Genomic DNA, 72,089 nt, shown 5'->3' with positions numbered 1-72,089 from the left:
CACAGTTCACTTCACAGGGAGAATGATCTTTTCATGCATCTCTATGAGTGATCAGTTCTATACATTTGCAAGTCAGATACAGTGATAATTGGTGATTTGTGTAGAACATGTCTTCACTGGCCAAATAAGTTAGAAAATGTTCATTTAAGAAGACACGTACAGGTCTCCTGAGCTTCCTTTATGCTCATTTTGAAGCTCAGAGAGAGGAATTTTCTGGTTTCCCTCATTTTGTGCCTTGAAAACATTTTCATATGCAGCATCTTCTGGAGCTCGTCTTTAGAAAAGCTGGAAACAATGGTTTAATGTTTTCCAGGTCATCTGCTTTTCATTTCATGTTCTCTTTTCCTTTAGGTCTAGAGGATAAAATCTAGGCAGGGTAATGTAATGGGAATGTTACCAGAGAGTCGTCCAAGACTTGGCTCAACACTCAACACTGTTTTGGTTTCACCTTCTATGAACATTAACCCCCTCTTAGTGTCCTCAGCAAAGTGAGCTACTTGAGACTCACTGACTGTGTGGGCTAAAGAATTTCTGTTTTCCTAAACCAGGAACAAATCCAACCATCAACCCTTAAATACACTCCCAATATGCATAACCCTTTACTTTTCTCCAAATGCTCAGCTCTGAGCCCTGACCTTGTGGCTCATTTTGTGTTTGCCCATGACAACCCAAAGAAATGGAGTAGATCAGTGCTAGAAAGGTCCTAAAAGGGTGTGTCAGTTCAAGCCTCCTGTTTTACAGCTGAAGAATCGGAACTCTCTTTGGAGTTTGACTTTCCCTTGTATTATAGGATGAGTTAGTGTGAGGGACAGTAGAGGATTAAAGTCACTGGATGGAAAGTCTATGCCTCTTTCTATAGGGGCACATGGAGACCCTAGCAGCACTCTGAGGTTGGATTCCTTTGACATGAGCCTCACATTTGGGAAATGCCCGGGAGAGGCTCCTCAGTTTCAGTCAGATCCCCTTACTCTTCTCAGACATAGTAATACTCAACTGAAATATAGCTGCTCTTATCTCTACGGGAAAAATATCCAAGACAAGCAGTGAGGGTTCAAAAACACCATTGCTCTGTTAGGAATTTACCTAACTTTGACCCAGAACTACAAGACCTCATCCCCCCAAAAATCCCTATTAACAAATCTTAGATGCTATTGTATCAAGGGTCTCAGGAAATGATTGAGTTTAACACTTGAGGGTTTCAGAATAAGCTCTAGGGAAAGAGCATGGTGTCTCTAAACCTCAAGCAATTTAACTGTGGCTGCCAAAGCATCCACAGAAAGTGTTTTCCAATTGGTATATTTATACTTTCTTTACTTAGTATTGATTCTAAATAAGGATATAACCCATCCTTGATGGGAAGCCTATGAGTAAGAACAGATGAATTAAAGTTTGTTTTATCTTCCCACTTTCCTTTCACTGTCGCCAAAAAAAGCCTTCCCCTTAGAGGCAAAGGGAGGTATTCTCAAGGCAGGAGCTGCTGCTTTCAGAACAACTAAATAATTAAGAACAGAGTTCTGGTGTAGATCCAGCACTTCCTAGACCTTTCATCTGTAAAACTGGGGGAAATAGACCATCTTGAAGGTGCACAATCCTCCATGCTTCCTCTGCCCTATGCTGTATACTGACGTCCAGGCCCATTATTTTCTAAACCCTAAATTCTTAAAACACCTGCTTTGGGGCCACCAATAAAGCAAGCTTGCTCTCTTTTAGGTCTTGCAACAGACTGACTTCCCATAAATATTTGCTCATTGATTATTTGTAGAATTCAGAATAATCTCTGGATAATTCACCCTATGGAAGAAAATGAGTCAAGAGTGAGTGACCAAGGTGTGATTGTTCAGACATCAGCTGCTCATTTGTGTGTGTGTGTGTGTGTGTGGGGTATACACACATTAAGTCAGACCTGCTCAAATAAGAATTGTGATGGTTCTCCAAAACTAAGGTAGGGCTCAAGTTTATCTTTGTTTCAGGAGTGGGACAAGGTTTGTGAATATAGGGAGATTGTAGCTGTACTTCTAAGAACAATGTTTTCCAGCTTCGGAAATTGCACCTCTATCAATCCATAATTTGCCCCTCCTTGCTGTCTGTTTTCTGTATCCCAGCACCCACAGCTACTCTCTTCTGAAGTTGACACTGCTGGGCCTTTGCCAATGCGTTTTCACCTCCTGGAACCCACTCTTTCTTCCTCCTCTTTCCCTGCTATAATCCAGTTATCTTAGATGGTTCATTTGAAATGCCCTAAATCAAGGCCTCCCTCATCTTCCACCATCTAAACTCATTATCCCCTCCCTGGGTTCCACAATCATTTCCTCAGACCTCCAAAAGAGTCCTTAATTCACTCTGCCTGATATTGTGGTGAGATGTTGAAAGAGCAATAGTAACAGAGTAGATAAAGAAGAGGCTTTGGAAATACAGAGGAGGTTTTAGCTCTTGAAAATCCTAGCTAAAAAAATATTGAACAAGTTACTGAGTCTTTTTGCATCTCTGTTTTCGTCTCTATAAAATGGACATAATGATCACCTTGCTTTTTTTTGTCAGCATGCAAGGAGTAAATATAGGTAAAGAGCCTAACACAATGCCTGTTTTGTGGTAAGAAATACATATAAGCTCTTATTGTCAGTAAGACTGATAACAGGAATTTTATCATTTTGTCATTTCTTAGTGCTTTCACCGCGTCTGGAAAACTGGATCGGTTTCAAAAGTGTTTGTTGAATATGCAAATAATTCCCTTGATGTATTTTAAGTGCCTATTACCCCTTCACAATTGCCACAAGATTTCACATAATGCTACTAAATGAATAAAAGATAGAATTGTTTGATAAGGCAAGCAGAGGTATGAAGATACAATGATACAATTATCTAGACTATTTAGATTATTCCCCAAAATAGCAGCTCCGTGGGGCAACACTTGGGGTTTATTTATTAAGTCGTATGGATCTTGAGAATTTTCTGGGCAGTAGTAGTTGGAGAACAGCAATGGTCAGCAAGAGCAGCTGATAAAGATTGAGGGCGAATATGTACCTGAGCCTGGCGTAGGGTTTTTGAGGGACGATTTAATAACGTGCAATACCAACGGTACCTTATGAGGTAGATTGTATTATTGCCCTCATTTTTTAAAAAATGGAATGAAGCCCACAGAGATGGAATAACTAGTCAAAATGCTGGAAGTATAAGTGGCAGATACTGCACTCAGACCCCAGACTCCGACTTACAATTCCATTTTCCTGCTATGCTCTGTGAGATTTCGCCCTCAGAGTTTCCACTCTAATCAAGTAAAGGAATCAACGTAGTGTCATAATGCTCCGATCCTGAGAACGCTTAGGCGATTGGGAACACATAGGGGGTGCAATCTGAAAGGCAATTGATTAGTTAGGCTTCTCTGCCTTTCCTCCCAGCTACTTCCTCAGTTATTCTCCAATGTTTCTTGAGCGGTTATTGGTGGGTTTTCCCCTCACTTTGTCACAGAGCTACTATGATTCATTTAGCTGGAAGTTTCAGCTAAGAGGGAAAGTACCAGCCTTTGGACATGTGTTTGCTCATTGGCTGCCTCCAGGGGTTACATGTAGTCATCGAAGGAAATTAAACACTTGATTGTATTTGGAACAATGCTGCCGCTGGCCTCTGAAGAGGCACCAGACAACCCTTCCGATATCGCTCTAGTTTCTGCATGAACTTCGGTTCTTTCAAGGGTGGCTTTGGAAAGACCAAAGAGGGAAGATAGAATTCGCATAGCAGCAGCCAGCTGGCCAGATTTATTCAGATCGTCCATGCACAGCAGGATTTCTCAGAGCCACTTAGAGAAGGCGTTAGAATCCCAAGGAGAAAGGGTGATCAAATAGTGTGTTTCTCTCACCTGTCTGATGCAGAACTAGACATTGTCCCATTGTGGTGACCCACGTGAGGTTCTTTGCAGACAAGTCTAACTTGGACTAGGTTTTAGATTTTCTGTTATGTTGATTTATTAGTACTTGGTTTAGGGACTACTTACCTGATTAATTAATGCATTCACAGCAGATTGCTACATGGCAGATAGAGGGAGATAGAGATACAGAGATAGAGATAGAGATGGAGGGAGGGATGAAAGGAAGGAGGGAGGACACTGGGGAGAGAGAGAGAGAGAGAGAGAGAGAGAGAGAGAGAGATTTTGATGCAGAGAGATGGGGGAAGGAGCCCACAACCTAGGTAGAGACAAGCTAAGGCATTCCAAAAAGCATTGATAACCAAGGGGAGGAACATTTTTTACAGTTGGAAACAAAGGGAGTTGGGAAATAACAAGGCAAATTCCCTTTTATCTTAGGCTGGTCCAGTTGTTTTGCTTACAGATATTACTATCATTCGTTCATTCTTAATTTAGCCGTAATGCTTCTCCAGACACGGTACAAGGAAAATCACCAAAAGAAATACAGAAGTAGAAAAAAGAAAGTAGAAACAAAACTTGGTTCCCTCCTTCAAATTCACAATCTACTGAGGGACAATTAAGACCACAGAAGGCCTGGTTTTAGAAGGCAGGTGTGCATACAGTGGCCATGGAACTTTTGTCCTTTTCTGGGTCCTGAGAAAGGGAAATAGAAGATGGAGGGGTCGGCATGGGTGAGACTCTGGGTGGCACTTTGTTCATCTCTCTGTTGTGGAGTTGACTTACGTGTGGTAGTTGCCAAAGGCCTGGGGAAACCTGCAAGTAGGTAGGCTTGGCCTTGTGGGAATTTGTGTAGCCTGTTTTGCTGAGTAAGTCTGGCCAAGGCAGGGGGACAGGCTGATGATGAGAATGCTAGGAATGAAAGCGGACATTTTGGGGTACTTTTTATGTACTAGACACTATCCCAGTCTATTTAACCATCTTGGCAACCCTGTAAGTACTTCTATTAACGTATTCATTCCTATTTTACAGACAAGGAAACGGACACCGAGGGAGGTTAACTCCATGCTCAAGGGCGCACATGTTAAGTGGCAAAGCTGATAGTTCCTTCGGGAGTCCCACTTGACGTTGCAAGCCTTACTCATTATGTTCTGGATATCCAGCACTTCATAACACAGGTAAGTGGGGATCCAGAAGGGTCTGTGGGAGTGTAACTGTTGGAAAGGAAAGCATGTACCATCCTGGGACAATAGCGTTCCTTTGGTCTGCGGAGAGGGTATACATCGAATGAGATAGACTTTAGTGTAAGTAGTGGTTGGGAGCAGGTGTGTGGTTAGAAGGGCTGGGAGTGATGTGTTCCCATTGATCCAAGAAACTTGAGTTCTGTATCCTACTGATGAACCCATTTTGAAGAGGGGATGTGGTACCATTTTTGAGCCTAAGACCTCCTGCTCTCTGCTCAGCCAGAACAGGTCTCACTATCACCATTTTAGTGTTCAAATCCAACACCGCTATCAATTGAATAGGAAAACAGTAGTCATTTTTTTGTTGTTGTTCAACGGATAAGTTTAAAACAATATTTTTTGTTTTGTCTGTGGGAAACTATGAAACAGAACTCGCCTTCTAAACACAGGTTGCTCTGTATAATTAGGTAGATAAACACGGCTGTAGGAGTTACAACTGCATGGACCTTTAACAAACAGCAGGGAAAAGAATATTATAGTCATTTATTCGGGAGGATATAATTCTGTCCATGGCCAAAAGCACAATGTTTCCTTGATGAGAGTTGTACTCTCAAGGTTTAGTAAATATGTGACTGTGTGTTTTGCCCTGAAAGAGTGTGTTTTCAGTTGAAGATAGTATTCGTTTCGACTTTTGGCATCAGGACTAGAAGGCACTGACATAAAAGCTTATTCACTTAAGTTTTTATAACGTATTCCCTTGATTTTAAATGGAAAAGAAGCAGAGGTTAGGGTACAAAACAAAAGTGTGACCCTAAATGTTCTGTACACAGGGTTTGGATCTTTCTTTGAAATGACGGAGTGTCTGGAAAAATACGGTCCCTTTCCATGCTCTGTGTCCTCCAGCCTTGTTAGTGCACTGAATGGTAGGGCATCTACTAAAGCCAGGTCTTTCTGGGTATGTTTGCCGTCTTGAGACCTCTGGTCGTCCTGTCAATCATGTTATGTGTTTTAGGTAGTTGGAGTGTGTTATATAGGTAACTATGAAAATAATGCTGCAATAACCCCCTTGCACAAATATCTTTAAGCACTAGTGAGCAGTCCTATGGAAAGAAACTGAAAGGTGAGAGTGCTAGGCCAAAGTATAAATGCCCTTGAATTTGATGAGTATTATTAAATTACTTTGCAAAAAAGCTCTGTTTGCTCTCCTACGTAGAATGCATGAGAGTGTCCATTTTCCACTTGTACTTCTGCCAACACCAGACATTATTTTTAATTTTTGTATGTCTAATGGGTAAAAAATGGTATCTTAGTGTTGTTTTAATTACTTCCAGTTCCTCATTTACCACAGGTTGAGTATCTTTTCATGTTTACGGGTGATTTGCTCTCTTCTTCTTTTTGAACCATGCGTTCAAATCTTTTGTGCGTTTTCCTAGTCATTTCATGACATTATTGTAGCCCCCCCACCCCGGCCCCACTCCAGTATGGCCTCATCTTAACTCATGATATCTGCAGGGACCCTGTTTCCCCATAAGGTCACATTGTGAGATGTAGGAGTTAGGATTCCAACATATGAATTATGGGGGAATAAAATTAAGCCTGTACACAGTCTAACTTTCTTATCCCCAGGCCAAGGAACATGTTGCAGAATCTTGTCTTCACATTCATGAGCCAGAGGTCCCTTTGCAGGTCGCTGTCTGTGGGTGAGGGGCACCACAGTTCTTTGGAAAGGCCTTCCGTATTCTTCCCTATTTCCTTCACTCCGTAGGCACTTTGAGGAAGACATTTGATTTGAGCTACTTGCTCATACTGCAGCCTTCTTTTAGGCCGCCTGACGCTAGCCTTGCGTGGTGGCTTGGAAGGTGCCGTATATTTTAAATCAGTTTACCAAGCTTTGGAAGTAAAAGAAGTTCATTTTTCAAACTCATCCCCTTCATACTTCAGAGTAAATGGAGATTTCTATATGCAAAGCATTATACTTACCGTGGCTTCATACATTTCTGAGGCAGGACCCTCTTCTTATAAATTCACAATGTCAAGACTACACTTTTTTTTTTCCCTTCTGAGTCGCAGACTCCCAGAGTAATAGAAAAGAGAACTAGAAGCTTTGAACTGGAATTAGCGCTAGTCAGTAATTTCTTGTACCTTAACAACAACAAAAACAAACCATGAATTTTGGATCAGGTTTTGTGTTTAGAAGTAGCTGTGGGGATGTATAAAAAGACTCACAGTAGCAGACACTGCTAGTTTCCTGCATATTTGTTCTCTCTGCTTCCAATTAATATAACCTGGTTTTTATTAGAGAAGAAACACTCTCTATTTTCCTCTCCAGAATTCCTTGTCGCTAAGCCTGGCTAGGTCACATGACCTGGTATTGGCCAATGAAATATAAGCAGAAGTCTTCTAGGTACAGCTTTTGGAAGAGCTATAGTTTTTTCTTTGCTGTTTTGTTTTGTTTTTAATTGTTTTTGTCTTAAACTGGGGCACTGTCACTGTCATGGCTGTAAGATGGTTGCTCCTCCTTCATCTGAGTTGTAGGCAGAAAGATGAGGGAAGCACAAAGGTTAACAGCTACATGCAGTTAAGAAAGCTAGAAAGAGTCTTGCTCGAGGAGAAACTAGCGGCTCCTCCAGCCTTGAACTATCCTCCTTTAGACCTTATTACCTAAGAGAAAAATAAACTCTTCCTTGGTTAATATGCTGTAACTGGTGTTTTGACACCTGCAGTTGAGTTCAATGCTGACTGATACATCAACCATCTCTGGCTTCTCTGTAAAGGTGAGCAGTTGACTCATGTTGGACAGTCTGGTGCCACCTGTCTGAAAATGCCCCTGCTGTTTATAGCTCCCATCAATGGGCTCTCACTATACGGGTGGCTACTGCCATGGCTTCCAACTGATAGCAGTGACGACAGCCCCTCAGGAAACCGGGCTTTGGCAGCGCCTCTGGGAAGCAGTGGATCTTGGAATTTACTGTCAGTGTTTCACTGTCTCCTGCACGTCTCCAGCAGGATCCAGGCAGATGCTGGGTCCCCCATGGAAAGGTTCGCTCAGGGTGTTATTCAAGAACTCTTGGACAGTACGTTCCTGTTGAGTTCTCTACTATATTAGTTGGATAGCACTTAGGTCTTTCAAAGAAAAAAAACTCTTAAGGAACTCCCGGAAAGCTCTTTGGAATTGGCCCAAGAAAATAAGCTGTTTAATCCCAGGTGGCATTATAATTTTAGTGTTTATCTTGTCTATTTTGCATTTCCCTGAACCCAGCATGTATCTCTTAATCTGTGTAGGTTGGAACTCTGATAGCCCTTAGGGCTATGCTCCTTTTCTGGAGCATCAAGAATTAAGTAATTAGGAGATTTGACAAGAGACCACGTTCTTCTTTATAGGTATTCCTTGAGATATAAGGACATGTTGGCCAGGGGCTTGGGGAAGGAGAACTCAGGGGTGACTACTAGTACTCCTGAGGTAGCAGAATTTCTTTTTTGAGATGATGAAAATATTCTGAAATTAGATACTGGTGATGGTTGCATAACTTTGTGAATGTACTTAAAATCACCGAATTGTGCACTTTAAAAGAGTGAATTATATGGTATGTAAATTATATCACAACAAAGGTATTTAAGAAACAGTCAAAGGTGTCACCTTAGATCCACTGAATGAGTATCTCACGGTATGACGCCGTCCTTTGGATGATCACGACTCACATCTCAGGCTAAGGACCACCACTGTCACCATGCTCCCTCTGAGGGACAGGGCCACACTCACACGTGCACACACATGCCTGTCTAACACACTGTTATGCCAGAGTTCTTTTACATCCCTCTGCTTTCTCGTCTGATTTCAGCCAGTGGCCCTACACATAGAATGTGTCCGAACATGGTCTAGGCATCACTGAACGTGACCATGAAGTATGCCAGTGCAAGTTTCACTCCTCCCTTCCTACCATCTAACTTCTTAATCCACTGATCTTGAGAACTTACTTTGCTTGATCCTAATGAGAGCTACATTTTTTTTTTTGTAATAAAGAAAAGGCCCAAAGGGTAAGGTTTTTATTACTATCACAAGCTTTCTAAATTATGGGACATTCAGAGAAAATGTAATAATAACCTTATAATATTGGCTACCAGACTATGTTTTATTCATCTTTGAATTACAAATACTTGCCAGACACGAACTTGACGATCAATAACTTTTTTTTTTTTTTTTTTAAATGAACTGTTTCTGTTTGTCAGGAGGGGGAACTTTAGACACTCTCTCAACTAATCTTCCTCCAACCTACCTTCCCACCCCCCAAAGTAAGTGACTTGTATGAGGTCTCTTGCCATTTTTAATTGGAGAACTGAGGCTAGAACCAAGGTCTTGTATCTCCTGGACCAGTGCCATCTTTCCATCTTCATTCAGATCATCAAAACCCAGCATTGTTAAAACACCATTTTTCCCCCCAAAGCCAAAAAGTACTTCAGGATCATGGCCATCCCTGGTGACAAATCAGATTTTAAATTTGGAAGGTTATGGGAATAAAAGTTCAAGAACAGGCTTATATTTCAGTAGTTTGTGGCTTAGAATTTCGTATTTTTTTACGTTGACTTCTTTATATTAACTGGATTTCCATGACTCTGTCCCCTTGGATTGCAGTTGTAATTATGTAGCAGTTAACATCTTCTCTGGGCCCAGCACATGCCATAATTAGCTGTGTTCTCTCCACAGCATATGACTCAACCCCATGTGGTTCTTCTAGATCAAAGGCAGGGTGGCCAGATTTTTGTAACCACAGTACGTGAGCATGTAGTGGCAGATGGCTGCACAACCCAAATGCATCGGGTCCTTTTGAAGAGCGACCTCACCAAGAACAAGCAAACAAACAAACAAAGCCAGACCCTGAGATTTATTTTTGCAAAAAGGGAAGAACTTTCTTGGGGATGTTTCCAAACACTGCATCATTTTGAAAGAAAAGCATGTCTTTTTTTTTTTTTTTTTTTTTTTTTGAAGAACTGAAATAGAAATAAATGAGGTAGAACTTTGAGGTCAGTCTTTGTCAGGAAGGAGGGCACTTCCTGGTCTCTAATCAGAGGTCTACTTGGTTGAGGTTTATTTGGTTGAGCGAGGGCATTGGGTATAATTGGGAATGTAGTGGGAAGAACACAGCACTAGGGGTCTGGAGACCCGATTTCTTATCTTTGCTCGGCCACTAAGTAGGTATCTGAAGCTTTGTGAGTTTGGTGACTCCAACTCCTTCTATCTGAGATCACTTATGTCACACCCCTATTATAAATGCAAGAACTCATGTTATTTTTAGACCAGCTGGAAAACGGAGCATCTCAACCTCCCTTTCTGCACACAGACATGAAGCTACATCTACTTGTGAAGAACCCCAGAGTAGGAAAAGTCTCGGTAGCTGCCCTGGTAAGCGTATTGCAGGCTTAGGGAAATGCACCATCAGGGAGTTCCTTATTATATTAGTGATAACATATAAGAATGGAGAAGGTTTGCTTCACCAGAATTCTATAAGGAACACAGCCATATTTTTTGGGAAAAGCACTTAGCATGGAAGGCTGGACCCAGTGGGCATAAATGAGAGCTTCACTGCTCTGTACCATTTAAGGGAACAGATTTTCTTGCCACTCCTCAGAGGGAGGGTGGAGGGAAATAGGAAAAGGGAAGAGGGCACGAGGCTAGAGTAGGGGTGCTACATGATATGCAAGGTGACACCGCCTTGGAACCCTCAAATACTGAATTTTCTCAAAAATGCATAAATGCTGGTGTGTGTGAAGACAGGAAGAGGTAGTTAAGGAGAGAAGTTGTGAAGGGGCCCTATTTTATAGTCATATTAAATCTGAGTGGTAGCAAGCTTGGGTACAGGAATAGGGAGGCAGAGACAAAGCCAACCTTGAGAACTGGGGAATGTGACGAGAGCTCTGTTTCTGTTCTGTGGAATTGGACTTCAGATCCAAGTCAACATATCTTAACAAAAGAATTTATAACTTAAATATGCCAGCTAACACCTGTGACATGTGCACTTTTCACATTCTAGGTACTGTTGCAAGTGCTTTATGTGTGCTTCATGCTACATGCATGCAGACATACGTACGTACACACATACGCACACACATACAGACATGCATACATACATGCATATGCACACACATACATACATACATGCAAAAATCATTCCTTTTACTCTTTACACCAGCCTTACGAAGTGGGCATTATTATCTCAGTTTCACACTTGGAGAAACTAAGACTCAGAGCAGTTATACAAACTGTCCAAGGACATACAAGTATGAAGTATAATCTAGATTCCAAATACGCTTGGATATTAATGTATTAATTATTCACGAATATAAAAATGTGTCAAGCACTTTGTCTGCTAGACATCAAAGGGTGTACAAAGATGATTTTAAAGTGAATCTTGCCACCACGTATTTATCTTATCATCCAACAGGAGCTATAGGGTGAGGACAGGGCCATGTGATCAAGACAGTATAAGGCCTGGACATGGGAGAGGTTTAAAAGATGGCAGTTTCAGAGGAATCACAGATCTGATTCCCCTCCCCCTTCCCCTGTGTAGTCTGAGTCCTTTTCTCCTGTTGTGCTGGAGAATCGCTAACATATTCTGGCTGTAGCCTAACGTCAGATGTTCTGTTGTCCAGTGTCCTCACTCATGACTAGGATCTCACCTCTTCATGAGTTTCAATACTTCTGGCAGTCGCTATTGAAAATCCCTGTGATCCCCGGCTGTGCTCACCTCCAAACACACCGCAGTTCATCCTGTCCATTCCCCCATCCAACATTTGTGCTGTCTCCGAGCTCCCTCCCTCGGTTCTTGTTTTTCTCTCATCTGCCACATTCTTCCTCCTTACCTTTTGGGTAGGTGGCATCTGTCCCTCGTCTGACTACCACCCCTACTCATTCCCTTCCCAGGCCTGCCCTGAAGAGACCTTAAGGAAACATTTTCCAGCCATGCACATCTCTCTAAGGGAGGGATTTATTGTTTTGTTGCCAATAGAACAGATATGTCTTCATGTAAAAATTTCTTTCCTGAATTTATAGACCCGCTCAAGACTTCCATTCCTCAATTGTCACCTACTTTCTGAGTCTTTTCCATTATCTCCATTCTCCAACCCTCTTTTTGATCTCACCATTTGGTACTTTGTTGCTCATTAGCTCACCATTTCCCTATACATTGGATAGGGGTGTATAGATAGTGTGGGAAACTCAAAATCAACCAAATATTTTATGTGCAATTTTCCTAAAAGATTTGGAGGGAGAAGCCATCATGGCAATTAGAGCTGGCCTGGAAATTGTCATTTATTTGATTTTTCCTATTTCATCAATTCTAAAGTAAAGTTCATTTTCCTGTGGAAACAGGGGTTCTTTCTTAATACATTGGTGTGATATTGTAAGAACAATTTTATACTTTGGAGATAATGCTGGCCTTGAAGTCAGAGAGACTCTATAAATCAAGTCCTATCACATCAAAGTTCTACCTGGGCAAAATTATACTTAGCCATTCTGAGTCTCAGTTTCCTGAACTGTAAATTGGGATGATAAAACTGTATATACTTCATAATGTTATTGTAAGTGTCAAAATAAGATAAATATGTGTGTAGAATACAGTAGGTGCTCACTAAATGGAGGCAATTGATTATGCTAGATGTGTAAAGCATGTCCATTAAGAAAAGGGATATTTGTAAAAACATAAAAATTTTCAAATTCCCACATTCTCTTTGACCTTTTAACACCAACATTAGAAGGTAATACATAGGTTGGCTGTCCTGGGGTTTAATCCAGTTACAATTCTGTAAATACATAATGTGAGTGTTTATAATTGAATTATAAACTCTGCCAACTTAGAGAAGCCTAGGGTTGGCATTCATAGCTGAAAAAATTACCCCACCCCTGAGTCTAGGTATCACATGTCTGTAATTCATTTCCTGAGAAGCCCTTCAATTATGTGCTTTTCCATAGCTTCAGGCTTTGTTATTAGTTAAGGAACCTTTTGGGCGTATCACCAGTTCTGGCAGCAGCTGGCACAGGTTAAGGGTGGGGACAGAATGGAGGTGGGGGCTTTCCAATTTCAGGGGAGAAGATTCTGTGTAACAACAAAGTGAATATATAGCTTACCTGGGACATAAGATCTCTGTGAGGAAGTAAGTAGGGGTCCACAAAGAGAATGTGCTGACAAGCTAAACAGTAATGATTGAATTTAATAAAAAGTTCCATGTACAATAAAGCTCCACATTCATCTTTGTGTTTTACATGGGAAAAGTGCAAGGAGAAAAACCCTGTGAACCAATTTTTCTAACTTTTATTGTCTCAAGCTGCCTGGCACCTTATATGAAAAGGGTAAGAAAAAGTGATCAAAGAATAACAAATAATTGCTATCATTTATTGAGCAATTATTATGTTCCCCTGAATTACGTAATATTCTTAGATTTCATTGTACAGATGAGGGTTGTGAGGTTTAGTGATATTAAATGATTTACCCAAGATTCAAGAACTAAGAAGTTATTAATACTTCCAAGAATCCATTAGTTCCACAGTTTTCTTCCATCCAAAAAAATACACTAATAATTGTTTATTACATCATTTGCCTTTATTTTTCCTATTAGTTTCAAGAGGAATTTAACCAGAGACTTATATTCAGAACTGCTTAAATAGGGAAGAATCCAGTTTAAAAGGCATGAAGATTACTTCGCTTTTTCTATACAACAGAGTAGCTGGTCTAGATCGCTTCTAAAACGCATTTCTATGGAAAAAAAATGATTCTATGAAACCAAATACCTCTTAAAAGCACAAGAACAATACTAATGAAATATACTCACTCCCAGAATACTGGGAAGTCTCAAACAGATTCAAAAGGAAGATAACACCATCCAAACAAAATGCGATCTTATTCTTTCTAGAATTTAGCTTCCTTGAGGTGTGAAATCTTGTCTTTGTATACTTCAAAGCACTCACCACAGTGTTTAGTGAAGCATGTGCCTTCAGTAATGAAATCTTTACCAAATGAATAGCATTTAAACATCTCAGACATCTCAGAAAGTCTTGTTTCCATTTCTCTTTATGATTAAAGCATTTTGCCACAAAACAAACATGAAAAACAACACGGATAAACCCCCCTCCAAACATGACATAGGGCAGTCAATTAGGAGAAGTGAGATTATGGGTATTTGGAATTTTACTGTGTTCAAAATGGTAACTCACATTACTGATAACCCTTTATCAAGATTTTCTATAGGTTAACTCCTTTTCCATAATGGTTATTTCCATTTTTCTGACAAGGAAATAGAAGCTGAATGATATGTAATAAACAGAGTGTGTAAAACTGTACAGCAAGTTGGTGGATGGGCATGATTTAAATCTTTCTACTTAACCAACTAGGTTGACTCTTAGCTTTATTCCTTCCACTCCACTCCACTCTCTCCTTGTACTGAAAGTCAGTACTACAGTTTAGGAATACTTCGTTTTTATAAAGATTGATTATAGATAAAGAACAATCCCCTAGAAGTATCCAGACCAGCACTACCAGCCGCACACAGGAGCTTTATAGAAATTCACAATCTCAGAACTCACTCGCTCCCTACTGTGACAGAATCTGCAGTAGTCCCCCCCTTACTTGAGGTTTCACTTCCCACAGCTTCAGTTACCTGTGGTCCACTGCGGTCTGAAAATATTAAATGGAAAATTCCAGAAATAAACAATTCATACGTTTTAAATTGTGCGCTATTCTGAGTAGCATGATGGAATCTCCAGCCCTGTCACTCAGTCTGCCCAGGACGTGAATCATCCCTTTGTCCAGCGTCTCCACGCCGTAGACACTCCCCGCCCATTAGTCACTGAGTAGCCATCTTGGTTATTAGATCCACTGTCGGGGTCTCACAGGGCTTGTGCTCAAGTCACCCCTATTTTACTTAATAATGCCGCATTCATGTAACTTGTATTACAGCATATTGTTATAATTGTTCCATTTTATTGTTAGTTATTGTTGTAAGTCTCTTACTGTGCCTAATTTATAAATGAAACTTTATCATAGGTATGTAGCTATGGGAAAAAACACAGTATATATAGGGTTCGATAAACACAATATATCTGCAGTTTCAGGCATCCACTGGGGGTCCTAGAACATATCCCCCTGCGAATAAGGGGGGACTGCTCTATCCTTAACATGATCTCTTGGTGATTTGTGTGTAATTAGTGCTTTAGAAACACTGCCCTAGAAGTTATACACCCCCAGAAGCTCAGAAGGTCTTTTTCAGAAGATAAAACAAGATTGTGCTTTTTCAAGTAGACCTCTTTTCATTCTAGGTAGTGAAAAATATTTTGACTGTTATGATTTCTGCCAGGAATATGGCAGAAGATCAAAAGTGTGTGCTTTGGAATCAGCCACTAATTTATTCTGCCAGATCACTTTTGCGTTATCAGTGCTGAAGGAATGAAGCCTCGACAGGACGGTTTCTCACTGGAGGCACCGACACGCACCATCTTTCCTGTAGAAGGGGAAGCAGATGGGTCTGGATGTAGACATTATGCATTCTGATAGCGAAGCAGCAGTCTTTCACGGGCTGCCCTGGAGCAAAGTGGGAAGAGTTCTGTGTTAATTTTTTAATGTCTTTTTAATTAAAAGTGTCAAGCCGGGAGTCCCTGAGTTATACTGAGAGAACTGTGTTCTTCTCTGTTATCCTCCATGAAATGAAAGCCAATTCAAGGAGCCATTTATTTTTCCTAGCCTCTGTTTCTGGTTTCCTTGTTTCCAGTATTTCTACTTTTGATACATTTCAAGGTGAAACTTAGTTATCATTCTTTGCTAACTTTCAAGTTTGCATTTGAAATCCTCTTGGAACAAAAAAACGTGTAGACATCTGTACCAGTCAACAATGGCCACAGTACTGATGCATGATAGCATTAACATCCATGGCATTCAGCAGTGAGCGTTTAGTTCTCACTCCACGTCTGGGGAGGTGGGGGCTTGGCTCACCTAAAAGGAGCTTGGTGAGGGCAGGTCCCTGCTGTGGCTCTGATCCACGGGTCCCCGTTCTCCTCCTGGTACCTGCAGGCTGGGCATGCTCTTCTTGTGGAGATGACACAGGTCAAGGGAGCAAGCAGAACCATACAAGGCCTCTTCTTGCCTGGTCTCCGAACTGAACACCGCTGTCACCATTGCTTTGTTCCATTGACCAAAGCAAGCCCCTTGGCCAAACCTCAAGTCAGAGGGCAAGGAACTTTATTCTACTTTGTGTATGGGAAGGACTACAGAATCAAATAGCAAAGGGTATGGAGAGAGGGAAAAGGGAAGAATGGGGGCCATTACTACAATCTGTACAATCTACCACACTGCCTGTTTTGTTTTCCTGGTGTTTCTGTAATTCCAAGTTCTCAGCCTTAGTTCTGATAACAATAGGCATTCTGATATATGTAACGTAATGGATACTGGATGGTTTCTTTCACATAAGCTGAAAAGGAGATCTCCTTAACACTTTGAGCTCAATTTATTCCCAGTCTTTTTTCATGCTCATAAGTAATGTGACATTATTGAAAAATCACATCATGCTAATTATAAAATCATTTCAGTTGCCCAATATTATGGATTTTTTCCTTGCCTGATAATACAGCCTTTTCGAGATGGTCAGGTCACATTGGGAGAACTGCTGAATGTAAATAGTGGGGAATAATTCAAACACCAGTCATGAATCTACTGAGAAATAAGTTCAAGATAGGGAATCCAAGAAATTATGTATTAACAGTATTAAAATCTACTACTTTTTAACAACTCTTTCAGATTAAAAAACAACCTCCCTTAATTTTCTGTTTGAAGTACCACATTAAAAAAATATGTTCCATACTTTTGGGAAATGACAGGGAGATTGTCTTAAAGCTAAAGCAAGCTGATTGCCTAACCCCAATATTTCCCTCCCTATTGACAGTGTCTGAAAGTTCACCCTTAGACAGTTACTCTTTGGGCTAAGATTGTATTGATTTTTAAGATATTTACCATAGATCAGTTTATTCTGTCTCCCCAGTTCATGCATGGGAGATGAAAAAAATCAGTTATCAAAACAGCAACCCCCCAGGAGGCCAATCTTTTACATTATCTTTCACTTCAGCTACCTTTGTTTTATCCTCCTTGTCTCAGACTGGGCTATGGCCTTACCTTGAGTAACCAAAGCTCTCATTAAAAATTATAACTAAACCAAAGGGCAATTTTTCCTTAGGATGAATTAGGTTCCTTCCTTACAATTGTTAGACTCATCGGATTACTGTGGAGACTAAGTGAATGAACATATGCCAACCACTTAGGAGCGTGCCAGACACAAAGTATATCATTACTAATAAAACTTTCCATAGCATCTACATCACTTTATTGCATTTCTTTTTGAGGTTGTCTGTCTGTTCTTGTTAGAACTTTTTTTTGCTATGCCTAGAAAAGTCCACGGCAAGTAATATGTGCTGTATATTTATTAAAGAAAGGACTTTGTTGAGTAGTCATTATGTGTCAGAACCTCGTAAGGCGTTGGGAATGCAACAATAACAATTAGTAGACAGCTGTCCTGGAGAAGGGCTTAGTCTGTGAGAAAAGATACGTTTCTATAAGTCATAAAATATAATAAGAAAATGGGTAAAATAGAGGAATATAGAAAGTAGTACGGGAGTCTGGAAGCAAGAGAAACAATCAATGATCCCACAGCTTTGGCTTGTGTGGCAGGAACGTTGTCCAAGCAATTAGAAAATGAGTGAGAGAGGTGCTTCTCAAACTCACCATGAGTCAGAATTACCCGGGAGGGTTTTTAAAACATAGGTTGCTGAGCCCTGTGCCAGAGTTCCTTGTTTAATTGGTCTGGGATGGGCCTAAGAATTTGCACTTGTAACAAGTTCCCGGGTAATTCGGACGATACAGGTCTAGGGAACATGCTTTGAGAACTATAGAGAAATAGGGAGGTAACACTGTCAACAGAGTCATTTCTTGAGATGGTCGTCATGCAGGGGATAGAGAAGTGCCAGCACGGAGGGAGGTGGAAAAAGCCCCTATCGTATAAAGTGCTTCACACGTATTTTCCGTATTCGTCTCCAGCAGTGTTACATAGTAGGGTTATTAGGCAGGGTGGTGTCTAGGCCATGCTGCTAGTAACAAATTAGCCATGACCTCTGAGTGTGTAACACATACACACAGTTTATTCTCGTTTGTGCACGTGTGCTGCGCAGGTAGATGGGGCTCTGCTCCACAGAGTCACTCAGGGACTGTAGTAGACAGTCTGGACCCCCACCCATAGGGCTTAGATACTCAGTCCCCTCAGTGCTTGGGACTTGTAAATAGTTAGAGAGCTGCCGTGCAGTGATTGGGCAAAGTGAGGAATAGAGCCCTGGCCTGCTTGCAGGAGGGTAGGACAGTCCTGAAGAGCCATTTCAGCTCTAGAACTTGCTTGGATTGAACATATTAAACCTGGATCCCTGTGGGCCATCGTTGTACACTAGACTCCCCAGGAAACAGAGCCTGACGTTTTCTGTTCAGTAAGTGTAGTGGGGAGTGTTCTAAGTATCTACCTGGAGCGAGTGAAGAATGTGGGACTGGGCCGAAGGTGTGATTGCATTTTGAGACTGGAGCTGAGATGGGAGCCTACACCTAACAACGCTATTTTGCCTGGAAGCTGGCGTGGCCCAGCAGTGGAGGCTCATCGTCGTCATGTAAGACACAGCAGCACCAGTGGGTGAGAACGATGGGCTCTGCTTTGACTGGCTGAGTCTTTGAAGAGCCATGCTGGCATTCGTCACGGATTTCATGGTTCTCTTCTCTGAACAGAAATTAATTAGTGCATCAGTATCATCTGGGGGAAGTTTTTTGAAGTTTATAATCTAGGCCCTGCTCCGTAAATCAATCTATGTTTCAGACTCAACAGACTTGAGTTTTGTGTTTCATTCTAGGCAGCACATTGTGCAGGTGACCACTGAGAAACAGAATCCCACATAGAAGAGGCTGACTGGGATAATGGAGGGGCCTGTACAACACGACAAGTGAAGCTGTGTAGCCCAGAAAAGAGACACAACTTGAGGACACCTGATCATTACATCAGATGTTGATACTGTCCTGTCACAGAGGGTATCAACTCAGTCTGGCTCACTTCCAGAACAGTCCTTAATTAGATGTATAACCACCAATAGGTTAGGGACAGTGTCTGTCACAATTTCATTGTATTCTCAGAGCCTGGCATAGTATCTGGCACGAAGTAGGTGCTCAGGAAATACTTGGTTAACTGAAAGAAATTGAATAAATGTTACATGAGTTCAGATTTTAACTCAACAGAGTGAAGGTTGGTATACTTTGGGCTCCCTCTAAAACAATGAAAAAGGATGCCGTATAAGGTAAATCAAAACCTTATCATTGAGGGGCGGGTCCGGTGGTTTGGGTGGTTAGAGCTCCATGCTCCTAACTCCGAAGGCTGCCAGTTCAATTCCCACATGGGCCAGTGGGCTCTCAACCACAAGGTTGCCAGTTCCATTCCTTGAGTCCCACAAGGGATGGTGGGCAGTGCCCCCTGCAACTAAGATTGAACACGGCACCTTGAGCTGAGTTGCCGCTGAGCTCCCAGATGGCTCAGTTGGTTGGAGCACATCCTCTCAACCACAAGGTTGCCAGTTCGACTCCCGCAACGGATGGTGGGCTCTGCCCCCTGCAACTAGCAATGGCAACTGGACCTGGAGCTGAGCTGTGCCCTCCACAACTAAAACTGAAAGGACAACAACTTGACTTGGAATAAAGTCCTGGAAGTACATACTGTTCCCCAATAAAGTCCTGTTCCCCTTCCCCAACAAAATCTTAAAAAAAAAACCACAGAAAAAACATTATCATTGAGACAGCCCAGATGTAGGTAGGATGACTTTCTGGGAGCAAGGGATATTGCAAGATCAAATTCCTGCTCTGGGTAGGAAGTTGGATTTTTAAGGATTCTTTCAATTTTAAGATACTTAATATTTTAAGGATAGAAAGTTGACTATCCGTTGTGGAAAGAATTGGCAGAAGGCATGGTGGCTACTGTGCATAGCAAGTTTTTAACTTTCTACTTTTACTGAATTCCAAAAGAGATTCCAGAAACAGGTTGAAGACACTCAAGTTTACCATGTGGCATTCACCTTAAAACATCAATTATTAATACATCAAATTTTTCCTGCACTCAAAGATGGTTTCTTAGTAAAGACCAGGGGATCCCCAGAACCTCTGGACATGTACTGATAGAGGGTTGTATGTGCAAGGATGCTTTCTGTTCTCACACACCCACTTCCCCAAGCTAGTATTAAGGAGTCAATTCCCTTATACTGTAATTCAGGGTAATGGAGTAGGAGCAGAAATTGTGGTGTAAGCTCTGTAGGGCAAGAGAGTATGATTTCTAAAATCAGGAACCATAGTTACTTTTGAGGGTTTGAAGAAAGCTTGTGTAAAGTATATGAAAAAAATGCATACATGTATAAAATTTTATACACATGGGCCTCTTAAAAACCCATTCATGAATTAAGAACCAGGGGATAAAGATGGGAATTTTTAGAGGCCCCTATGCATTTTCGCACAGAAAGCTACTCTTATCCCTAATGCCCTATTAGGAAATAATTTATAGAGACATGACTCACTGCATCTGTGAAGTCCAAGGAGAGATCGGTGACCTGACTCAGAGTCAAATAAGTTGGGTATAGAACTGACATCTCATTTATGCGGCAGGAATTATTAAAGCAAGTCAGACTTCAGCTTATGATTACAATACTTCATCATAAATGGTATTGATTGGCACTGGATTTTCGGAACACTTGTCTGCTTGAGTTATATTTCAGGATCCTTCCAGGGGTGATCCTCTGCACAGGTGGTTGACTAGCATGCCTGCTTGGCCTGATTAATGGGTAATGATGGGCCTGCCCATTGGAAGCTGTGTCAAGCCAAGATGAATGTATGTCTGACATCACTACCAGTAGGGTGAGCCCTTCAGGAATTTCTGGATGTATATACCAGTTGATAGAGAGAAGGCAAAATGTGACCTGGGAAGCTATGTGGTAAAGGGAAAAGGGCATGGCTTTGGGGACAGAAGGAATTCTGTCTGGGGACAGAAGGGATGGAATTCAGCTTCACCATGACCTTATGTTACTTCCTTCATTATACTGAGCCTCAGATCCTTCATCCGTGGAGCGGGGCTGAGAGTACCTGTTTCCCAAATTCTGTTGTGATAGTGCATGTAAAGCACTGAGCTTCAGGTTAGGTACGAAGAAGATGCTCCCTCTTAGTTCTTGCCGTCCTTTCACGTAGACATATTCTAGATGAGTATTATGCAATAATAGGTTAGTTTCATTGGTTGAAAGAGCATCAAGAAGATCTACATTAGACAGCATCTGCAAGGGGAGCACCCTGCAGGGAGTACCGAGAGTGTGAGATGCCAGGCGGAGGGAGCAGCAGGATAAAAGGAAGCGGGCCAGCAGAACAGGGGAGGATAAAGTTCACCTCCTACTGGTTTTCTTTTCTTCAGTGCCTGTCCTGAGTTCTCCCCATAGCTCTGCGAGATTTACCGGATTCCAACACTTAACTTTCCCAATTTGGTCCAGAGGGAAGGAAACAGAATCATGACTGAACCCGCCCCTTCCCCCCACCTTCCCACCCCCACACACATACACTTCTTCTTTATTTATTCTGCAGTAACCCTTGCTTTGACGAGGAAAAAGAGTGAGAATGCAGAGTTGGTTACACAGAGAGAAGAATGTAATCCTGTCTTTGGGGGGAGTTTTACAGAATTCTGAATATAATTGTAGGAAGGAATTTTACATTTTTCTAGGCTAAGATTGACAATTTGGGCAGGATAATTCTTTGAGGTTGTCTTGAGTGTCCTATGTCAGTAGTCCCCACTGTTCTTCAATTGTGACAACCAAAAATATCTCCAGACATTGTCACATGTTCCCAGGAAGCAGAATTGCCCACAGTTGAGAACAATTGTTATAGCCCAACCAAACTTTTATCCAATACATGGCTATTCCTCTTATGACTTTTTACTTCTAAATTAACCTCTGGCTTGATATCCAAATATTTGCATCTTTATTTATATTGTCTAGATGTTTAGCTAGAAACATGAAGGTGAGGGAACATTTAAATTATGGTCAACTGGAATTTTAGGAAAGCGAGACTGAACTAGAAACCTAAGAGAATCCAATTTTCTTTTCATGGTGGATTTTGGAGACAAAACCTGAATCATCAAGGGAATTTTTGATGGTCCGTTGGCTACAGATTTCAGAGATTAGACAATGAATCTTAGATTCTTCTGCTCCCTTTAATTTGACCTTTGACAAGCTAACTTTGGTTTCCGAGGGTGAGGACAGCCTGTGGACAGGAGTTAATGGCCTCTGTGTGGTGCCTCAGTGCCGCTCCATGGAGACTGAGGACAACAGTGTTTTCTGAATCATGGCTGCAGGAGCACTTCAGACAGGGATGAAACGAGAGCATGCAGGTAGAGCATCTGGTACTACCGTGTTTCTCCCAAAATAAGACCAGGTCTTATACCGTATTTCCCCAAAAATAAGATGGGCTCTTATTTTAATTTTTGCTCCAAAAGATGCATTAGGGTGTATTTTCAGGGGATATCTTATTTTTTTCATGTACAACAATCTACATTTATTCAAATCCAGTCATTTCATCTTCTTCTGGAACATCGTCATAATGTACTAAATGCATCCTTCTGGCTGACAATCTTAACTGGGGCTTACTTTCGGGGTAGGTCTTATTTTCGGGGAAACACGCTACGTTCAGCAAGGTTATTGCTAGTGGATATTGGCTGTTATTATCATTATCTAATGAATGTTGAATGTTGGCTATTATCATAATCTAATGAATATTGGCTGTTATCATTTTTATCACCATCAATGCCCTCGCTAATCTGCTAATCCACTATTGTTTAACTGTAAGTCTTTGCTTGCTAGTTCTAGTTTTTGTCTCTTTAAATGAGAAATTCATACCTTACATTAGGTTATAATGATGAATTGATTTTGAGTAATTAATTCAATTAGTGAGGCAAATGTAAAAGTTTTATGTGTTTCCATCTGGCTCACAAAAATTATAGGAGTACATGGAATAAGCACTTGAAAATTACATAGTCTAGAGCCATAGGTATTTCTTATGTCTTATCAATGGCCTCCAAGGACAAGTAGAAGATTTTAGTGGGGGCAAAGAGGTAAACCATAGGAAGTCATCATTGCTCATTGCTGATATAATCGTAAGTGTCTCTGTGGACACCAAGGCAAAAATAGTTTCTTTTAAAGCAGTCCTAATAACTGTGGTATACACCTGAAACTAATATCACATCATATGTTAGCTATATTTTACTAAAAATCAAAAAATTATAAATAAAGCAGCCCTGAGGGAAGCTCATGGGCTATGGTAGCCAGAATGTCCTCAGAACCCATGTCTTACTTTCTAAACACTCTCTCCCTTCTTCAAATCCCTGGATTACTCTGATAGATGCGGAGGCATTGTTCTGGATCAGCGGTAGTAGAATCATTGTGAGAGATCCTTGTAACTGGTTCTGAAATGGGGCCGGGACTGGGAGCTCCCAGGCTCCATAGCTGACTGAAAGGACTGCTGAGGAAATCTGGATGCTGAAGTCCTTCCCTCTGGAACTAATAAAGGGAGGAAGTAAGTTGTGGAGAAGGAGAAGGGAAGGGGAAGAAAATGTACAAAACTGGTTACACATCCTTATCCAGGATGCATGTAGGGTTTACTGGAAGCAGTAACTGTTGGGACAGATTAGCAATTCAGCCAGAGCCATGCTGGTGACAAAAATAATGATAACGATAACAGAGCCAGTGTTCCTTAGCAAGTACCGTGCTAGATAGAGTGTGGGGGCCCCACGTACATTCTGTCATTTCACCCTCACAGAAATCCTGGGAGGACTCTTACTAACTTGCGCTTTGCAGATGAGGAAACATCAGGATGGGAGCAGGAAGGAATTGTTCAAGAGGTAGAACTGGGTTTCAAATCCAAGAACAGACTCGGTGCTCTTAACCACTTCTCTCCACTGCGTGTCTCAAGATGTGGATCATTGTTCAGATTGACCTAGAATCAGGATGGGGGCCAAAAGCCAGAATAGTTAGGCTCAGTACCAATAAATATGCATCATGGAAACACATAGAAACAGAAGCTTGCCGCAAGTCGTTTCTGAGAAAACTGGAGGCAAATGGTGTTTTTGTGCTGCTCTGTGCAAGAACGTGGGAACTCTGTATTCTCAAAAAGTGCGGGAAGGACAAAAGCATCTCCTATTTTCTCTAGAAACATGCCTAATGGTCTAATTTTGTAAAATGTATGCAGTCTGGTTTGTATAGGATCACATTTAATACCGGGTTCAAACCCTCCCCGTACTGAAATGCTTCATGACTCAATTTCTTCCATGCTTCAACAAACCGATTTTCCCTAACACCTTTTATCTGGAGCTATGAGAATTTCTCACAATTCTTTGATTTGCTTTGGGAAAATTATGCAAACGCATAATGTAATAATCTGATTTATACCACCTAGAGAGAGTTACCTGAAGAGGAAAATTAAATAATTATGGACCTACATAGATGATTTATGAGTAAAGCATACAAAATGTAAAAGTTCTAGCAACAACAAAAATCCCTAGAAAGGTTGAGATGGGAGAAAAATGATGTGGGTTGTTGCAATGGCTTCTGGGTAAGATTAACAGGCTGAAATTGAGAAAGAAAACAATTTTGTTCCCTAAAACAAATATCAAGACATTCAGATTAATGACATACTGAGTACTTTTATAGAGAACTGTATACCCTCCAATCTTAGAGGGCCTGAAAACAAAATATGGCAACATACAACATATTTGGAGGCATTATGTGGGTGGGAGGTGGTACAATATAATGATTAATGCTTGGGGAACCTGCAAAGATGAGGTCATTGGCTGCTAAGGTTAATGGCAAATACAGTTTCTGTGACTCTACTGCTCAGACTTAGAATATACTAAAGCACCCATTCAGAGTAAGAATGCCTCTTTCAGACCATCTATGATTTATAGATTCACATGTTTACAATATATAATCGTAGACAGATGAGATAAGATATTTCCATAATAAAACTCAACTGAATGTCGGGAAATTCTATACCAGTGTTCAGAGAAAGTATAAACTGTGTAATTCTCTTTAGGAAAATCGTAAAGCAATACCAGACAGAAACATTGGGCTGGCTCATGTTATAGCGAGTAGACAAGCGGTCTTGAATAGTATTTCTGCCCTACATTTGATTTGATGCCAAAACTTACAGGGAATTGTTACTTTAGGAAAAAAGGTAAGTGTTGAATATAGTAGAGGTCATTTGTCATTGTGACTGACCATGTGAAAGGGATGACCATGAAATAAATAAAAACAAGTATTGGCTCTTTTGAGTCAAGACCTGAGATGGTTCATTTTATTGCAACAACTGTCTATGAGAAGTGACTCTGTGAACAGCACTATTTAGGAGCTGAGGAGGGGGCAGGGTGCCTGTCACCAAGGTGCTCCCAGCATAGTGAAGAAGACACAAATAGACATTAAAAATGGTCCTGGAATAAAAGGTAGATGAGAACAGTGGCATAAGAGGAGGTAAAATAGGAAGAGGGGATAAGAAGAAATTCATCTGAAATGAGATAATTCAGGATTAGTCTTCAAATCCCTAAGTTGGTGAGGGACAGCAAGCCAAAAGGGATTTATCATGAAAATATTCCCCAAATTAATTTGCAGCAATACCAGCCTTCTGGTATACCTTGAAACAATGGACGTAATGAAGTTTGGGGAGGCATTAAACACGGAAGCAGAAGTGCAAGGTAGAACTAGGAGTGACCTCACTCATTCTCATTCTCATTGTCCCACTAGGACAATCTGAGCTTCTGTTCAGCAACTTCAGGCTCTGTGGGTCTCAGAAAACAGACACTTCCACCGAGGACACAGCCAGAGTCCCACTAAACATAAAGCTATGGCTGCCAATGGTCACTTTAGAATTTTTTTTACCAACAGGCCAATAGTCAAATAAAGGAGTCAACATAAAAGCCAAGCTATTAACCCTGATCACTTTGGGGAAGTAGGATTTGCTGCTACATAATGCGGGGCAGGGAGGAAAAGGAGGTCTGACAATTAAGTTCACAAACTCGTTGCAACGATGCTGCTAACGTTTTTTGATATCAGAGGGATTATTTATTATGAATTTGTACCAACTGGACAAACAATTCACCAAGTTCACTATTTGGAAGTGCTGAAAAGGCTGCGTGAAAAAGTTAGACAACCTGAACTTTTCACCAACAATTCATGGCTCTTGCATCACAACAATGCACCAGCTCACACGGCACTGTTTGTGAGGGAGTTTTCAGCCAGTAAATAAATTACTGTATTGGAACACCCTCCCTACTCACCTGATCTGGCCCCCAATGACTTCTTTCTTTACCCAAAGGTAAAGGGTAATTGAAAGGAAATATTGAAAGGAAGACATTTTGATGACATTCAGTATATCAAGGGTAATATGATGACAGTTCTGATGGCCATTCCAGAAAAAGAGTTCCAAAATTGCTTTGAAGGGTGGACTAGGCACTGGCATCAGTGCATAGCTTCCCAAGGGGAGTACTTCGTAGGTGACCGTAGTGATATTCAGCAATGAGGTATGTAGCACTTTTTCTAGGATGAGTTCATGAACTTAATTGTCCGACCTCATATGTTTAGTTGTCAGATGACTCATTGAGGCATCAACATGTACTCTCCTGGTAGTTTTAACTGTGAGGAAGGGGAATAACTTTGTCCTAAGAAGGCATTCCAAGCAGAGGAGCGGGCTATTTGGAAATAGGTCAGACCAGCAGGCATGACACATGCGCCGCCAGGAAGTTGTGTCAGAGGAAGAGGAACGTCTGATACGCATGATGGCTGATGGATGAGGGAGATGATGAGTTTCAGTTATGGTCTTGGAATCACCTGCCACGGAGGGCATGTAGTTCCCACTAACGTATTCTTGTGACCAATGAGAATTCTGGGAAAGCTGTGCCTGGATGGACTACACTCAGTGTGAGAAAGCAAAAGCAGAGTGTATAGACTGCAGAAGACATTTTGGCATCTCACTGAGACCTCCTTTTCAGGCTGGCCCATCTGTCCTCCAGCTGCCATGAGTGTTGGCTCCTCACGACTCACAGCTACTCCCCTCTCCAGTGAAATGCCCTCAGCCCACGGGAGCCACCTTGCCCGGGAAGCTATACACATTCCCAGGAGGGGCTTACAACCAGGGGGTGACTCTAGGTGTACAAAGGGCTGGCCCCTGGCATTGAAGTTGGGTTTACTCAGGGTTGCTAGTCATGCTCCAAAGGTCCTCATGGGATGAGGCTGAAGCTAGACATTCTGGCTTGGTTTCTTCCTCTTTTCTATTCTGTTGCCTTCTTCCAAGTCCATTTTGAGCTCTCCCTCAAGAAAACATTTGTACAAGAACCCCTGCTTCAAGGAAATTCAAAACAAGATACTTGCTCACTACAAAACAATTCAGTGATACAGAAAAATATTTTTTTAAGCCATCTATAGCTTTCCTTATATTGTTTACCACTGATGATAGTATGTAATCTCCCAGATGCTTCCATATTTACTTAAACATTTGTATAAAATGGAATCATATAGGTGATACGTGTTTGTGTGCATATGAGCGTATGTACACATCTGTACGTAGTGTGCATTTTTGTGTGTGCATGTACAGATACATACCATGTCAATAAATAGAACTATACCATCTCCTGTATGAATGCACAATGAAGTAACCAATTCCCTGTTTGTCCTCATAGTTAGCTGTATAAATGCTATGATAAAAGTATTTATACATATGTCTCTGCACACTTATCCAGTTATTTTCCTGGGATAACTTTTTAGACATGTAACTGTTAAAGTACACATCATTTAAAGATTTTATTTTGTTTTGGCAATTTGCCTTTCAATGAGCTATGTCTGAGACTGACAGTTTCCCCCACACCTTTGCTCGTGCCTGGTGTAAGACGATTTAGTGCTCAGTCAACTTATACTGTGTATTAGAACTGACAGGTTAGAGCAGAAGCTTTTAAATGACCAATTGAATTGAATATTAAGGTTAACGACTCATTTAGTATTTCTAATGAATGCTCAAAATAACATTTTAAAACTGTTAAGTGCCTACATGCTCAGTGCATAAGATAACTTCACCAAATTTTTATAACCTTAAGAGATAAGTTTCATTATCATCCAGTGCAACAGTGAACAAACCATCTGTGAGACAGACTAACTTGCTAATATTTACACAGCTAGTTGAAGGCAAGTTGATTTGCCTGACTCCTAAGCTCTGATTTTATTACATAGCCCACTACCTCCCACAAGTACCTCTAAATATTATAGTATGAAAATAACGTCAACACAGAAGATTTGCTGAATGTTGTTTAGGAGGCTGCTGATACCTGAAGTATTTGTGGAAAACACCCCATGCCTTTACTGTGTGACTTGCTAAGCTTTCTCCCATCTTACCTGTTAGCGCTTTTCCCAAAAGTAATCATTGCTTTGGCAGGTGTTGCTGTCAAGAACAAAAATGTCGGACCCTAAATAGATAAGACCGAAAGGATATCACTCCTCGTGGTGTGACATTAGACTGGCATGGAAAGGCAAAGAGATTTCTTCTCTTTTCTTTTTTACCCCACTCCAGTGGAGATTAAAGAGTCTGCCGCATTTCCTTGACAGGTCTTTCCAAGAAGAGGGTTTGAGGAGTAGGAGATTATCCTTTCTCTGCTGGAGTCTGCTGAGCTACAGTCCTCATAGCTGTGTTTGCTGTGACTGGGCTGACAGCTAGAAGAGTGGCATGGTGTCTCCAGGCAGGAAATGGCGGGGATTGTGCTCCATTCTTGTGGCCTGCACATGCCATGGAAGAAATCCAGATGAAAGAGCTGAAAATTGATAGCTAGATTGACGATAGAGTACGGCCAAAGAACGGGCTTTAGGGACTGAGAAGGCCAGTAGCAGTGGCGTGAGCAGGCAATCGGGGGCCTATTCCACTGGACAAAGGGGCCAGTCTACATGCTATCCAAGGAAAACAGTTAGTTTTGAGACACTCACATAAATTGCCTTTTCTGTCCCTTCCTGCTCCAGCCAATCAAGGACAGGGAATGACGAACCGCTCTGTTAACAGACTCAAAGCATTGCAGCTTTTCTAAATTGAGTGAGACATCACTTGGCAGCACTGGATTTGCTGAAAGCAATGCAGATGCTGTTGCAGTAATATGGAATGTTTGTGAGCGGGTACAGTAAAACGGAGTGTGCTCAAGAACAAATTATTTCACTTATAGAAATAGTTTCAGCTCTGTATGTTGGGACTTGTCTACGACCTTAATTTAAAAAATGTCTGATCAGTTACAGGTGCAACGGTAACATCTCAATACTCAATTTAGTAAAAATAAGCCCATGTTATTTTATGCAGTACATTGAAGTAGGTGACAGGGAAGTAATTGAAGATATGAGTCAAATCTTGGTGATGCTCATGGATTCCTGTTAGAATTGACTTTATGATTCAAATACTAGCTTTCAATTTTTTTTTAATTTTTTTTTTGCAATAGGCTCGTCACCGTAACAATTGCCCTATCGTATTACATGCTTTTGGGGAAAAACAGGGGCTCCAGATCTTACAGCAGTGATTGGGACAGAACTTTATTGAACAAGCAATCAGCTGAAACCGTCACTTTACCCACAATACAATATTTGAAGAAAGCCAGGAAGTTTCATAATCTTTCACTCCGCAGCACTCACAAAATTTGATTCTATTCATAGATGAGGTAGAAAGATGGAGAGGAAGATGTGCTATTTATGGAATCCTAACAAGGGAAGGATTCCTGTCTAAAGAGAGGCAGTTTGGTTTAGCAAATTTACAGACAACTTTTGACATGTAATATTCACAGGTCGTGTGAAGCCTGTGCTACGTGTTCAGCTCATCTGTTGAGTTACGAGAAAGGGTATTGATTTTCATGTTTTTACAGGTATGAATTTATTATAACATTTGTATGTGAGCGATGTCCATTTTTTCACTTTAACCAAATTATATCCAGGCCTAAATTCTAATTCATCAGGGTAAAAATAAATCCCATTGCATTGTTTTGGAGAAGAGGAGGAGCAGGTGAGACGTGGATGGAGGGTCTTTTCTATCTGTGGATTACATAGTAATCCAAGGGAAGTACAAATAGCTCTGGAAGTGGTCTCAAGGCTTGGTCCTTATTTCACGATGCCTGATATAAGCAGAAATTGTCATTGTTGTCCCCTCCTCCATATAAGCAAGAATGAAGCAAATGCTCTGCTCTTCTACTTAAGGGGCATAATATCTCAGCGAGGAAAATGAAGACTCACAGGCAAGTGACTAGATAATGTAAAAATAATTAATTCAATAATCCAAAATATAAGGGCTTTAGACATGCAAAATGTAACTGCCTTTTAGTTAGGCTGGTTGGATTGGATTGGGCAAGATAGACGGCCATGGCGTGCGGAAAGGCTTAATGTTCGTTTTGAGGGATCGCGATGTGACATATTATGTGTTCTCCTTACAAGAATGGAAGGCGCTTTTCCCCTTCCCCTATCCTAAGTATGCAGACAGTCTCTCCTACTCTAACAGAGTCTGGGCTGCCTTGCCTCCCAAGTTCCTTGGCAGCTTTGGCCTCAGCATATGTTATCGGCACAGCTCGAGGGAAACCAGCTGTGCATCTGCTAATTCAGCTCAGTGACCTCTCTCTGTACCTTTCATTTTACTTAGAGTGGACTTACCAGCCAGCTCAGATTAATTAGTTCTATGTACTGGAGAAACTCAGCTTTCCCAGAGCCCAACTGATTGCAGCCCGTGTGTACCTTCTAACATTTCAAACCGGGGTCTTCTCTTTTCAACATCTGTAACCCTGTCGTGGGCCACGCATTAAGTCCCTCTCTTCCGTCTGAATCAGCTCCCAGCCTTCATTTGCTGAGCCCAGATGATTTGCTTACTCTCAGCCGAAGGGCCAGATTGCCTCACCTGGACTAGGTGAATAGCCCCACCCACTTTGAGGTACTTAGGTGTTCTAGAAGAGTTCATTTGTCACCTAACCACAACAGGTATGAGATATGATGACAGCTGCTCAGAAAGTAAGAAATTCTGTCCATGTTTGGTAAGTCACTGGTACTCATTTATGATACATGCATGTATATTCAACTCTGTGGCCCCACATGAGTGTAAGAATATTTCAGTTGGAAACAACTTCTGCTTCCCTTGTCCTTTTTTACTGCACTAGAAGGATGGAAAAAACATTTCCCTTCACCTTCAGGGAAAGGTTATACTCTAAGCACTTCCTGTCCTCGAGGAAAAAAAAGAACCCAGATTTTTCATTTGCTAATGATTTTGGCTTTGGGTTTAATGGCCAGAGAGGTTTAATGTGGAAAAATAACAACAACAGAGGAGAATGGGTGAAGTAGGAAGAGAAGAAAGACTGTGCTTTTTGGAAAGAGAAAGGACTTTTCAGATTAAAATAGGTCAAAGCACCGAAGGAATGGGGCCAGGTTAGCAGAGGAGCCCGTTCCTGCAGCTTTCGGACACCCGGGAGCCCCCATGATGAAGAGGGGCCCTGTGCATTGAGTGATGGCAGTGGGTTCGTGAATAAATCTATGTATACCTAACTGAGTGGTGATACAGCTGAAATAGTCCCTGAGTTGGGGCGATGGTTTATGACCCCGTTTGTCTTTTCACATTTGTCAGTCCTTTAGGAAAGAGTACCTTTCGTGATTGGAAGTAAGTGGAGACCTAAGTCTTCCACCCACCACTTCTTTGCTATCAAGTGTTATGTCATAATGAAAGCAAGTCTTAGGAACAAGGCTCAAAAACAATCAGTTTTCATGAGAGATTTAATCCTAGATGGACAAACAGGATCCTGAAGGTAAAACAAGACCTTCTTCTTGTCCGTATTTGGAGATAGGTATTTTTACGGAGGTTTAAATTAAAATGAAGCCATTCAGGGTGGGCTCTAAACAAACCTAACAGGTGTCCTTATAAGAAAATGTTAGGATATACAAAGAGGCACTGGTACACAGAGAAAAGGCCACATGAACACACAGTGAGAAGGCAGCCATCTAAAGCCAGAGAGAGAGGCCTCAGGAGAAGAAGAAATCTGTCAACGCCTTGACCTCAGACTTCCAGTCTCCAGGACTGTGAGAAAATAAATTTCTGTTTTTTAAGCCATCCAGTCTGGTATTTTGCTATGGCAGCCCTAGCACACTAATGCAATTTCAGAATTCTACAGGCAGCTTTTTCAACTACACTGGCCTCTTTTTCTTGAAGTGCCTATGTCCCAGTAGGTCTTATGGTAAGTACAGTACTTAGAACCACTACTCCTTTTAATATCTCCTAACTCCTCCTTATTTGGGGCACCCCCACTTGGAGAGGCTGGTTATCCAGTGCGGTCTGTGACAGAGTGGGTAATAGGAAGCCCATTGTTACTGCATACTTTTCCCAGTTATCTATTGCTATAGACAAGCTATTGTACAACTTAGTGGTTTTAAAGCAACAATGATTTTATTAGGTTGATGATTTTGTGGGTCAGAAATTAGGGCAGGACAGAGCAAGGATGACCCAATCTGCTCTATCATAATTAGAGCCTTTGGTTAGATTGGCTCAAATATCTAGATTTGGCTCAGATGACTGGATTGGAGCCACATAGCTTATACCTTAATTCTAACCATCAGCTATGTTTCTCATTTTTTCTTCACACCTACCTGAGCCAGAATGTCTAAGACTCTTACTGACGTGTCTTTCCCTGGGCGGGCACGGCTGAACCAACTAGGGCTAGCTGGGCATTACTAACTCTCCACATGGCCACTCTATAAGGTTAACTTGAGTTTCCTCTTATTACGGTTGTCTCAGAGTAGTTGAACTTCTTACATGGGGCCTGGCATTTCCCAGAGTGAGCATTCCAAGAGGCAAAAGTGGAAGCTGCAAGGCTTCTTCTGACCTAGTCTCAAAAGTGACATAACATCAGTTCTGATGTCTTCTGTTGGTTAAAGTGAGTCACAGGGCCAGCCAAGATTTAATAGGCAAGGGCTGACTCCACAGGATGTTAATACCAGAAGATGATTCAAAGGAGGAGGGGTGTCTTTTTTAGAAACCAGCTACCACAATTTAAAGGCCATGCTCTTAAATCCGTAATTGAGGTGCTCCTGTCATCTCCATCTGCCTTACTCTTTTGTTTTTCAGTTTCCATTTGATTTAAAACGGAGGCCAGGAAAAGTGAGATGTTTTAACTTGATCTTCCCGTACACCAGCAGCAGCTGTCATCTGTCCTTTCAGTATGGCTTGTATCAGGAATATCCTAATTATGGACAACATTCAAAAATGCTCTGTTTGCAAATAAGAGCCTGTAAAGAGATTTTGGGGGGCTGGGATGTTAGACACAGATTAGCATCACATTTTAATTAGGAATAAATCCTAAAGACAAAAAGGGATTCTGAAAACATGATGGCTAAAACACCCTACTGCCCTGATATCCCCAAGTTCAACTTTCATCCAGAAGGCATCCAGAGCCTGGACGTGGTGAGAGGGGCTCTTGCAGGGCTTTCCATGCTTTGAACACCGTGAGAGACTGGGACCAGTACAAATGAGCACTCAGGTGGACAATGTCAAGAGCAACTTGAATAATCACACATAAGAGAAGAGAAGGTTCATACCAGCACCTAAACGATTCTGGGAAGTAAGTGACATTATTTTTGAAGTCAAATACCAGTGGATGAATTGAAGGAGAAAATAGCCCTTATTGGAATACGAATTAGAGGCCAGGAAGATCAAGTGGAGGAAATCTTCAGAGGCTACCTATTCAAACTACAAAGAGATAGAAATCAAGAGGGAAAGATGAGACATGTGGTCACAGGAGACTTCACTTGTAAATAATCATAGTTCCAGAGGAAAAAACAAGAATACCTGGGAGAAAGGTAATAAGCAAGTAATAGAAAAATTTTTTTCCTAAACTGAAGAAAAACCTGAGGCAAGTCTGATACAATTATTAAACTTCAAGAAATAAAGAAAAAAATTTATAGGCTTCCAGTTACAAAGAACAAGCTATTTTGAAGGTTAATTCAAAAAAAGTTGCCGTTGGATTTCTCATCTGTAAAACCAGAAGTTGCCAACCGTAGAATGACATCTACAGACTTTTTAAAGAAAAGATGTGCAACCATCTAAGCATATAAGCAGCCAATATGCCACTCTACTAGATAATGAAATAAGAATGTTTGTAGATGTGCAAGGATTCAAAGTGTACATCATTCGATTATCCTATAGGAAGAAAATTCTGGAGAGTGAACCCAACAAACAACAAACAAATCCTAACAAAGATGACACACTATCCTGTTTGAGAGGTGACTGGGGAGAGGTTGAATCTATGAGTGGGGGAAGGAAGAGTGAGGAATCTAAAAGGGTCATCCTATAAGGTGCATGGGTGATGGAGGGAAGCACAGTAAGTCCTCATTTAATGTCATCGATACGTTCTGTGATTTTAAGCGAAACAATGTGTAGCCAAACCAGTGTTACCACACGCTAGTTGATATAAATAAGAGTGAAGTTCCTGAGGCATCTCATCAACATTATAAGGAAATGACTTTGAATGAAACGATGTTATTTGAAGATTTGATGTAATAGTGGATTAGAACACTGTTGAGGGTCTTCTAAACTTTAATATTAATATTAAAATTAATATTAATAGAGATATAATAGATTTGATTGTTACTACCAGAAAACGAAAGGGAACCATGGGTAATTAGCGTAATACAGTAGAGATCCCAAATTAATAAGCAGCCCTACTTGTAAATAAGCTACAAATATAAAAAAGAAGAAAAGAAAAACAACAAATTAAAATTAAATGAACAGTTTATTGTTTCAGGTCTTATGCTTAAGTCTTTGATCCATTTTAAATTAATTTTGGTACATGGTGACAGATAGCAGTCCAGTTTCATTCTTTTGCATGTGGCTATCCAATTCTCCCAGCACCATTTATTGAAGAGGCTGTCTTTTGTCCATTGCATGTTTTTTGCTTTGTCAAAAATTATCTGTCCATATTTATGTGCCTTTATTTCTGGGTTCTCAATTCTATTTCATTGGTCTATGTGTCTGTTTTTCTGCCAATACCATGTTGTTTTGATCATTGTAGCCCTGTAGTACAAGCTAAAGTCAGGGAGTGTGATACCTCCAGCATTGTTCTTTTTCTTAAGATTGCTTTGGCTATTTGGGGTCTTTTGTGGTTCCAAACAAATCTGATGATTTTTTTGTTCTATTTCTTTAAAAAATGCCATTGGGATTTTGATGGGGATTACATTAAATCTGTATATTGCTTTGGGTAATATGGCCATTTTAACTATGTTGATTCTTCCAATCCATGAGCACGGAATGTCTTTCCATTTCTTTGTGTCTTCTTCAATTTCTTTAAAAAAATGTCCTTTAATAGATGAATGGATAAAGAAGTTGTGGCATATATACACAATGGAATACTATTCAGCGGTAAGAAAAGACGGAATAGAACCATTTGTGACAACATGGATGGATCTTGAGATTATAATGCTAAGCAAATAAGTCAGACTGAAAAAGCAGAGAACCATATGATTTTACTAATATGTGGTATATAAACCAAAAAGAACAAGACGAACAAATGAGAAACAAAAATTCATAGACACAGACAATAGTTTAGTGGTTACCAGAGGATAAGAGGGGAGGGGGGTGGAAGATGAGGATAAAAGGGATCAAAAATTTTAAATTTAATTAAAAGAATAGAAAAAAAAATTAACAGAGTAAGATGGAAGATATGACAAAAAAGTATATTATCTGTGTTGTGTTATTTATCTATGGCTGCATAAAAATTAACCCAAAACTTGGTGGCTTAAAGTAACAAACATGCATTATCTCATAGTTTGTGTGGGTCAGGAATCTTGTAGCCACTTAGCTCCATGATTAGGGCTCAAGGCCTCTCATGAGGTAAGGATATTGGCAGGAGCTAAAGTCATTGGAAGGCTTGAGTGGGGCTAGAGGGTCCTCTTTCTAGATAGTTCATTTCCCTGACTGCTAGCTGGAGCCTCATATTTCACCTGACACCTTCCAAGCAGCCCTCTAGAATGCCAGCAGCAGTCTCTAGAATGCCATTTCAGCCTCTGTTCCCTGCCTGATCTGACTAGAAGATTAGCCAATCCTACCATCAGAATATTTGTTTAATTTGTGAAAGGGTGAGTTTTCCAAGCCAGGCATTCTTTGGAATTCTTAAAAGTTGAAGAGATGCTGGGGCTCCATTGAGTTTAGAAATACAGAGTATGTGACTATTTGGTTCCTGACTGCTAATAAATGGTTATGTGATTATTTTCATTGTAACATACAATCTGGAATGTATGTGGAGAAGTAGATATGTAGGTCTTATTTACCTTTAATTGTTGGAGATTAGTATTCATTTTACAAACTCAGATAATTACAAATGATAAAAATAGCATAGTTAATGTGTTTATTGTTTACTCTCAAATACCTCAAATAATTGCAAATATGTTCTAAACGGTCAAATATTAGAATGCTTTCAGTTAAAACAGCAAAAATTTTGGAAAAGAAGTTATAAAAATAATTGTTTTTACTGATGAAAAATTGTATAACTAGAAAATTAATGAGATTATAGTACATTAATAAGAATTAACAGGAAAATGAGGTAAATAACTGGATATAAGACAAATATATAAAGAGCAATGGATTTACTCTATAATAATGGTAACCAGAAATAAAATATTCTGGTTACCATTATTATAGGAAGATGTTACATTCATAATGGTGACAAAAATGATAAAGCACTTAGGAATGAATTTAAGAAAGAAAAGAATCAGAACTTAATAGGAAAATTTAATAGAAAACTTATAGGGAAAAAATGAGCTCTTATTGAAAGACATAAATGAATATCCATGCAATTCCAAAGACACACCATATTTTAGGTGATAATATTCAATACGTAAAAATCAGTTCTTCCAAAATCATATGAATTCTAATTATAATTATAGGAAGAGTTTTGGAGAATTTCATAAAGGATTTTCTTAAGGAAGAATAAATAAAAACAGCCAAGAGAAGTATGAGAAAGAAATGACTTGGTAAAGATATTGCCTTGCCAGACATTAGAAGGTGCTATAGAAATCGGGTATTTGTTATAAATAGATCATTAAAACAAAATAGAGAATTAAGAAATGGACTCTTAATATTTATGAATTTTAAATCTATAATAAAGTTGACACTTCATTTCATTGGGGGAAATGGTAACTTGTTTAACAGGGATAACATTTAGTTCGTCTGAAAGAAAATGAAGTGGAAGCCTCATCTCATACCATAGATGAAAATAAATTTCAGCTGGATTAAACACATAAATACAAGCTAATTTTTTAAAAGAAATAAATAAGAATCTGCACTTACTTCCTAGGTGTGGGAGAGACTTTTAACCAGGACAGGAAATCCAGAAAGTATAGAAGACAGACACATTTAAATATATGTAAATACGGCAAAATATACCAAAGTCAATGGATAGGTGATAGATTTGTAAAAGGTATTTGCACCACAAATGCAGATAACAGTTTAAAGTCTATAGAATACAAAAAATATATGTAAGATTCAAACTGACATGAAAACATAACTCAATAGAATTGTGAACAAAGGATATAAATAGGAAATTTTTAGAAACGAAAGAAATGTATGATAAAATTAGGATACTGTATACTATAATTGACTTTGCTAAAAACAATAGCAACAATGTAAGCTCTATGGATATCAATACACGCATGAATAAATTTGATGGAGAAAATGGTTTGAAAGGTGGTTACTTTGTGTGTGTGTGTGTGTGTGTGTGTGTAGAGGTATTGTTGAGAGTGGTATCAACTAGTAGATTTGCTTATCTGTTCTTTTATAGTGTTGCTTTTACATGTTATAAGAATATATACTAAAAATGTATACATTTATGTTTTAGTTTCCTATGCTATGTTAAGCAATAGATACACATTTATGAAAAAATGAAATTCTAAATTATTGTGTAAGGTAAAATTGGGTATAGTCAGAATTACTCTAAAAATCCCCTATATCACTAACGAAGTGCATAATACTTGATTTTGGCATACATACTTATAAAATCTTTGCACATTAAAGTTTACAGGCGAAACATCCTAAGGAGGAACAAAGGAAAAGCTCTTTGTAGGTGTCTAGGCATGTAACCCCTCTGCTCTAACAAAACCATCAGAACTGTGGAGGTAATGCAGTGAGGAAAGGATTCTTTCATGCCTGTACAGTTGACTCCATTCAGATTTAATATTAAATTTCTAAATTATATCAATTTATTGTGAGGGTAAAAATAATAGTCAAATTGCATTTTCAGTTTAGATTAGATTCTAAGGTTACTCCAAAAGTTATATGATCTTGATGGTTTTATATCACTATATTAAATGACAGCTCTAACTAGCTGACAAATCTGCCTACATATCGGGTTGTTGGGTTAAAATCTCCATTTTCCAAGAAGGAAACCCGTTCCCAGTCTTTAAGTAACTTACGTAAGGACACAGACGTAATAGGGAGCACAGGGGGATTTGAATCCACACCTGCCCCACACCTAAACCCAGCCTGTACAGTTCTCCACCTTCACCCACCTGCAGTGAAAAGAGAGAAAACTGACAAAGTAACTCTCAAATCCACCAATTCAGCAGGTCAAAGAACAAGATTGAGAAGCAGGGAAGGCAGAGGCTTACATTTGTGTTTCTAGGGGTGCATGTGGATTGGGGGTGGGGTCTTCGTGTAGGATAAGTATATGGAAGAGGCCAGAGGAAATTGGCCCAGGGAAATCTGATTGGCTTGGGAGTGAGAACTGTGGGGGACTCAAAAACTGCAGTGGCCTCCAACTAGTAATTTGTACTTCATCCTACCTTAATTTCTTGTCCAAAGGGAGAAAACAGCCCTTGAAGAACAGGAGTAGGAGGGAGAAGAAAGGAAGAGCTAGTGGGAGTTTAAGCCAAGGTTGGTTTCCTTCCTGACCTCACCCATGCTCTCCCACTCTTCCTGTCTGCACCCAGCTGCTGCCCAGGCAGCGGCTGCTACGGAGAGCTGGGTGTCAGGAGGCTTAAGATGGAGCACAAGCTCCAGGGTGATTCTTACGGAATGTGTGGCTAAGATTTCCTGGGAAGCAGTGGTCCCCTCCTTCCCAACCCATTACGTTATATAGGGGCAGCAACGAGAGCTTCTTATGTGGTCGGTGTCTGTTAAAGGGTAAGCGAATGAATGAGTGACACGAGGACACTATCTTCTTAAGTGCCTTGCAGGATAGGGATATTGGGAACTCTGCAGTTCTCCAGTTCTCTGAAGACCAACTGGGTGTCCAGCAATTCAATTCTATTTTGACACTAGCCACTCAAAGTTAACCTCAGACTCCACAAGTTTAAGGGCTAATTCCCAAGACTTCCCACTTCAGAGGCCAGTTGTTACCTGTACTTCTGGCTCGCTTAGCTAAAAGCTCAAGGGTTCCCACAGCGCCCTTCTCAGGTTTGATAATTCTCTAGAATGACTCACAGAACTCGGGAAAGCACTTGACCCATTATTATTACCAGTTTATTGTAAAGGACACAACTCAGGAAGAGCCACGTGGAAGAGATGCACATGGCAGGGTATGAGGGGATGGGGGTGAAGCTTCCCCTCCCCCCAATGACATTTGGGGCACATCATCTTTCCAGCACCTTATTGTTCACCAGCCCAGGTACTCTCTGAATTCCATTGTTTAGCAGTTTTTATAGAGGTTTCGTTATATAGGCGTGATTGATTAAATCGTTGGCCATTGGAGATTGAACTCAAATCTCCAGCCCCTTTTCTCTCCCCGGATACTGGGTAGGGGAAGGTGGCTGAAAGTCAGCCTTGTTCCTGAAACTATCTAGGAGCCCACAGAAGTCACCTTACTAACAAAACTCCAATAGGGTTGAAAGAGGCTTGTGATGAACATCAAAACACACTCCTATCGCTCCGGAAATCCCGAGGGTTTTTAGGAGCTCTGTGCCAGGAACTGAGGACAAAGACCAAATATATATGTCCCATTATACTAGTGATATATGTTGCTATTAAAAATTGAACTTTTGGGGGGGCAAGACATTTCTTTGTTACATTGGAATAAATCATTCGATTCATTCTAAGGTTAATCTGCTATATCCCTCCCAAAAAATAGGAATTATTGTTCTGAATAAAACTCCCTCTCATTCTAAAGAAAAGGCCAACATCATCTGTATTAGTTTTCTAGGGCTGATATAACAAAGTACTACACACTTGGTAGCTTAAACAACAGAATTTATTATTTCACAGTTTTGGAGGCTAGAAATCCAAAATCGAGGTGTCAGCGGGGTTGGTTCCTCCTAAGGGCGTGAAGGAAGGATCTGTCAAGACCCTTCCTCCATGGCTTGTACATGACCCTGTCCTTTGTCTCTTTTCATTATCTTTGTCTTCCCTCTATGCTTATCTCTGTGTCTAAATTTCCCCTTTTCATAAGGGCAGCAGTCATATTGCATAGCCCACTGTAATAACCTTTTTACTTGATTAGCCCTATAAAAATCTTATCTCCAAATAACGTTGCATTCCAAGATACTGGGTATTAGAACTATAACATGACTTTTTGGGAGATGTAATTCAGCTCGTAACATCTTCTTGCTGGTGATGTGGCTCTTAATGGGAGATGAGCACTTTCTGAATCTGTCACTAAGGGCTCTTATGGGAGATTTTGTGTGAAGGCATAGATAGGACCAGTTGTGGACTAAATATTGTGTCCACATAGAGTAACTCGAAGGAGAAAGCACCGTAACTTATCTCTTTCACTGGAAAGTCCCCACTTGGACACACCAAACTGCCTGCCTAGCTTTGTTACCCTATCCTTGGCTCTGTGCCCCTTTCTTCCAACCTGCACAGTTTGAGACTTCATTCTTTCACCTCCCCTGTTATTCAGAGACATTGATTTGGCCCTAGTGTTTTTCATCAATTGCACCTACACTTCCAGGATGTATTGGAACAAAGTAATCCTCTGTGCTATCAAATTCTGCTATCTTCCAATCTGGAACACAGATTTGTTTGTTTCTGTTTCTCTGTTGTGTTTAGAAACAATGGTCTATTTCTATCCATTGCCCAGGCCACATTCCAACCTAACCAAACCAGAATTTCGGAGGGTGTGACCCTGATTTTTTAAACTCCCCAGGTGATTGTAACACACAGAGTAAAAACAAAACAAAAACAAACAAGCAAAATAAAAAAATAAAAAACCAGTGATCTAGAAAAGCAATGTGAGAAATGGCAAGATGAGGGCTGGCTTTGATACTCCAAGTACAAAACGCATATACATTTCCCAAAACCAGATATTATGTCTCAGACACAGTACAATTGCAATACATACCATGGCCAGGAAATATTTTCCTAATTGCAAAATAATTTAAGGAGTTATCCCTGTCCACAGTGGATGTAACATCTTACCTCATTGTGAAAAGAAGTTCTACTTTCTGTTTGTCAGTTGGATCTGTGATTACAGACTGTACCTTGCCAGCTTTTGGTACAAAAGAAGAAAACTAAGTTTAGAAGTAGCTATCCTTAATTCTATCCTTAGTTACACAAAAAGTTTACTAGGGTTTTAAAATGAAAAGCTTTTCATTACGGTTTTTTTTTTTTTTTTTGCCTGTTCAAAGTGTACTTTTGAATCAAATTATACATTTATATAATTTAAAGGGCTAAATTATTTATTTTTAATTATTATGTAGAATTATTTATTAAGAAAACAACACCTTCATACCCCTCATCTCATTTCCTTCTTCCACAGTAAAACATTTTTCTATTTTCCTGCTGCTTTTACTGAAGGCTGCTGGGTAAATTTCAGCCTCTTTTGTCATCTTGCCATTCCTAACTGAGCCCTGAGGTGTCTCCATTTGTCTCTTGTCTGTGAGGTGATGGACTCATTCAGTTGAGTGACTTGTGCCAGATTTTGATCATCGTTTTCATTTCTTGGGATGCATTGCTTTTCTTGTGGGTGTTCTTCCATAAACTTGTATATTTCCTTTTATCGTCCTAGTTTTCTCCTAGTTTCTTTGTTTGGGTCTTGTGCTGCTTCCTTTTGGAAAAAGATATTGAGGTAAAAATTACCATAACCTTAACCACTTTGAGGTGTACAGGTCAGTGGCATGTAGTGCATTGACAATGACGTGTAGCCACTACCATGATCTAGTTCTGAAACATTTTCATCGTCCCCAAAGGAAACCCTTTACCCATTTAGCAGTCTCATCGGTCTTTGGTAAGATCAGATACTTATTGCACTGTTATCTATTGCTGTGTAACAAATGACCCTGAAAATTAGCAGCTTAAATCAATATCATTTAGTATCTCTTAGTTTCTGGGTGTCAGAAATCTACACACAGTTAAGACTTTAGCTCAGGATGTCTCACAGCCTCTAATTGTAGTGTCAGGGGGGATGGTCAGGTCAAGGCTTGACTGGAGGAGGGTCAGTTTCCAAGCTCACTCACAGGAAAGTTGACAAGAGTTAGTTCTCTGCAGGGCTGTGGATGGAGGCCCCCGTCCTTGCTGGTTTGTGATTTGAGGCCTGCATCAGTTCCTTGCTGTCTGTGTCTGTCCACAGGGGAGTTTACATTAGGACACCTGGTGCCATCAGAGCGGGTGAGAAAATAATAGAGGACTCAGAGAGAGAGAGAGAGAGAGAGAGAGAGAGAGAGAGAGAGAGAGAGATTGCTGCTAGGATGGAAGTCAGTCTGTCTCTTGTGACCAGTCTGGGAAGTGACATCCCATCCCTTTTGCTGTATTCTAGTTATTAGATGCAATCACTAGGTCTGGCCCCCACTCCAGGGGAGAGGATGCACGGGGCATGAGTCACCACTGTGCCCAGAGGTGGGCATCATCGGGGGTCATCTCTGAGGCTGCCTACCCTGCTTTGGTATGGCTTTCTCCAGCTAGTCTCTGTTTCAAAATGGTGGCAATTTGAGGACCTGTTATCCAATTTTGAATAATCTTTGGTAATTACAGGGTGATTTTGCTTGTCCACCTCTAAAAGAATTTACATTAATTCAGAGGAGAGAAAACTTATACAGGCAAAACTCATAACAATTAAAACAAAACAAAATGAAATTTTGAATATATGTGCCTTGCACATGAAAAAGGCAGGCAAAGTTGAACAATTATTGTAATCCTGTGCCCAAATATATGTAAGTGTTCATAAATACATATCCTACATACTAGGTATGGAGGACATTATATTGATAAGAAAACAAAAAATCAGTGTTGGCTACAGGTATTGAGGGGTGGGGGGCAAACTTTAAAAAGGCCTTACCTAAACGAGAGTGAACGCCATGGTGAGTTAAAACCATGTTATTAGAGCACTAGGAATTAGTCGGTGTTTAACATGAGACTGTTTTGTGAGTTTTGATGGCTGTTTTGAGAATCTCCAGAACAGGATTCGGATGTTGTGTTTCCCGGGGGCAGAGGTAGAACTTCAGGGTGGAAAGAACTTCTTTGTGTCCTGGATCCCCCTCCAACTAGCTGTGCAGCTTAAAGCACATTATTTAACTCCTTTAGGTTTCCATTTCCCTGTCCGTAAACTAGGATAATCATAGTATATATCCCATGGAGTTGATGGAATGATCAACAAAGTAGAAGTTCAAGGATATTGTCTCTTTCATTTACCTGTATTTAACTAGGGCGAAAGGATGGAAACATTGTGGTGTGGTTAGGTTTTGGCTTAACACTGGGATGAATCATTCCAGTTTATAGCAGGAGCTGGCAAACGATGACAGGTGGGATTTCGTCCATGGCCTGCTTTTGTGTCTTAATCACTTTGGCTGTTATATCTGAATACCGTAGACTGGGTGTCTTAAACAATAAACGTTTGCTTGTCACCGTTCTGGAGGCTGAGAAGTCCAAGATCAAAGGGCCTGCACGCAGATCTGGTGTCTGGGGAGGGCCTGCTTCTTGGTTTGTAGATGGCCATCTTATCCTTGTATCCTCACACGGCCGAACGAAAGAAAGAAAAGAAGCACGCTCTCTCATGTCTCTTCTTCCAAGGGCACTAATGCCATCCATGGGAGCTCCACCCTCATGACCTAACTCTCTCCCAAAGGCCCATATCTAAATGCCATCACATTGGAGGGTAGAATTTTAACGTATGAATTTAGGTGAGAAACAAACATTTAGGCCATAACAGACTGTGAGTAAAGAATGGTTTTTATAATTTCAAAGAGTTGTTGAAAAAGAAGAGGAAGAAGAACATGAAGAAGAAGGGGAGGAGCAGGAGGGGGGTGAGACAAAGAAGGAGTGGGGGAGGGGAGGAGCAGCAGTGGACGAGGTGTGTGGCCCACAAAGTCAGAAGGATTTCATATTTTGCCCTATTTCAAAAACAGTTTCCCAGCTTCTGAAAAGCTTTCTCAAAACAGGCTGTCACTCTAGGATAGCGAGTGAGATTCCTGGGCTTAAGAGTTTCACAGAGGTACGTAAGGACATAGAATGTCTCTTCAATGATGGTCTAGAAGGAATTCAATCTCAACAGGACAACTGCAGAAAATCCTCTGAAGTCCCCTTTAACCATAAGATTCTATCAATTTTTGGCTGTTCATTTCGTATTTTGACAGCTCTGGTTGCTAGAAAATTCTTCCTTACATTGAACAAATTGTTTCCTTGTAAAGTTTATCCATAGCTGCCCTTTTCTGTCCTTCATTCTCTGTAACTTTGCGTCTTACAGTGGTTATCAGAGGGATGTTGGAAGAATTGAGGCTTCAGCCATGTCTGATATCTTGGTACTAGATTAGTCCATATTTTATTGCAAAGTGATGGAAAGCCATGCAGTAAAGGAACAGAGGAAGATACGAAGCCAATCTTCCTGTTAATAGTAAGAAAAATAACTTAAAAAAGGAAATATTGGCTTGGACTTATTTAGATGTTCAGCCTGACAGCGGGCACCAGGACAAATGTGTGTGTGTGTGTGTGTGAGTGTGTGTGTGTGTGTGTGAGGCTGTGTGTGTGTGTGTGAGGGTGTGAGGGTGTGTGAGGCTGTGTGTGTGTGTGAGGGTGTGTGAGGGTGTATGAAGGTGTGTGTGTATGTGAGGGTGTGAGGGTGTGTGAGGGTGTGTGTGTGTGTGTACATGCATATCCTCACATGCAATCCTCACAAAAGCACTATGAGATACCAATTATTATCACAATAGTAACTAACAGTAACTGAATACAACAACAACAACAAAAATTTCATACAATAAGTACTGTTATTATCCCCATTTTGCAAACAGGAAAATAAAACTTAGAAACACTAAAAACCATGTCTGACGTCACACGAGAAGGTGAGTAGCAGGTTCTGGTCTCCAGCCTAGGTGTACCTGACTCCCAAGCTCGTTCTCTCACCTGCCGTAGCAGCCAACACATCGTACCTGTGTTATAAACAATGTGAATATCACTGGTCCAAAACTTCGTTCTTCTTCCCCCTAATAATAATAATATAAAATGCAACTGTCTCATTTTATTTATCCCCCCTGCTCCCTTTACACTATGGGAAGGAGCAGTGTCCCTTCCTATACACATTGCCTTCTCTGGGTGCCTAAAACACGATGGGTATTTTGAAATATTTATTTTGGTTATCCAGTAGTATGTATATAGGGAAATGGGATGGTATTTAATCCAACCTTCTCCCTCTGCTTTGTTTGGCCAAAAATCAATGGTTTTCAGGTTTCCAGGCAAGTGTAATGAATATTTTTTAAAGAAAATATTATCTTGGAGCTACCTGAATCTATTCTGTGTGGTAAGATTCCACATTCCTTCCTGCTTATTTTTCTACTTCTCCAAGAATTTGGCTCCTTTGCATTTTTTTTTTTTTTTTTTTTCTACTCAGAAGAAAGTCGATGTTTCTCTGCCTTTATTTTAATAGTCATCAAGATTTAGTGAAGTTGGGTACCCTGTGCGCTGAGGACGGCAGTTAATTATTCTACAAAGCTGGATCTTCCAGGGTCCTCATGTGTACAGCAGTGAAAATGACCCCAATATAAGGTGTGCATGTAGCAATGACTTTTCCTTTTTTATTTTTCATAATTGGAACATGTGAGTTTATCTGAAAAACAGAGAAATTCTTGGTTTGAGGTTAAGGTCCTAGAGGGAGGTCAAGATGGACGCAAATTATAATTTTTCCAAAGGTTGGTGATGAAGGTACCGAAGGTAGAAGAAGGTTTATGCTTCAGTGGGATCGTTTCCCCAGCAGTGAATGGGCCCTAGATGTTCTCCAGAGGCTTCAGATACATGAGGATCTGAGCAGTCAAGGGGGTTGTATGTGATCCCAAGTCAGCGAGTCCAACTCGCTCTCCCCAAAACTTGACTCCTAAGGTGACTCTAAGATGCTGAGTCATTCCGAAGTTGGCCCTGAGAAGAGGCTGTCCTTTAGTTGCTGGGACGTTTTGGGCTCTGGGTGGCAGATCCAACTGGGCTCATGTCTGCATGCTTTGGCTTGAGGATGTGAAAAACCTTGGTGGACAGAACAAGCAAAACTATAGGAACTGAAGGAAGTGTAAGCAGATTGAAGTTACCACAGGCAAAGGGTGTGTGGCACAGCAAGAAATCACCTAAGTCCTGAAACAAATACTGGTCACAGTTGCTTAGTTTTGTTACTAATCCTCATCCTGGGCCTGGATTTAGACATATCTTATTATATAGTTAGAAAAATAAAAGATTTCTACCTCACCATCTTTCTTTTTTTTTTTTTTTTCTGTTTTTTTTTTTTTTAATTAAATTTATCGGGGTGACATTGGTTAATTAAATATGCAGAGGGTGCCAAAAAATGTATATACAGCTTAGGAAAGGGAAAAAACTGTATTAACATTGTAATGCTCAATATATATTGCTAATGAAAAATGAACACGAGTCACGTTTGACTTCTGCAATTACAGGAGGTGCTCATAGTGGTTACCATCAGCGTCCAGAAACTTCTAATTACGGCAAACATTGCTTGGTAGACTTCTGTGGGGAGCGTGTAAACTGTCCCAACACCACAGCAGAAGCAGCAGGATGTGTGACTGTGCGAGGTGTCCCAGGTCTTCCCCTGTGCCCATCATACACAGCACCATGCGTCTCAAACTTACCATGAATATGTGCAATTGTGAAGTGTGTTGGAGGTTCTGTGCGTACTCACACCTCCATTGCTGTTGTACTTCCACAACGTTCTCGAATTTCAAATACCACTTCAAAATGGTCTTTCGCTCCTCGAGAAACAACAACCGTGCTTCCACCATTTTCTCTGACTGCCCTGCCGGTCACAGGGTGACACTAGCATTCATTTGATTAATGCCATCTTTTGATGGAATGTCATACTACACACTGCTACCGTAATTCAATTCAACTTCGAAAAGTAATACATAGATAACATCTCTTGAAATGTGGATACATGTTTTCGGCACCCCTGGTATAGGTTTGAAGTGTACTATTCTATAATACATCTTCTACATATCGCTTTGTGTGGTAGAAGAGAGAGAAGAGGGACAAACATATGGTGACGGAGGAGACCCAACCATGGGAGGCGAACGCAGCGGCTTTTGGATAAGCAGTGCCCGGCTCATGTCTTTCCTTTTCCTTGCCTACACCCCTCGTCCCACTCCTTGTTTTCACAGCCAGGCTGCTGGAGGAGAGGTTCTTGACAACTAACGCTCCAAAAGAGCAATGCCTCTGAGATGCCTTTTATAACTTTGGGCTTTGTACCAAGGCTAGGGAATATTTCAGGCCTCAGAAATTCCACTTTTGCTCCATGGAGAAGAAAAATAGAAAATTTTAAGTTAAAGGGCTGCTCTTTCTCATGACGTGCAGGCTTAATTGACTACGGTGGGTTAGAAATTGTTGTTGAACCAAAAGAGTATTTTCCAAAGTATAGACTTCAGATGGGTTCATAATTGTTATCATAAATATTTTTTCATGCTCAGACAGCTTTGGAGAATGAAGAGTTAGCGTCAAACCAGTATTTTTGACACAGGAAAATTTGGTTCTTGAAAGTGCTAATGTTCTGATGTGCTTGTTTTCACATTGCTCGTAAGGAATAAGGACACTCCTTTATGATTCAATGTAGTGTCTTCTGTGCGTCTCTGTCTTGGAGAAGATAATATCCACTTGTGGCGATCAGAAATAAAATGTGGATAAAGATAGACAAGTGGGTCCTAGAACAGATGAAGCCTGAAACATCACTGGAGGCAAAAATGACAAATCTGAAGCTGTCCTCTGCAGGCACATTGTGAGAAGGCAAGGTTCTTTGGAAAAGACAGTCATGCTGGGAAAATAGAAGACAGCAGGAAATGAGGAAGACCAAAGATGAGACAGATTGGCTCCATAAAAGAAGCCAAATGAGTCTGCAGGAACACAGTAGGGCTGTGAGGACAGGACACTGGACATCACTCATTCATAGGATGGCCAGGAGTCAGAGCTGACTCAATGGCACGTAACACACACAAGATCATGAGCCAGTATATTCTCAAGTATCAAAATGTGTGTGAATTAATCATGACTGAAGATTTTCAGAGAGATGAGACCTGATCTCAGTGAAAGATGGGCCCCAGCAATAATGGGGATGAGACCGAAGTTGGCTATGGCCAGTTCTTCCAAGGTCACTATCCTTCTAATCCCACGTGTCCTATGGCCTTGCCTCTGAGTTGCTGTTCCTTCAGTAGACCGGTGAGCTGCCAATTTGCTTAAAGCTTCTCAACGTGTCTTTTTCAGTGTATTTTCCCTGTCTCACATAGCCTTCTTTTCTCTTCCCCACTTTGCCAACAATTCTTAATCCACTGATACAAGAACCAAGTATCACCTCTGTTGAACCCCTCTCAGGCTGCTCAGTTGGGTGTGATTTTATTCCTCCCAAACACTCCACGCAAATCTGTTACTGCATTTTCCTATTTATATGTTTACCTCTTCCAGCTATTCTGTGGCTTATTTTTCTTCGTGTGGAGAAAAATAAATGGCTCGGAAAGGCCACACAATGAAATGAGTCCATTTTCTGAACAGGACTGGTTTCAGATAGACTAGCACACAATCACACAATTGACTCATGTTAAATCATCTAAGAAGCCAGACACAAAAGTCCACGTATTGTACGATTGCATTTATACAAAATAACCAGAATAAGTAAATCCATAGCGACAGAAAAGAGATCAGTGGTTGGGAAAAGCTGGGGGAAGAGGGAAATGGGAATGATTGCTGAATGAGTATGGGCTTTCCACGTGGGGTAATGAAAAATTCTGTAACAAGATAGTGGTGATGGCTGCACAACATTATAAATGTTCTTAATGCCACTGAATTGTATACTTTAAAATGGTCTTGATGATACATTTTATATCATGTGTTTTGTACCACAATAAAAAATTTAAAAAGTGAACAGATACAAACAGCCAAAAAAAAAAAAAAAATGTGCTAAAGGCAATTCCCATATTTCTGTGTATGTATCTAAGGCTTCTGATCAGAATATCATAACTTCCTTTGCCTCCCCAAATACTGAATCTTTGACATTTTAGGATGCTATGAGGTGATTTCATAACCCACAGATTCTCCACTATAATTTTCTTCTATATCAAAGTCCCCATGATGGGAAAAAAAAGAGAGAAGATTTTCATGCAAGAAAATGGGATTAAATACTGTCAAAACCAGGTAAAAATACTTATCAGGTATGACGAGGGATTGTTTTATCCCCTTTATATATATATATATATATATATAATTGGTTTAATTTGCAAAGTAATAATAGTTGTTTGCAAAAAAAAGAATAGGATAAGTATGTAGTGTAAAAAATAAAAATCATTAAAAAAAAAAGAATCCCCTCTGACAGACAAAGGTGTTTATAACCAAACTGGGATTTTGCTTTCCTTTCCTGGGGAAGACTACATTCCCCTGCCTCTCTTGCAGTTGGGGAAGGCCTTTGTGTGTTCTGGCCAATGGGGTATTAGTGGAAGTAATGTGACCCACTTCCAAGGCTGGCTATCAAATGCCTGTGCAGTCATCATGCTCTTTCCTTCCTGCAATGATTTTGGAGGTAATGTTTCAGGTTAAGTAGAACCACAAGTTAGGAGAAACCTAGATCCCTATGTCACTACTTGGAAAGTGAGCTACTCAGGAGGGCCAGGCAACGTGCACAAGACTGGGAGATGAATGAAAGAAAATCTATATTGTTATTGCAGTAAGCCTTCGAGACTTAGGGCCTGTTTGTTACCATAGCGTAACCTCTCTTATTCTGGTTCATTTACCTCTCAATCTTACTCAACAGAGGTTTGATTTTTCAATCAAATTATAGAATCTTTCTATGTCGTGTTTTCCTGTTCCTTTAAGATAGATCCCAGATGTGGTTTGGGTAAATCCACTTACTGCTAGGAAGCCGTGCTCTTCCTTAAGCCATGTAAGGGAATCCCACCCTCCTTGGTAGGCATTTCTTAGGAATGGATATGTGATATGATTCTGGCCAAAGGGAAATGACAGGAAGTCTAAGAGAAGATTTCTTGGAAAGGTATCTCCATAGGTTACAAAAAATGGCTGTTTATCTTTTGCTCAACATTGTGAAAAGCCTAGATTAGTGGCACCGTATGTTGGTAGGTGGAGTTATCATGAGAACAAAATTTACATGCCAAGCAGATGAAAACGATGATTGTAACCATTGTTCTTTATGACATCATTGAGCATTAGTCAGCACTCAACATATTCTTCCCATTAGATTTTTAGCACATGAGGTAATAAAACTTTCTTATTTTTTCAATTACTTTGAAATGCTTTTCTGTTGCTTTCAACCGAAAGCACCCTAAGACATATTGATATTTAAGTTGTTTGCAATGTTTTAATATTTTAAATAATGTGGCAGCACATGCTTGTACATTTCTCATTGATTTTGTCTACAATGTTTTTTCTGTAGTTGTACTTCTGGGTCAAAGAGTATAAGCAGTTAAATGTTTTTATAGATAATGCCATATTTTTCTCCAAAAAAACTGCCTTCCCTTTGTCTTTTAAATTTGCCAATTTGAATATTATCAATCTACTTAATTTTGCAATCTGATAGGCAAAATAATATTGTTTTACTTTGTATCTTTTTTATTGATTGACTTTAACATGTTTTCATGTGCTTAGTGACTATTTGTAGGGCTTTTTTAAGTTGCCTATTCAAATCCTTTGGCCTTTTTTCCATTGACATTTGTATTTTTCTTAAGGATTAATAGGAGCTCTTAATAAAAGTAGGACTATTAACCCTTGAATTGGAAACATTTTCTTCCAATCTGTTGTTCATCTTTGACTTTGCTTATTACATGTGTTCCCACATGAGGATTTAATATTTGTATTTTTATCACTTTCATCACCCTTAAATAGAATGCCTATCAATTTTTACATCTTAAAATCCCAGATGTTGTTCATGTCAGTGGTATTTTCAAGGACCAAGAAATCTTTAAAGTGAAAATAACCCCAGTTTTAAATGAGAAGATATTTAGGGGCTAGCGTATAGAGACAAATATTTCTTAAATTACTTTATATAGGTACTTGATTTTCCTGTGCATGCACCTGAAGGAGAGCGAGTACATTTTTGTTGAGTGCTTACTGTATGCTGGGCATTATGTTGAGGGTGCATTACTTGTGATTTTTTATTCAATTTTAATCCTCATGACAATCCTATAAGTTGGTTTTTATTTTTACTATTTCAAGAGAAGTGAGGTTAACAGCTTGTCCGTGGTCACATAGCCAGCAAAGACTAGGTCTATGTTATGAGTCCAGGTCGTAGCTTTTTTTTTTTTTTTTTTAAGTATTTGGATTTTATTTGATAGTTTAAATGTTTTTTAAAACGTTGATAAACAAAACCTGTAGTTGGATCTGGACGACAGATATGTTTTTAATATAGGATTTTCATCCTAGAACGTGACTTTTTCCAACAAATCTTCAATCTTAGGCCTCTTGCTGCAGACAGGTTCCTTGGGAATGCACACACACACACACAAAGGGCAGGGAAACAGTCCCCATGGGAGATGGTAGTTTCTTAGAAAACAGGCCACTGGTCCTCCTTGTGAAGTTCATTAAGTGCCTTTCCCTTTGCTTAGCCATCCAGAGTGAAGTCAAAGGGCTCCAAGTCTTTCCGGAAGCGGAAGCAGCGAGCCAGGGGCTCCTCCCCTTCCTTGCTGATCTGACATGCCCCCAGTCACACGTACCAGGAATATTAAGGATGACTTCACTGGCCAGGACCTCCCTTCCAAACTGCAAAGGGAAATTCTTTTTAATTCTATGGAAAAGCTTCTCTCCCGTGCCAAGTGCAACATAAAAATATGCTGCTCCTGGGTGTGCAATCCGCTCGATGTCAGACTGCTCTGGGGTTCCCAGCAGCTCTGTCTATGGCTCCTGTGCCTGGGTAATGAAGGTGTCTTTCCTGTCACCAGGAGCGCAGTGGCTGAGTGGCACAGGAGTGACCTGGAGCTGGAGGTGATGGCTCTCCTAATTTCTCTCCGATAGAACACACCGTTTCCCTCCACTCTTAAAGAACTGCCTCTCTGTAGCTTTACCCTTTCCACTTCTTCCACGACCTCTGCTGAAAGGTCCACCAGGAACTGGTAGTGTCCAGTGGGCAGGATAAGGACATGGTCAGCAGATGAGCCTCCTTAGGCCAGGGCAAGGTAGCAATGTGTTGCAAACGCTTCTCCACTTCGGGTTTGGCAAGGCCAAAGCCAAACCAGCAGGGTCCTGGAGGCTGGAAGTTTGGGAGGCTGCTTTGGGTGGGGAGAAGGTTTGCTATTTCTGCCTGTAGGTGAACGTTCTTTCCCTGCTTTTCATTTAAATCAAAGAAAAGTTGACAGGCTGACTCTTCCTCAGGAGCAGGAATTTGCTTTCCTAAGGATGCTTCCTCCCCAGATTTTCTTTAAGGGTTTTCAGTGACACCTGGAGGCTGTTTTACCAGCTCTGCAGCATCCATTAGTTTCACTGGAACAATACTGAATGCATAAAGATACTTTTTCTTTTCTGGATTTCCAGCATTTGTCAGAGCTATGAACCGGGTGGCAGGCTGTGAGTTTTCCTCCAGAACGATGTGGTTTCGATATGGAAGCTTCTCACATAGGTCTTTCCCAAAGCAGCAAAAGGATATCTTGGTTCCAAGGCCATGGCAAGACTGGAGACCAAAGCAGAGCCATGCTCTTTGTATCCACTTCTCCAGAGAATCCCCAAGGTTCCCCACATACTTGGGCCATGGGGATGTGAGCAAGATCTCAACACCCATAAAGTGGGATGTTGAACACAGCATTGTCTCAGGGAAGACACGTTGCTGGGATGAGAACTATAACCTGGGACCAGGTCACTTAAGGACTCTGTCCCACAGAGCTACCCAATCTGTATCCCCCAGCTCCCAATGAAGACACCTTTATGACCCAGATAAGTAATGTTTTCAGCTATTTCACACCCATCAGCATCTTGGAAATATTTTACTGTTTCCTGGTGGTTGGTACCTAGACTATATGTCTAAATAGGAGCTCTCTTGATGCCAGTTTTAAGCTCCTCCCATTCAGCATCTGGCGTGGAGCCAAAGAAATTTCCTACACATGACAGCAGGTCAAAGTTTCCACTTTTCTTCTGAATTGTTCAAACTGTATTGAATAAAACATGAAACTTTCCTTCAGCATCTCCACAAGCCAAGAAGCGCAGCGGTCTCTGAGGCATTGGTCCCAATAGCCTAGGTGGCAACGACCCCTGAAAATTAGGACACCGGTCCCATGCTTTTTATCACTACCCTTAACCAAGGTACCATACTGTCTCTGAAAGATACAAACACCGGATAAATATGCAAAACAAATCATATTTGGATTTCTCCCCCCTTCATACGTCTCTTTATCATGCTCTTTCTTTTATCCTGGAAATAATAATAATAATAATAATAATAATAATAATAATAACAGATCTATGGGAGTCAACAGCAGTCTTTTTTCATTTTACCATAATGTCTTCCCTTGAGCTTAAAAAAAAAAAAAGTGAGACATTTTAAATTTTTTTAGCTGTTTGTATCAAACACTATTCTTCTACAAACCCACATCAATCACCAGCTTTATCAGGAAAACATTTCATGATGTTTGTGGGCTAGATCCATATGTTTTTGGAGACACTGATAAATTCGGTGATGGCTTTGTCCCATTTATCACCAGAGCTTATTTGTTAGGGACTTACCTTGCTGAATCCCTCCCTGTTTGAACAGTCACTTCCTCCTGTCTCAGCTGCCTGTCTTTGATGTCTAGTACTGTCTGGTATTATTTTTAAGATGAGAGTGTGGGAAGAAAAGAGGAAATGTGTCTGCCTATTGCTCTAACCTCTGATCCAGGAGAACTTTTCTACGTCTGAATTTTGATATGTACTCTACCAGTTAAGTTTCTTTGGGTGCTAATCCCAATTTCAGCCCTGCCTAACAGCCTTTTTCTTGAATAAGCATTCAGAATAGCCAAAATAAAAGAACCTTTCATTCAAAGACTGAAAATCCTTGAAAATAGGGTCCAGAAAAACCCTAACCAAAGATCCTAGTCTTGAGAGCTGCCTTCTTTTTTTTTTTTAATTTAGCAAAGCAGGTGGGGAGTCAGGAGACTAGATTTCTAATCTTTATTCTGTCACTTAACTTACTGAATGGACTTGAACAAGTCACGTAAACGTCCTGGACAATATTTTCTCTGAAGTGGAGGGATGGAAGCAGGGTATCTGTTGTTCAGTCTCACTCTAGAACACCAGCGCAGCCCTAGACAAAACTGGAAAGTTTTGAGTTGGACTTAAGTACTCTTGTCTTCCTTTCCCGTTTCCTTTTCTCCTCTGAGCATTCTACTAAGTAGATATGTGTTTTTGTCTTGGGGTTCCTTTGTTCCAGTTTTCTCAGTCTATCTTACCACAAAACCTTTTGCAGTCTCCTAAGCCCATTCTCCTTGGTATGGAAATTATATATTAATCTGCGCTAATCAGTGAATGGGTTACTTCTTCTTAGTAACTTGCTTGCATTCTAACAAGGACTTTCACTAAACATAGTATATTTATTCCAAAGAAGTGAACCACAAAACAGAAATTACAGGCCCTTTGGTTGGGTCACTGGGAAAGGGGAAAGGTTAAGGGTTGGGTGGGTACTGGGGTCTTCTTAGAAATCATTAGAAAACAGCCACTGGGTCTGTCTTGTTGAACAGAACATAAATGCATGGTATGCCTGATCTCCTTGAAGAGACTAAATGACCTTGACGTCCTTTTTCTTTTTGTGAAAGCCTGATTTTTTTTTTTTTTAAACAAAAAGTTTATACACATTGAAGGCAAAAATGAGGACCCGTGCTTCCTATTAATTCAGAGAAGCCTAAAGCCTGGTCTGATATCAGCTGCTTCCGATGGCCCCATTAGAGAGCAGGACATAAGGGACCTGGCAGAATGACTGTGGCCCTTCGCTTAATTTTAACATCCTAAGCTCCAGTCATTGCTTATGAAGACATTACCTTCTTACTGAAGAGAATTTTGAGTTCTCTGTGATCAGGGCTTGGGCATTTTACTTCTAGCACAGGCTGGGAACATAGGGTTGCTTAATGAGTACTTGCTGACATATCTTTCTGGAAAAGAGAGCAAAACAGTTATATAGTCATGCAGCTATACAGTTATTACCTCATTTTTCTGGGATATAGCAGCCTTTAAAAATGTCAGTAGCACCAGTATCTTTATTTTGCTGAGAGAGGAAAACAAAGTTTAAATGACTTGCTTATGTCACAAGTAGAGTGTGACAGTTTGGATTAGAACTAAATTCTTACCAGTAGCTAAAGCAGAAAACATGAGAAGGATCATCTCTTTGTTGATTACTCTGCCAGTCCTTGAGCTCTTGTGAGCGGGTTTTGAGCAAAAGAAGAGGAAAAAAAGAATGCCTGAGAATGCGGGCTGGATTCATAAGAGAGTTGGAACCAGACAGATTGTAAATATGCTGGACACTGGTACAGTAAAGGAGATAAAATGGTGGTCTTTGTGGTGGTACTGAAAGAGTCCATGCAGAGTCTTACCCACTTATGTAAGAAGCCCTTTTTAGGTGTTCAGATTTTGAACTGAAAGACTCAAAGTTATGCCCCAGACCTGCCACTCGCCCGTTGAGAGCTCTTTGGGAAGGTGCAGGGTAAAGAGTCCAAAGCTATTCCTGTTGCCTGTAAGTCCCTGCATGGCAAGGCTCCTGGCTACCTCTGTTCCAGTCCCATGCCCACCTTGCCATTTCCTCACCACACCAAGCAGCTTCCGGTCTCAGGGTCTTTGCACTTGTGGCCCCCGCTCCCTGGAAAACTCTTCCTTCAGAGAACTGCATGGCTGTCCCTCACTTCAATTGCATTTCTGCACCTTATCTGAGCCGTTGGGGTTTCCCGATAGTACTAGCTAAAGCATTGTCTCTGTATTGTTATATGCAAAAACAAGAATAATAGCCCTACTTTCCTATCCTTGAAGAGTGAATATATGTGAAAGACCTTAATCAACTTTCAAGTACTATGTATACAAATATAAAGATTTTGGATTGTTTTTCTAACTGAGAGAACTACAAGAAATTTACTAAGTGCTTTAAATTTAAGTATTGGTCAGTTTTTTTCTTTTAATTGCATCAATCTTTTGAAAAACTTTTCATTGATTCTTTTGGGGGGGATTCATTTTACAGATTACCGTCCTACACTAATAGTGATGACCAGATTTTATATATATCTGAAGAAGGACAATAACCTGTGCAGTGGTTCTATTTTCCTTTTCTTGGTCTATAATTGAATCAAGCCAAATTCATGACTCTAGCTGTCTTTGAGAACAAGGGAATTTTTCCAGTTTAGCAACAGTTGCTAAATGATGAGGAAGAACTCTTTAGGTGGCAGAGGATAGAAGCTTGACTTTAGACACAGCAATGATGCCGGCGTACCTTCCAGATGAAAATCCCTGATGGGCTGTTGAGTATTAGCAACAGTGGGGTGGAGAGAAGTTAGCAAGTGTTAATCATTGGCGCTGCTCTGAATGGGGATACTAGGGTTTAAGTGAAAACCAGCCATTCCCCGGTACAAATTCAACATTAAAAGAGTGACTTTGAATGACAGTTGTGTTAAGTCCTTCCTACACGAGCAAGAATTATGCTTTGCGTTTTTCATGTGTTATTTCCCTTAATTCTCATAATAACCTTATGAGTAGGTGCTAACTCTATCCCCTGGTTTAGTTGAGGTGACCATGGTGTAATGAAATAAATTAATTTGCAAAAACCCACAGAGCTACGGAGATCAGGAGTTGGAATTCAAACCCAGGTTTGTCTAACTTGAAAGCCAAAGCTTTTAATCACTATATTAGATTGTTTGGTGTATAATTTATGCAATTAAAAAAAAAAAAAAAAATTCAGCAGGAAGGCTCTCCCCATGTAGTGCATTACATGAGAGGCCCATGGAGCCCCTGGAATGACTCCAGTGTTTCAGTCACGTGGCTCTCAGAGTAGGGTGCAATATGACATCCAAAGGGAGATTTTGTATTTCCTACTTGTACATTGAGTATTCATAACATGTCCTTTAGGAAAACACTGTCTCTCTTAAAAAACAAAGAAACGCCAGTGCAATTGCATGTGACACAAGCTTTTTTGTAGAGTTCACTTTTATCTCTGTAAGTATCGGGATATGTATTATATGCAGTTTTGTATCTCCTTGAAATAAACGTTATGTGCATATTATAACTAAACGGAAATACTTCCTGGCATGAAAGCAGAGAATGATGAATGAAACCTTGCGTGATTTGCCTATAGTTGCTCTCCTCTGTGTCTGTCTCATGTCCTTTCCTTCATTTCATTCAAGCCGGTCTAACAACAAACAGCCGTGCTAAACCATACTAAATAATTCAATTCAATACTTGCGGATGTTTCTGAGGTATGTGTATTAGAGATGACGGTGATCTTAGTAGGAAGGGGAAAGAGCTGGGGCTTCCACATATTCAGGAAATGTGCTTAAACGTGCATTTATATTCTCTGCTTGGTTTCCTTTAAAGATTAAGTTTATTTTGAGCTTTTGTGAGTGTGTTATGGGAGGAGTCAGCATACGACCCTTTTTTTCTTTTTCCTTTTCTCTGTTAGAGACTTAGAGGACAGATACCGTATTGAAGAGGTTAGCAGTAGGGGAGGTTGTGTGGGCATGTAGTGGCTCTGGGGGTTCAAACACACACACGTGCATGCACACACCAGGAAGTGGCTAGACGGCTAGAGGAGAGATTGATTCAAGGAGTGGTGCTAGAAATCCTCACAGGCCAGCAGCAACTGGCAACGTGGTCAGCTGATAGCTGCCTTAGCACGTGGCTGGGATTTATGGGCAAGTCTCCAGTTCCTGGCAGCTAGGAAGGCTGAGAATAAAGCAACTTGGAGTCACTAGATAGCTTATCACGATGGAGATGGAGACCCAGCGAGAAGCAGACGTGCAGTTTTCAGAACGAGGGCGAAAGGGCAGAGCTGGAACCAGCCGGGCCGATTCCCAGTATCTCCTGTCCTCTGCCAGGATGAGTGAGAAGATCAGAGATGACTTCTCTAGTGAGGGGCCAGACAGATCCAGGCAAAAAGCACGATATTTCCCCCTGGTTCGCAGTTTGCTGCACCTTCAGTGAATAAGCCTACACAACAATATTGACTTGGACTAGTCATGTGACTGATGAGTACTGGGCAACAGAGTGATTCTGTGAGAGCTGCCGCTTGCATAAATATACACAAATGAAAACATGTTTATCCAACTCATAATTGTCTTTATCAGTGAAGGTGCCAGTAAGAAGCACATGTCACACTCAAATGGGATAATTAAGAAAAAAACACACCAAAAACTTAATAGATGATTAACAAGGGTGTAGGCAGGGAAGGACAACCCATCACAGGATGATGAAGCAGCCTGTGGCTAGTGACAGCGGGACCATGACCATCCCATGATAGGACAGGAGCCGAGAACAGAAAGCACTTGCAGCCACACAGCTTTATTTCATGCCCAGTGAAATAAAGTTTCACATAACTTTACTGCTTGTTTTAGGAACTGCCTGAAAGATCATTCATCTCAATACCCTGTTACTTAGCTTATTCTCACTTGAGTAAATATCCCTTTCTCAGGAGAACAGGTAGCTCAACCAAGCTTACGACGCAATTGTTTATTCTTTAACTGACCTGGAAACCCTTGTCTTGCTGTATCCACCAACCCTACACTGTCATGTCATGAGCTTTGCCCAAGTCTAACCAAGCCCCACACTGAAAAATCCACCTCAAAGCAGACCTTCATCACCTCACATATGTCCTGACTTTGCTGTACCTCCCGCAAGTTGTCGCTAAGACTGTCAAGGCAGTGACCTGTCTTCCTGGGATAAACAAAAAGCGCAGCTTTGATTTATCAATTTTGGTAATATTTTCAAGAGCCAGCATTTGACAGAACTGTTACTAGAAACTGGGACAATGCTTTAGCTGTAGGCAGTGGCCACCCTACAGGATCTGTGGCCTCTGTAGCACAGGAATTGGCCAAGTTTGGGGTGGGCCCGGGAATCAATACCCAGAGTCACTCAGCTCTCATCCTCTGGTCTACTGTTGGTGTCTCCCCTCTTCACATCCAACTGGGAACCAGAGGGCACAGCAGTTCTGGATGCAGCTCCTAGATTCAGGGCAGGGTAGCAAAGGGAGAGACAAAGGAGAATATCCAACACACTGACCCGAAATAAAAATCAACACAAACCTCAAAATGGTGCATACTTCATGCTTAAAAATTTAGGTCTGCAAAACTTGACCTAGAAAAATTGGACTTTCTAGAAATACACTGAAGTAAAATTTTAAAAACTGGTTTTAAGTTCTAAAATAAGTTGAAAATCATGTGTAGTAAAAATTACCCTGGAAAACCCCTAAATTACCCATAAATATAGAGTACAGAGATTCGTGGTGGGTAGTGCTGTACAGTAATATGTATGTATAGCTGGGTAATATATGCAATGTGCAATTCTACAAAAGGACCATAGTCAGCAAGTAAATAATTCAAGTATTTTGCAACACTTTCACAATTCCAAATTGCCAACTCTGGCATTATCATGATTTTCTACATTAGATTTTAACAAACATTTTTTTTTCAATGTATCCGTGTTTCTCTAATGCCTTCAAGTAGTTATTTTTTTTAAAAGAATTTATTTTGAGATAATTTTCAATTTAAAGACAAGTTTCATGAAATTACAAAGAACAAGTGTATATACCCTTTACTCAGATTCACTGATTTTGAATATTTTGCTACATTTGCTTTTTATTCTCACTGTGTGTGTGCGCACACACCCCACCTACACACAACTTTTTGCTGAACCCTTTGAGAGTAAATTGCATACATCATGTTTTTTTACCACTTAATACTTTGTGTATTTCCCAGGAACCAAGGGTATTTTCTTGCATAACCACAGTCTAGTTATCAAATTCAGGAAACTTAATATGCCTGCACTGATTTTATATAATGTATCATCCATTCTCCGTTTCATCAGTTATCCCAATATCATTCATAGCAATTGTTCTTCCAGTACAGAATCTAGTCCAGGGTCACGTGCGTACCACACTTATTTATCATGCTTCTTCCATCGTATTTAATTGGGATGGTCCCTTAGCCATTTTTGTCTTTCCTGACCTTGGTATTTTTGAAGATTAAGGATCAGTTATTTTATAGAGTGCCCTGCAACTTGGTTCACCAAGTGTTTCCTCATAATATGATTCTGGTTCTATTATGTACTTCTTAGGCTATCATACCTTAGGCACTTCATGTCTGTTTGCCCTATCTTCTTGGCATTAATTTTCATCACTTGGTTAAGGTATTGTTTGGTTTCTCCACTGTATAGCAAATTTTAGTTTTGTAAATTATAATTTGTAGGGAGCTATTTTGAGATTATGTTAATAACCCCGTTTCTCATCAATACCCTTCTTCTCCCCCAATTAATTCCTTAATTTCTTCATGGAGGAGTCATGGCACAATTTTATCCTAACTATGTATAAAACCTTTTAAAGTTTAGAAATCCCTTGGGGGTGAATTTGGGAAATCACTGAAACTCTTAGATTTATTTTAATTTTTGGCCAAGCTGATTGAATTCATCTAAATTAAATGTGGGTCCGTTGAAGCTCTGTTATAATAACCATAAAAATGTCCTGAGGATAGATGCTATAATCAGTCACATTTGATATGGACAAAATGACTGACCAACAAATCACATATTTAGTGTACGGTTTACAGAAAAATGATCCCGCTGAATATAATTTCAGTAAAGTAAACATAAAAATGTTTTAACTATACTAAATAGAAAATCCAATAATAAATTAAACTGGCTTAATATTTGCTCTGTAAAAGTGCTTGCTTGACAAAAATGTTTCAGTGATGTTATAATTCTGAATAAAAAATACTATTATTAGCCTCATCTTATTGAAAAGCTACAAGACATATTCACGTTTATGGATCTAGGAAGAGGCAGAACCTGAATTTGAACCTGGTGTGAAAACCAAGTACTGATCCACTATATCATAACGCTTTCTAAAAATATTCCCCTTTGTGGAATTATCATTGCACTTTGTGTCAGGTTGGTTCTTCAGATTTGGTGTTACAGTAAATGACATTTCTTTGCCAACTTCATCAATCAGAGTTCTAGAAGGAAAGGAGATGTTGTACATACAAGAATAATTTAAGAAAATACACTAAGGAGACTCTGTACCAAGGTACGGACAGGGTTAAGGGATTCACAAAGGGTTGGCAAAGCCCTCAGAACGTAGCAATGACAGAAAGCTGTCCCTGCCATTTGTCCAGCGTGAGCAAGGGGAGGAGGTTCCCACTGGAATCGGGAGAGAGCTGCAGCCATGTCACTGGGGCCCTCTGATGTGCCCACTCCTGCTAAACTGCCATCCAGCTGCAAGGGCGTCGGGGTAATGACACCCCAACCTTTCCTCCCATTATCTGACCTCATGTCGGAGCTTCCTACTGGCCAAACCCAACTGGACCCCAGAGAGTAAGGGAGCCCATGTGGCACAGTTGGTGGTGGTCATTCTCCCTGGGCACAGACTAAGGCTGAGAGGGGTGGAAAGTAAGCAGGTAGAGATACATGGAGTCTTTCTGTCCCACGAAGCGCTCCCAATGTATTCTTCTACATAGTGATCACAGTACAATATCAGTAAATTGAGCAATTCAAGAGAAAAAAGATACAAACATGCAAATGACAAACAGTATACTCTTCTAAGTGTGACAGGGGAAAAAAGACTTCGCTAAAGAGGATATCCGGAAAGTAGCGCCATTGTGCCGCTGAGTAGAATGTGAACTGTTCAAATGAGATCAGGAGTCTTTTGCAAGCTGCTTATATTAAACCTGTCCTTTGATCGGTGGCTGTAATTACATTTTAAAGGGTCTGGCACACCTTTCAAGTTTGCTGCTTTGCTTTCCAGTTGGCTCTCCATCTTAGTGCCAGTACAGTTTTCCGAGTTGGTGTGAACTCACCTGTGGTTTCTGAGAGGTTCATGGCTCTGTGGGTCCCTCCTGTGTTTCTCTGCAAACGCTGTTCCCTGTTTCTCTATTGAAAGTCATCTGTGGGGGAATCACCTTGTCTTCTATTCCCCTGCTGCATCTTGTCTTGTACTTCAGTGTAAAGAACCCCAAATCCTGCTTGGCGGGATTTGATTTACGTGAAGGAAATCAAATATGAGTATGAACAGATTTTGTTCTCTTACTCGTTTAGAAGATCATTCATAGGCCTTCATTCTGGTGTCCTGTCTGCTACCCTTCAATTGAGTTTCCTGCTTTCATACTTGCAGAGTTCACTTCTGGGACTTTTCCTGCTCTTGCCTAGAGGTACCTAGTGAAGCAAATGCAGGCAGGTCATGCCTTAACAGGCCACGAGGCTGAGCCTAACCCAGTGTCTCACCAGTAGGAGAGAGCTGAAACCTGAAATCCATTAGTTATTTGCAAAGCTCCATCTATTCTCATCTCAAGCCAACTGGTATAGTGTAGGCACCAGGTAAATCCTTTCCAGCAAGGCCTTCAACTTATTAGCCAAGGAATCCCTGGAGCTCATCAAGAACAATGGGGAGTTGTGAATTTAAAAATTAGAATAAAAAGATGCTGTTAAAGCTGAGTAGAGGAGGAAAAAAGAAAGGCTTAGCTTCTCCTTTCTATTACGATATATTTTGTCAAAATTCTCCATTTTCAGTGTCTCTCATTTTACATTTTCCAATGATTGAAGCACTTTGTTTAGGGCAAACAAATATAAATCAATAAAGAATTACTTAACTAGGAAATGCAAATCAATAGCAACTTACTTACACAGGAACTTTTTGGTCTGACATGTTTAGCAATATGCTATTTGTTCTAAAATTGTGGCTTTAAGAAATGATAGCTTGTAGTGAAGTTATTTACATAGCAAAGCACTGTACAATAATCTGTCATTTATCTCAGGGCAAAACCAACTAGCACTTTTTAGTGCATTTCATATCTATGATAAAGAGATAAGAAAAAAATAGAATCATAAGAACAGTAAAAAGGACAGTTTTTCTAGTACAAGTTAACACAAAATACGTGCTTAACCCAAATGTTCTTTATTTTCTATTAATAAATCTCTAATGAGAATTATTGGGTATAATGATCATTAAGAAGAACTTTAAGTGGTTTTCGAATGAAAAAACTAAGATTACTTTGTGTTTGGTCTTATTTTTATTTTGGTATTCTGATAACTTTCTCTGACAAGAAAACAATAGTGTTGAGCCAGGAAAATTAAATTTTTTAGTATCTGCTATAACTATTAGACAAAAAAAAAAAACAACAGTACTGGAAATTGACCTTCATTTTATGATCCCGAATCTACCACTGACTGGCTGTTCAGCATTGAGCAAATCACTTATGTCGTGATTGCTTAGTCTTTCCATATTCTTCTTGGCACTGATCCTTTCTCGTGCTGACCATGTGCCAATGATTGCCCCCATGTTTTTATAAGACTCTACTCTGACAAGAGCTGACCCAACTGGACCAATTAAGGTCCTTCCCTAGAATTTGGCTTGGCCCAGAGATAACATCTCTGCAGTGGTTGAAACTCTATAATATATAACTTATACAATGTCGGTAGCCATGTTTTCCCTCTTCTGAGGAATGCTGGTTTATCTTGAGAGAACAAAGCCAATATGCAGTGAGAAACAGAGGCAGAAACAATTCTGGTGAGGCTCATGTCTCTGGTTCCACTTCTCCCTGATGCCCCGCTGCTTCTCTGAGCTTCCATACACAAGGTTGTTCAACCATTGCTCGGCTTTTGCTTTTCAAGTTAGGTTTAATCTCATTCAGTTCTGGTTAGAATATTAACCCCTCATTTTCAGGATCTACAGCCGAAGTCCAGTATGTCATTATGTATTTGTAATTTTATGTTATTTTTTAAAGGATGGCTCTCAAACTTGTATAAGTTTAATGCACACATAAACCTGGACTCATTGCTACTCCTAAATAATGCAACTTGTTTGTAAATAATGCAAATGTTTGTAAAAGATAGGAAATCAATCTTAATCAATCTGCTACTGTATAAAGTATAATTCCCTTCATGTTCCATTCGTTTTTACCCCTATTGGGAAGTGGCTCCCTTTGTTCAAATTAAACTGAGACTAAAATGAAGTTCCTTAGATTAGTAACAGGAAGAATATTGAGGAGGAAGTGATGGGGAGAACTGGAAATTTGAGGGGATTTCAGGTAAAATTCTACCTGTCATGACCCCTCTGGAACAAACAAAGGGTCTCAATACTGAAGGGACAACTGATGAAATGAAAATTCTAGGTGTTATACGTTGGGGATTTTTAAAATTAAAATATCATACTTCCTCCACGGTGATTAGATGATAGTTGGAAGTTTTGTGGTCTAGAATTTGATTGTTACTTTTGCATATTCCCCATTTTATTCATTGTAATATATTAAAACTATAATACCTTTCAGATGTATTAAATATATCATACTTAGTTTTCTATCATAAAAGCTTTATGTTCAAGAGATGAAAATTTTTATCATTCTCTTTGTTGCTGTGCAGCTATCAGACACTGAATTCCTGTCATGTGGTTCTGGTTGCCTCTTCTTACTTTTCTTAATGCATAATGCAGTTCAACATTTTCTTGTTCTAAAGGTTATTACAGTTTTTCCATTGATATAATTATGGCTTCACTCACTTTTAAGGAAGAACTTAGAGTCACAAAGTGGTAGTTAGCAAAATATTTTAACTCTAAACAATCAACAATAGTGGAAATATGGGGTAATTAACTGTAGCTTTAATTGGATGTAATTTCTTCATTATTCTTACTGCAGTATGAGTATTCACAATGGGTGTTAACTGGGGCCAATTTTATATATGTATGAAATTCGCCAAGGTTAAAATTAACTGAAAGATCTGGTCAGTAAAATCCAAAGTCAGTGAAGGAAAGTATCAGCCTAACCCTAGATGCTATGACTTGGACTTAGAGGGCCTGGAGGGGGACAAATGGAGAATGGTTGGTATTCAGAAACAAAAAAGATCTACAACTATAGTGCAATAACGAAGCCCCAACCAGCAGCATATGTGGCCTTTGTAGGGTAGGGGCAGGTTGTGACTCAAAGACCTGTCAGTGCATTCAAAAAAACAAAGAGGCAACCAACTGAATGGGATAAAATATTTGCAGACAATACCTTCAATAAGGGGCTAATAGCCAAAATATATAAAGAACTTATACAATTCAACAATGACAAAAAAACAAATAGTCCAATTAAAAAATGGGCAGAGGACCTGAATAGACACTTCTGTCAAGAAGACATATAAACGGCCAACAGATATATGAAAGAATGCTCACCTTCACTAGTTATTAGGGAAATGCAAATCAAAACCACAATGAGATATCACCTCACACCTGTTAGAATGGCGATCATCAATAAGACAAATAACAAGTGATGGAGAGGCTGTGGAGAAAAAGGAACCCTCATACACTGCTGGTGGGAATGCAGACTGGTGCAGTCACTATGGGAAACAGTAGGGAGGTTCCTCAAAAAATTAAGAGTATAATTACCATATGACCCAGAAATCCCTCTCCTGGGTACCTACTCCAAAAGTCTGAAAACATTTATCTGTAAAGATATATGTACTCCAGTGTTCATTGCAGCATTACTTATGGTGGCCAAGACATGGAAACAACCAAAGTGTTCTTCAATAGATAATTGGATAAAGAATATGTGGTATATATACACAATGGAATACTATTCTGCCTTAAGAAAGGATGAAATAGTGCCATTTGTGATAATATGGATGGATCTTGAGATTATTATGCTAAGCGAAATAAATCAGACAGAAAAAGTCAAGAACCATATGACTTCATTGATATGTGGGATATAAAACTGAAAGCAGCAAACGAACAAGACAAACAAACAAACAAACAAACAAAAACTCATAGACACCGACAATAGTTTAGTGGTTACCAGAGGGTAAGGGGGGATGGGGATGGTTACCAAAGGATAAAGGGGGTCAAATAGATGGTGGATGGCAGGAGAACCGACTCTCAGTGGTGAACACACAATGTGATATATAGATGATGTATTACAGAATTGTGGCCTTGAAACCTATGTAATTTTACTAACCATTGTCACCCCAATAAATTTAATTAAAATAAAATTCCACAAGAGTAACTACTATATGCACATACTTTTTGCATATGCTGTTACCTCTGATTGTAAGACCTTTACCTTAAGAAAATCTTACTTGTCTTTCAAGTCTTAAGTTACTCAAGCTGCCCTTCCTCTGTGATGCCTGCTTCTCATTTTCCCAGTTGAGTTGATCCCTACTGTCCTTGTACATTCTCATATTACAGTAGTATTGTACGGTGCTGAAATTCTATTTGACATGCTTGTCTCTTTTACTAGGAATATGAACTCATTGTGGATAGATTCCATCTATTATTCATTTACCCTCATCTTTAATGTCGTGTCTGGCCCTTATCAGACCCTCCATGCTTATTGAATGAATAACAAGCAGGTTTTTAATGAATGAATCTAGAGCATCAGATGAAGTTTTGAGACAAAATAAAATAAGATGTGGTTACAAAAAATAGAAGGTCACAGTATACCCTACACGGCACATACTTCTGCTGAGCTCTTAACTGTGGGTCTCCCATTCTTCCTTCAAACGAGAAAGGGGATTATTTTTAGATGAAGAGGCAGAGTTAGACTTATTTATATATCTGGAATTAAGGACCAGCAAAGGCATAGCTTAGAAGGATGTAAAAACAGAAAGCTAGAAGCCTCCTAAGCCAGATTTCAGAAGTACAGGCTTTCGTAGACTTGAAGAAGCACTGATGGTAGGAAGAACTTGGCCTTTGGAGTTACACCGACCCGGGCTCACAGCCATTGGTCAGGCGCGTGATGTCCAACAAGACACTTTAATTCTCTGAGCCTCACTTTCCCCAATTCTGAAATAGGGATAATCATATGAACCATAAAGGGATCATGAAAACTAATTGATATTATTAAGGGCTAATACGATAGCCTGAGCTTCAGAAATGTTTGTTCTCTCCTAATATACCAAACTTCAGCTACTTACTAGCTCTTTTCTGACCTCGCAGAATTTTTTTTTGGAAAAAAATCAGGTCATAGATAACAATACACATCATAAGTGGTATACAAAGCAAAATCTCAAATATTGAAAATCAGCTACTAAGAATGATGATGTCACCTCGACAATGTCAAACATTGAATATGTTTGAAATTAGCCATGTATATACACAAATATATGCACAAATGTAAGCTATTGATATGATTTAAAAGTGTGGGACTGACAACTTCAGTAACATGGATAAAGTTATATGAAGATACAGAACCTCAAGAAAATAGTTTGCTAGCAAATTGTTTTATGCTCCGTACACACGTGGAGGCCGTAAGTAGAAGAGGTTTAACTTTGTGAAGCATTACAGAACTTTGTATTGCAGGCAAAGGCATTGTCTGTCTCCTGAATAATGAAAGATGCTTTATCCAATTCCAATTTTCCCCCCTTATAATAATCTCACCTTGTGTTTCTCTCAGAGTTTGATTAGCGAGACATGACCTCCCTAAAGTATACATTCCTATTGAAATAAGGGATTTATTATGGTGGCTTGGCCTTACCCAGTTGTGGGACATGGTTAAACCGTTACATGTGGCATTTTCTTCTGGGTCTCCTGGTGGAGACAGAAACCCACAGGGCAGGCATGTGGGAAGGAGGAAGGATATGAAGTGAAGGAAGTGAACACACACAGGAACCTGCAAACCTGACTGCAGCCCATAGGGACAAGCTAAACCCGTGACAGTCTGTCCGGCCTTTCCACCTGCAACACTGATGATGGGGGTATCCGGCTCGCGAAGCTAGTGCCTGCTATCGTAGAGCTAAATCTGCACCTAGCGCACAACTCAGAGAAACCAAATCTGGCAGGAGCTGCATGAACCATAGTGCGTGGGGATGTTACTGAAAAGGGGTGAGCCAGCAGCAAGCAACCACATGTCTAAGCTGCAAGGAGCCTCACTGATGGCTTTGACTTTCTGAATGCAAAAAGAATGTGGCTGGTACTTCATGCTAACCAGGAACTATGTCGGGAAAGGAATCTTGAGAAATTTTATTCCCGTTGAGCTAAATTGATGTAATATAAGTCCATCACATTCTGAATGATTGTGTAAAATCCCATCTCTGTACCTTATACTTTTCTTAACCTAACTTGTTCTTATCTACATCCTTGGGATAAAATCCTCTTCCCAGATATCCTAACTTTCCTTGCCAAAATGGAGCTCTATTTGCTTTTCAACAGATAAATGAGTTCAACTCAGTGTATCAATTTTCCAGTGCAATGTTTAACTCTTACTTGTTTCATAATGGGTTCCCAGAACTAGTAATCACACTCAGCCCACACTGTCTAGCAGAAACTTGTTTAAAATGAATTCTGGTTTAATGGTTTTTCCATGTTACTCTGAAATGCAGTCCTTGTTTTTTTCCCCCTCATTTCTCTTGCAGCTGAATCTTTTGTTTTACAAATGTAAACAGATCTGCATTATATTGAAAACCTGAAATGGATTAGTGAGGTATCCTGGGTATTGGAAAAATGAATTTATTGTTTAAAATGAATGTAATTTGACCTGGTTCAGCTTTGAAAAGGACTATGGACAGGCATGCCATTAGCAATAATTTACTCATTTGTATGTTTTATACAGATTTAATAAGTCTTTTCTTTAAACTTGGCTTTCAAATGGAGATTATAAAGTGTTTCGTCAAATTTGCAAATACAGCTTGAAAGCTTAAACTTGATTAATACACCACAGTGCTGTTCCCCCCTTCTTCCTACTTCCCCGTGATAGAAGCAGAAGCTGAACAGATAAGAACTGGTACAGTAAAGGAACAAAGGTCGGGAAAAGCTGATAAGACGGGGGACGAAGGAGAAGGTAGATCTCAAGCCCTAAAACCATCCCAGTGCAACACCTTGAGGCCAGTTGAGTACTGTCGCTTCCACCACAAGCTAACAACCTCCTGCAAAACAATGCACCAAAACTGAAGGTAAGCTGTGGTCAGGAAGATGGGCCAAACTCTGTAGTCTTGGCAGAAACTCCTCTAGGAAGGAGAAGAGACAGAGGAGCAAGAAGAAGCTCTGGAACAAAGGAAAAAGGAACAGTTCGGAGGCAGCATCTGGGAAACCGGCCCTTAGAGACGAAAAGTCAGAGTCAGGCCAGCACTTGTTGAGGGCACAGGTAAGGAAGCAGCTGTGGCCAGCAGGGTTCCCAAAGGACCGCAGACTCCTCTACATACGGTCATTTCACAACACTCTCAGACCACTCCATCCCCAAGGCAAAACCTGGGAAGTGATCTGGACACACCTCACACTCGTAATCTTCAGGCTAATCCTTAAACCTCCGATTCACCCCGATAGCCATCTTGCCCAGATCTTGACCTCACAGACTATATGGGTGGCATTATGAGGAACAAAAGAGGTAGATGATATCCTCTGAAATGTTAGCAATTTCTTTGAAATACTGTTCATAGAATTTAATTTATTTCCAATATTGTATTGTGGATACTGCCATTTATCAAATGAATACAGGACTTTTTTTCAGAGGTGCTCCTTCCACAAATAGTTATCAAGCATCTACTATGTGCAAACACTAAGGAGATACAAGGAAGAAGTGAGCTTTGATCTCACAGAGCTTGCATTATAGTAACCTCGTCACCTGTCAGTCCTTTCTTTCTCCCCTCCCTCAAGGTAGTTAATCCAACCCCATTTAACCTCTACAACTCTCTTGAAGTCAACTTTGTCTCACATCTTTCACCCTTGGTAGATAACTTTGTACATCACTTCACAAAGAAAACAGAGAACAGCAGCCCAGTTTTCTCTCACCCTCCCTCTCCAGCGGAACCCAGCCTCACTCCCTTTCTTCCTGACTCAGAAGACCAGGCAGTCATTTTGGGACTTCCCCAAAATTACTTGGGAGGCCATAGACTTATCAACATGCCGAAGTCTGCTACGGGCATTTGTCTGCAACACTGAGGGTACCCAGTATGTTGCTTAATCCAAGAATGTCTTCATTTGCTGACATACTCCAAAACTTTGGCATGCTCGCAAAGCAGCCACTGCATTTCACTATCTTCTTTGGATAACCTTAAAGAAGATGGTACCCACTCTTATTCAGGGTACAGAATTGCTTCTGACAACAAATCTTCTGTTAGTTGTTAGTTAGCACGTAATATGGCACAAGAGTGATGGGATTATAAATACGGGTGTCATAAAGAGAGGGATGTCCACAAAAACTTCTCTTTTAGTTCCTGAATCACAAGGATGCCAATATTTAAGAGCTCAGGAAAAAAAGTTGACCCTTAGTAAAATACTGGGTAACCTGACAGAGAGTGATCAAGTCGAAAGATGGCGGAATTTGGAACAGAAAGTCCTTTGGTTTGAATTCCAGCTCTTAGTATCTATGTGACTTTTGTAAAACCTATTTGATACCAGTAAAACCAAGTTTTATCACTTGTAAAATGAAGATAAACATACAAGCCTGTCAGGGTAATTGTAAAAAGTAGATGAGATAACATTCCCAGCACATTACTTGAGTTAATGGCAACTGATTCAATATTCAAGGCCAATTTTCTTTAGCATTTTGTCCCCCTCTCACACAACCACCCCTTATCTCAGATTTTTAGGTCAGAACTCTGTAATTGAGATATAGTTGATGGCTGGAGGTTCCTGGAGGAGCTGACCAAATATTAGGTTGGTGCAAAAGGAATTGTGGTCTAAAAGGTTGAAACAATTGCCAAAACCACAGTTACTTTTGCACCAACCTAATATAAATGTTCCCAAACTGCCAATCCACTTCAAGACAGTATTTGAGTAATTTTTTATTATTGTGTTGAGAAGTAGATCTTGCCTGTTGTACACAAGTTTGAGTAATAGAAACCTAATAAGCCTTTTCTCATCAGAAAGCTGTCTCTCCTTCCAAAGACAATGTATTCATGAAGAGTCTATTATTTTTACGCTTTCTTGGCTAAACTCTGAGATGATCAGTTAGTAACAGTGTGATCATTAGAATATTGAGAGTACTGTTCCATTTCCTACCCATGGAAATCCTGCTGCTTTATCCTGCTAAGGATATGGACTGGAGCAGAAACAGATCAAGAAATGTGTGCCCTTCAGGTTAATTTAGATATATTCACATGCTTTTGATTAATGTAGGACTTCTTGTCCTTCTAGATGAAACTGTTAATTCATTTGGTAAAATCTGATCTATCTTCCTTAGTGAAGAGAAATTGGATCATTTGCCAGGAATACAACAGAGACCGGAGCCCCACATTTGTTTTCATCTCTGATGATACACCGTGCTGAGAAAATGCCCCATCTTTATTTCCTGAAGTTGGCTCGATGTTTATCAACCTAATGCTGATTTAATATGGGAGTAAGATAAATGTGAGGAATGGGGACTATTCTCAGAGGAAGCTGAAAATGAAAAGAACGAAAAGGAAAATTTGGTTTTGATAGATGGCCATTAGCGACCATCAATAAATCTTTTCAATTGATGAGATACCACTACT

The 72,089-nt window shown here is 40.2% G+C and overlaps 1 pseudogene; it reads right to left on the bottom strand.

Annotated features, from left to right (window-relative positions):
- Positions 1–52,122: 52,122 nt before the first annotated feature.
- On the bottom strand, positions 52,123–53,729 carry LOC109434052 (CWF19-like protein 1; annotated as a pseudogene).
- Between the last annotated feature and the right edge of the window lie 18,360 nt (positions 53,730–72,089).

The sequence above is a fragment of the Rhinolophus sinicus genome, linkage group LG12 (genome assembly GCF_036562045.2).
Source record: "Rhinolophus sinicus isolate RSC01 linkage group LG12, ASM3656204v1, whole genome shotgun sequence".
NCBI classification, from domain to species: domain Eukaryota; kingdom Metazoa; phylum Chordata; class Mammalia; order Chiroptera; family Rhinolophidae; genus Rhinolophus; species Rhinolophus sinicus.
This window is presented reverse-complemented; position numbering and strand designations above follow the sequence as displayed.